Source organism: Falco peregrinus, chromosome 3, assembly GCF_023634155.1.
Source record: "Falco peregrinus isolate bFalPer1 chromosome 3, bFalPer1.pri, whole genome shotgun sequence".
Classification (NCBI taxonomy): domain Eukaryota; kingdom Metazoa; phylum Chordata; class Aves; order Falconiformes; family Falconidae; genus Falco; species Falco peregrinus.
In genome coordinates this window covers 3,152,130-3,224,218 of record NC_073723.1, presented here as the reverse complement: position 1 = coordinate 3,224,218, position 72,089 = coordinate 3,152,130, and positions in this window count along the sequence as shown.

The window sequence follows — 72,089 nt, the reverse complement described above, 5'->3', positions numbered from 1 at the left end:
CACAAATGCCGTTTTCTGAGATCTTACTTTGCAATTTTAAACAAACCTTTGCAAACAAAAGCACAGTTTGCCTTGGATTTGAGCCATGCCTAGTATGGCACCCAGTTTTTGAATATCAACCTGTCTGCATATCAGCTCAGCTTATATGGTCTAAAAGAAGCTCAAGAAAGTATCTGGGGTGAATGAGCGGGTAAGTGAGCTCATATACTAGGAAGCTGGAAGAGGTGGAACAAATAGCTTTTTTTCTTCACTGAAAATCAAGCACATTATTTTCACCGTGTTGAAAAGAGTTGAATAATTGCATTTCACTAGGAACTGCTGCCATCAGTTGATTACCGTACTACACATACCAGGAAACATCTTTTAATGCCTTATGGCTGGGTGCTTCTTAGGAGACCAGCATTGCCACCATGTCACTGCACTGGGATACCCTGCCTGTTTCTCCAGGAGGACACGGGTCTCCTGCAGGTTTTGTACCACATCTGCCAGACCTATGAAGGTGTCATGTATATGTTAGGGTTCCCAAATGGCACTATCACTTCTGTTTGGGCAGCAGAGTTAAACCCTACAAGGCTATTACAGGGTGACCTGAATCATCTTGTGCTGGTGCAGCCCCACCTTGAGTACAGTGTACGGTTTTGGGTACCTCAGTATAAGAAGGACATCAAACTATTAGAGTGTGTCCAAGAGGAGAATGACAAAGATGGCGAAAAGTGAAACAACGAAGTCTGAAGTTTTACTGGCTGAAAACTCCAGCCAATGTCAGAAAGTGCTTCACTGATTCCGAAGTTACAGGTATACATACTTTGTATAGGAACACCACCACCACCACATACTCCTCCCGAACAACATATTCAGTATTCACGAGCTATGAAACAATAGTACGGCACCGAGTCTCCAATTTTTCAAATGAAAAGGATCTGAAATCCTCCTACAGCTTGATAGTTGCAGATCAGGGATAATGATACATAAATAAAATACTTAGCATGTTCATAATAAAAATGTTACTGCTTTACAAAAATGTTAATTTTATTGTTATAATTACAAGCACTCTAATTACACTCTAACAGCCGTCAGGAGTCATCTCCCAGTTTCATCCACTAGCCAGCAGTGACACTTCTGCCAACTGCGGGAATGTCTGTGCATGTGTGCTTTGAAAAATAATGATAGTTTTCACCTACTTTCAAGACTCTTTCTAACTTATTATGGGCCTCCAGGGGTGTGAGGAGCTCCAGTGGAGTGGCACAGATTCAGGAGAATCATAACAGGAACCTGGCTACATTGCAAACAGAGCTTTAGCTCTCGTTTTGGCTCTCTTGTAGTGGTGATAAATGCATATTAAGTAGTATAATCTTGTAATGATAAACTGTTAAGGCCTCAGTAATATTCACCAAAGATTTGTTTACGTGATGACCTTTTTGAAATAATACAGCATCCCTGGCCTTCCCAAGTCATTGGGATTGATGGTCTGTACTAGTGATTCACGTGTTTGGTGAGAGCCAATAGCCATGATGGAATAAAATCCCTACCTGCCTATAGCAGCTCTGGCAGAGTATTATCACAGCCTGATGCCTTGAAATTCTTTAAGCTATACACCACAGTCTATACATGCGTAGTGATACCAAAAAGAAGTATTTCCTATTGGAAGTTTCAGTCTTTATTTAAAAAAAAAATGCTTAAGCAAACAATTAAGGAGCATGTTTTAAGATCTCTGTAATGAGACATATCAAATAGCAATCATTAACCACAGCTCATATTTGCATTTCAGTTCTTTTCAGGACAATGAAACCCACCTTGCACCACAGATTCTCAGTAGTCGATTAAAGATGATGTAAATTGAGTCCAGCGTCAGTATTTTCTGACTTAACTGCCTAACGTCATTCCCAGAGGTGTTCTTTTTCTCCCCCATTTTTCTTATTCTGTATTTCACATTTAAATAAATCCAACACTAACTTTCTTCCTTCTTCCTCTTGAGCCATTCAGTTTTTGAGCCTCATTTTTTTTCCTGTGAGCACCTTCCCACCAATCTTTTTCTAAAATGTCAAGGGCAGAGGAACCGCCATATGTAAAAATCGTCAGTGACTTGAGCTCACTCCTCTTTCACCATATAATGAAGTCTTGCGTTTCCTATGCACTGACAGTCTTCCACAGTTTGAAATAAATAACCAAACAATTGCTCTATTTTAATAAGTGATTTGGTGGAGCTAGACTCATTTTGGCTAATGAACTGGCTGACACTAAAGGCTAAGGTGCCAGTTCATCAGCAGAAGTGGCCAGTCAATATTATGCTCAGCATTTCTGAGAACTCATACATCAATGACCATTGACTGCCAACAGCCAATAACAAGGACCTGCTTGATGGACATGACAAGCCTGGACCTTCACAACCCTGCCTTATGAGCAACAAAAGAACAAACCAGAAATGTCCGTATTATTGGCACTTGTAACTTCCAGCCATCCCAGTTCATTTCTCTTCTTATCCCTGACAGCAAACTCATGCACTGCACCCCCATCCCTGCTAATAGATGACCTTGTGTGAGAGCTAATTGTTTAATGGATGTCCAAGGCAGAGGAGTTTGGCCACTGAACACTGTCATATTTGCCAGGATGTCTCTTTTTCTCCTTTCATGCTCAATTTTGAAAATCTTTTTGAAAGGTTTTCTTAAAAAAGGGGGGTGGAGGTGGGGGAATCTTATGCTTTTGTCCCCTCCCAACTTTGCAAAATTAGATATTTTTGTCTTTCTGTGTCTCAGCTGGGTACACAGCACAGTAGTAAAATAGGCTTGTTTTTCCTCTGGCTGACAGTAGGATTTTTTTTTCCTGTATCCATTAAGCATATACATATTTATATACTTCAAGTATATATCAGAGAAAGGGAGAAAGAGGGAGAAAAAGGAAAGAAAAGCCATAAATAAAACCAGAGAAGACAGAGGTGGGAAAGACACCTTGTTGATCAGCTAGTCTATCTCCCTTTAAAGAAAATATTACTTTCCATAAGAAGTTTTCCTCAAGATCTGTCCGGTCTCATCTCAAAATATTTTAAGCAATAACTTTTCTATCACATCTCTTCTAAGATCAGTCCACAACACCACAATAGTTCTCATGGCTGGAAACTAAGCCATAATAGAGAAACTAAATGTGCTCTGAATGATTTGTAAAAACTTTTCTCGTGAATTCTTCATATGAAGCAACACAATACTTCTAACAGTTGACTTCCTAGTGGGGTGTGGTGACGTTCTCTGTATTACTACTTTGCTTTTTATTTACTATACATTAGTTTACTAGTTAGAGGGGGTTGTTGGTTTTAGTTTTTTTCCTTTTGTTGCCTTTGTTTGCTTTACTTTACCAATGCCATCAACATACTGAATCAAAGCTATACCAAACTCGCTTGGCACATTGCTTTAAGATTTCTACAATTATGACTTATAATTAAGGCATGGATTTAACATTCTTTAAACCTAGTTATGTATTTGTTGCCTCACACTGAGTAAGAAATATGAGATTGAGTTCCTCATCTGTAAAATGGGTGCAGTCTGTAAAATAAGAGAAAGGTATTTCTATTTTGGCCTATTTATGCTGTAAGCTCTCCAGCAAAGAGCTGAGAAATAGTCAAGAAACAATCACATGATGAGAAATAATCAAAAGTTGAAAAATAATCACAATCAGGCTGTGATTAATTCTGATACATTATTTTCTCTGACAAGACATGAACATTATTTCTAGTAGAAGAATTACTAGTTTATTGAATTCAGATTAAAAAAAACCCTGATATTCTGTCTTTACATATCTTGCAGTTGCTTCTGACAGCTAAGTTTTATTGTCTTACAGTACGATAAACACTATCAAAACATATTAAAAAATTGTCAGATAAGTTCTAAGTATACCCTGTTGTACAAGTAATCTTTCTAAACAACTGATTTCTGTCTCTGTATAGTGATGCCCATGCAACATTAGCACCTGCCAGCAGTAGTTTAAGTCTGGGGTTCCAAATCATAATTTTTCACTAAATTTAGGAAAGAAGTAGCTATTTTCTATATAAAAATAAACAACTGTATGCTTGAAAGCACAGAGATCACGACTTAAGACAGAGTATATTCTCTAGCCAGAGAAAGTATTAAGTTGTTTTGCTACATTTGTATATTATCATCTCATGAAAAAACTATACAGTGAAGTCCTGAGGTTAACTAGCTTTGAGAATTTTTTTCATAAAAACAATTTAATTGAGTCAACATAAAGCTGAAAATTTAGTGGTACATTAGCTTAGAAATGATGAAAAATATTCAAAATATTTGACTACAAATAAGTTAAATTTTAATAAAAACAAAGGTTAAACAAAGAAAAAAAATAATTTGTGTTCTGGTATAGGTTTTAATCCAGTGCAAATGAGTTCAGTTTTTCACAAGAATAGTTGAATAACGTAGTTGTAAGTCAAATTATTTTTTTCTTCTTTTGTGTTCCAAATCATTCAATGAACCAAAAATGCAGTTATTTGCACAGCTTTAATGTCAACACCGGAGCTAGTGGCATTCTCCAAAGCCAGGTATCACCAATCTTTCTTTTTCATCCATTCGGGAGGAAAACACATTAATTGGCAGAGTCAATGGCCTCATCCCACCTTAATAGCAAGTGTACAGCGTGAGTTTTTCTTATACAGTCTACATACAACGTGTTTCCCATTCAGTCAGTATCGGGAGCAGTGCTCATCTTGACTAATTCCGCATTCCCACGTTTGAGCTAGGTAGTGGACAGTTAGTTAAAATAGGCAATAAAATCTGAGGAGCACAAACCTCTATTAAGAAAGCTTTCTGAATCCTATTTCTGACTTTAGATCAGGTTCAAAATACAAAATTTCTGTGGGGAAGGAATGGAGCTTACATTATTCCCTTCAAGTACACTGGTTCTCAGATTCACTTCTGGCATTTTCCGTGGACCTTACCCAGCAGAGAAGACTCTTTGCCACAACAGAAAGCTTTAATAAACTGGGACATTTCCCTTTCTGCTTTCCTTTTCCTCAAATAGCAGACTTTTTCATTGGTAAGGAAATTTCCCCATATACAGGGAGAGCTGTAACATCCCCGGGACCAGCTGAGGCTTGGAATTGCTTCGGCAGCTTTCTTATTCAACAGGTGGCTAAGCAGGATAACTTGGCTTAATGGTGCTGTTTCAGCACTAACTTCTTTGGCAGTCATCATAAACATTTTCAAGATAGGAAACAGGTGTTCCAACATGCTTCGCTGGGCAGAATGAAGAACAATTCCCTCCCCGGTGTCATTGTACATGATGTATTCAATGATTGCTACTTTCCGATTAAGAATACGTTCACTCATGTAGTAGAGAGCAATCCATCTGGTTTTGTAGTCAGGAATGAGTTGCTGAAATAGAAAGTCATTACTTGGGTGGGGAGGAGGGGAGCAGTGTCTGGAAATAAGGCTGGCTGAACATGTTTTGCTTAACTTTAAAACCAGCTGAACACTGGAAATGTGGCTAGAATATTTGAGGATTTTTTTTTTTTCCATAAAGGGGAAGCATATATAGGTGGGAAGGAAGAAGAACTTGAAGATGAAAGGAAAAGAAGGTCTAATTGAAGGGGATTAATGTTTGAATCAAATTCTTACCCAGTGTATGTTATTGTTCCAGAGACAGTGAGGTTCTGTAAACTAATGTCAGGTGAGGATTCAGTTGTGCAGATAGAATCATAGAATAATAGAAGAGTTTGGGTTCGAAGGGACCTTTAAAGGTCATCTAGTGCAACCCCTCTCCAATGAGCAGGGACATCTTCAACCAGATCAGGTTGCTCAGAGCCCCGTCCAGCCTGGCCTCGAATGTTTCCAGGGATGGGGCTTTTGCCATGTCCCTGGGCAGACTGTTCCACTGTTTCACCACCCTCATTGTAAAAAATTTCTTATACCTAGTCTAAATCTACCCTCTTTCAATTTAAAACCATTATTCCTTGTGCTGTTGAAACAGACCCTGCTAAGAAGTTTGTCCCCATCTTTCTTATAAACCCCCTTGAAGAACTGAAAGGCTGCAATAAGGTCTCCCTGGAGCTTTCTCTTCTCCAGGCTGAGCAATGCCAACTCTCTCAGCCTTTCCTCATAGGAGAGGTGTTCCATCACTCTGATCATTTTTTTGGCCCTCCTCTGGACGTGCTCCATGTCTTTCCTGTGCTGAGGTCCCCAGAGCTGCATGCAGCCCTCCAGGTGGGGTATCACCAGAGAAGAGAAGAGCAGAGCAGAGAGGAGCATCACCTCTCCTGACCTGCTGGCCACACTGCTTTTTTATGCAGCCCAGGACATGGTTGGCTTTCTGGGCTGTGAATGCTCATTGCCGGCTCATGTCCAGCTATTCATCCACCAGTACCTCCAAGTCCTTCTCTGTAGGGCTGCTCTCAATCCCTTCATCCCTCCGCCTATATTGATACCAGAGGTTGTCCCAACCCAGGTACAGGACCTTGCACTTGGCTTTGTTGAACCTCAAGAGGTTCACATGAGCTGACTTCTTGAACTTGTCCAGGTCCCTCTGGATGCCATCCCATCCCTCAGGCATGTCGACCATACTACTCAGCTTGGTGTCATCTGCAAACTTGCTGCGGGTGCACTCAATCCCACTATGTCATCGATGAAGATATCAAACAGTACTGGATATAAAGCTCATTTTAAGAATCCTGTTGTTATTAATGCAGCAGTCACACTAAAAAGTCTCCATTGCCCTAACTTGACTGAAAATACTCAGTTTCCTCTTCCAAATATAGAAAATTATTTCATCATTTTAGCTAGTGTCTTGCGACAATTGCTGGCAAATGCTGCCTTCCCTTAGGGTGCTCACAGTGTACAATGTAACACCTGTGTTACCTATAAAAGCTCAAAACTGGCTTTTGATGAAGAGGAGGGAGAATGATTTTATGATGAACAGCATTTAGCCCAATGGCACGGAGCTGGTCATGAGAAACAGACTTATAAATCACAACTAATTTTGTACTTAAGAAACAGAAAATAACTTTCCAGGATATTAATTTTTATTTTCTAGGAGCAAGACTAACTTTAATGGTATTCAGTTCTTCTTTCTAATAAATAGATAAAAATGTTCATTTACTTATTTTTGCTAAGAATTATACTAGAAAATCAGTACCCTACCACTGTGAATTCAACCCAGAGGGTAGTGGATCATATGACACTATGAGTCTACTGTGGTCTATAATATATCTTCATGTATCTATGAAATGTACAGCAAATTTTGTATCTCAGACCTAAAAACTCTTTTCACCTTCTGTGTTTCCATTGTTTTCTTTCATGTAGATAGACAAAGAGGCAATCATACAGAAACTGTGGAGTACACCTTACAGGAAAGAAAAAAAAAAAACCAAACAAAAACAAAGCAATGAGTTATAGCAAAATCATTTTAATAGTCATGTATTCACTGCAGAAGATACTGTTAAAGAAATAGAAATATTCTGGAAAAAAAGTGATTTGAAAGGACACAGAGCAGTTTCATGTACTTTCTAGTTCAGAAGACCATAATAAGTACTTGAAGGATATCATCTTAAACTTGCAGCCTGGATCAAAGTTGGAAACTTAACAGAATTCAGTGCATGAATTCAAGAAAGTAAAAGGAAAGACAAAAACGGACAAGGGAGATAACATTCATTTTCTTAGCTTAATAGTCTCTTCACTTATGGGGTGGGGGGGTGGGGGGGAACAACCAGACTATGTTTATTTACTACTGAAACATGAATGCTAGGAATTTGGATGCTTTCATTCACACGTCCTTAATCTGAGTGCATCTGGGAATCATGAGTTCTTACAGATTCAAGGATGACTGGAAAGTTGTCAAACTAGTTTTGTTGACATTTTAGAACTACCCCTCAGAAAGGGAAAACTGAGTGACAGTAAGTAAATTTGCATGAGTAGAAAACTGGATGGGTTAATCCCATGGTAGGGTTATCATTTTGGCATACCCTCAACAACAGCAAAAAACCCCAACAAACTCCTACAAAATACGTTGCATACTCTGGCTACCCTTACACTTGTAATTAAATAGATTATTTAAACAGAAGCAAACCAGCAGCCTACCCTGTGAAATTCCCACCTCAGCCATGAATTGTCTGGGAGAGGAGGACACCCCTTGGCTGGCATAGTCTTGAGCAATTGTTATGGTTTAACCCTGGTAAGTAGCAAAATACCATGCAGCCACTTGCTCACTGCCCTGCAGTGGGATGGGGGAAAGAATCAGAAAAGGTAAAAGTGAGAAAATTTGTGAGTTGAGATAAAGACGCTTTAATAGGTAAAACAAAAGCCATGTGTGCAACCAAAGCAGAGCAAGGAATTCATTCACCGCTTCCCACGGCAGGCAGGTGCTCAGCCATCCCCAGGGCAGCAGGGCTCCATCACGTGTAACGGGAACTCAGACAAACACCATAATGCTGAACATCCCCCCCTTCCTTCTTCTTCCCCCAGTTTATATGCTGAGCATGATGCCATATGGTATGGGATATCCCTGTGGTCAGTTGGGGTCAGCTGTCCCGGCTGTGTCCCCTCCCAGCTTCTTGTGCAGCCCCAGGCAGCTCTGTGGTCGGGTGGGGTGAGGAGCAGAAAAGACCTTGAATGCTCAGCAATAATGAAAATGTTTTTGTATTATTAACACTGTTTCCATCAAAAATCCAAAACGCAGCACTGTCGAAGCTACTATGAAGAAAATTAGGTCTATTCCTGCCAAAACCAGTACAATTTCCACTCTTTATTACACACCATTACATCATGCTCAGGTCTTACACTATCCAACATAACCTCATTAACCGTCACTACCCTTCCCATCCTTTGATACAGATACCATTCTCAAACCAAATAAATTAAAGGCAGCACACAAATAACCCATTCAAGTCAACGGGAAAACTCCCATCACCAAATCAGAACTTCCACACTGAAGAACAGTTTGGAAAGTTGAAGATCTTAATACGGCATTCAACAGGCCTGGTGCTATGAATGAGTCCATGACCGAACTCAAACTGCTCCTTTGATGAATCCATGGTTAATCCACAACTCAAATACAGTGTGCAGATCTTCTTCCCCTTATTCAAAAGCTATATTAGAAGGCGGGGGGCGGAAATCAGGGAAATTAACAAGTATGATCAAAGACATGGAAGAGGTTTCTCATGAGAAATTCTAGCATAACTATTCCTCTATCAGCCTGAAATTCTTCCACTTGGAAAAGAGGACATTTAAACTTGGTATGACAGAGCTCTACAGAGATATGAGTGGCATGAAGCAGTCAGGGAGAAACTTTTGACTTTGTCTTCAGTAGAAGAACTGGAGGCAATCAAATAAGGTAAGAGCCCATTTCTAAAGGCACAAGGGAGGATTTGGTTCTTCACGCAACAGGTTGTAGATCTGTGAAACTCCTTGAGACAGGATCTCAGTGGATGCAAAACAGTTGCATTGGTTTAAGAGGAAGATTGGACAAACAGAAGAAGGATCCATTAAGGATAATGAATAAGCTAAATAGAGTTGTAGGATGGAAGCACCACAATTGTTTGGTCTGCTCATACTTGCTCCTATGCATCCATTTTCAGCTATGACTGAAAAAACGGAGGACTAAATGGGCAGTTTTCTGAATCAGTACAGCCACTTTTTATGTCTTTGGGGATTTTTGCCACTGAGTTTAGAAGGAACAAATCTGGTCTTTTAAACCATAATGGATTAATTATTAATTAATTAATTAATTCCATTCTCATACTGAATAAAATAATTAACTCTTCCTTGGTTTTCAAATGTCTTCCAGAAATATCACAATTCTACTTTTTGCTTCCATTTTTTAGGCAAGTAAACTGTCTTTAGAAGAGAAATATTTGGTTTTATTATTTAGGATTTTATTGAAGAATTAGTTTGGTTAAGCAGAACACATTTTGTTATACAGATAATAGAAAAAGACTGCAGATGAAAAATTTTATCAGAGTTGCAGGGAACAGAGATACTTATGATGTCATTTGCAGCTATAAAATTTCCCATCAGCTTGTCAGCCCATATTAATGCTTGTTTTTGTCAGTATGGAAGTTGTTAAATATGGCAGGAAATTTGGAAGGGTGATATGTGCAGCACTTTATTTTTATCCCATTGCAGTCTGTGGTCAGAGTGACTTTATCCTTACACATCAGATTTTGTTGGGGAAGGAAGATGCTGGGATTTTATTTTTCCCCATTAAGCTAATGCAGAAAAATCTAATAAGGCTTGCATTGTTCCTTGCAAAATCATAAAAGCACAAATAAGATGTATCAGACAGATCCCATTGTATATTCATGCAGACATCTACAGCTCTTCTGGTGCATTGAATAAAAAAAAAAAAAACAACTGCATTGTTTACAATAGTTTTTTATTGATATAAATGAGCAATTGAAACTAAATTACTGAGACATGTGCTTTCTTCCTATTGCAGTTTGACTCACCCATATGTTCCGAAAAGGAAGTCTTTTCTGCTCAGGCCGAAAATCCCACAGAGGAATAACTGATGAGATATGAATCACTTCATTTCTCTGAAAGAAAGGGGATTGTTTTTATACTCTTGTATCTTTTGCTCCTACCTCACCTTTAACGACATTCACATGGTGCAACCTAGGATTAGCATCATGAGATACAGGAACAGTTTGAAACAATCAAAGTTTCTTTTTTAGAAAAATACAGAAACTTAGAAGCAGAAAGCCTATAAACATATGGTGTTTAGACAGTTGCTCTGTGAAATACAGTTTTCCTCAGGTGAAGTTGCTGTCAATGCTTTTAATCAAAACACTACAAAACTAATCTCGTTCGTCCTTTTTCTTTCCCCTCTCCGTTGTGTCTATGAAGTCTAAGAAAATTATGAGGACAATGAAGGTACAACTTCTTACTGACCAAGGAAAGGAACGCAATGGCTTGGTCTGTCACTCACTGACAGTCCCCAGAGCTCTCATCAGCGTCTCTATAATCTTACTTTTGTAATGGCTAAGCAGCAGCATGGACTTGCTGGGAGAATACTGTAAGACCTGTTGAATATAAAAGAAACATAGGTATTGGTTTTGGTTTGCACTCAGAAGAAGGTATATGATATATATATACACACACAGTGATCCATCTCACTACAGAGGTTTCATTATCATTACTAGGACATCAGTATTCTCCCCTTCCTTTACTACTAAATTACTACTGAATTCTACCAAATTTGTGTCCCAGAAATCCTGCAGAATGTCTTCTTACTCTAAGCTGGGCTCTAAGATTTCACGTGTCCATACAACTTCACTGTATAAATGTAATTTACGGAATGCAGTTTCCAAGGAAAAAATCCCTAAGAAATGGATGAAAAGTGAGAATGCAGTTCTTTCCCAGGTTGGTTCAGCTGAACTTAGGCTTCTGCATGTAATGCTTACATTTGTACTAGGTGTCCAAACTCCCGTTAGACATCATGGTAATCTAGGTTCAAACATGCATGTATGGTATTTTCTAGAAAACTGTAGATTATTCAAGGCATCTCTGTGCAGTTGGCAACTGTGACAAATTGTGTGCAAGAGACCCAGACCTTTTTGGAGACACAGCTGAAGGTGAGGGAGGGTAGCTTAAAGCTTGTGAGATGTTCCCGGGCACATACTTGGACTACTGAATCAAGCATTAATTGTAGTATGTATGTAGTTAATACAGCCAATGGATCCCAGACTGCTGTCCAACTTGTCTAAAATAAACGCCTGCTGCCTAGTTAGCTGAAAGATGGGCTCCAATTTCTAAGTTTCTACTGACTGTCATGAGAGCATGCAGTCCTAGATAGGGTATGGACAATTTCATATACCAGTGCCAAAAATATATGAAAATAGATCCAGTTCTAGAGGCGCAATTTAGCTGCTGAGATATAGGTGCTTAATGCAATGTGTAATATTCTTGTCCAGCCTCCTCTGCCTTTAGGTATTGACCCTCCTGTAGGTCAATGTCGAAGGTGTCCGTGCCCAGGTGCTGGCAGGGGTGGTCTGCAGAGGTGGCCCATGTGGGAAGAGGCCGAAGCTGTCCTATGCTGAACACAGCTGGTTCCATCCAGCTCCAGCATCCCCACTGCAGGACACAGCTCAGCCCAAAACTATGCTTTCCCTCCAGCCTGGATCTGACTGATACCTGGAAGGACCCCCTTCTGTTATGACCAATTTCAACACTCAGGTTCCTCAGAGACTTAAAATGCCATTTCCACCTGCCAGTGTCTCAATCCTGCCATTTTCCTTTTAAAGATGGGATTTAAAAGCTATCCTCAAAAGAAATATACTCATCTATAATTTTCTATGATACTGTGAATACTAACAGCAAGTATAAAATGCATCAGACTCTTCCGATTTATTTTGAAAAAAAGAAGGGGAGATATATTGTCCTGTGGCAAGATGACATCCTGATGCTTAAAACATTGAGCCAACCTTTTTAGACTGCTGCCTCTCCAGGATAAGATGTGCTTTATTTTTGATGTGTAATAGCTAACTTACTACAGCTTCATATGTAGCTGGATCTTTAGCCACTGGTGTTATGCAAGTAACAAACAATTTCTTTCCTTCTCTATCCTTCCTTTTCTTTTCTTTTCTTTTCTTTTCTTTTCTTTTCTTTTCTTTTCTTTTCTTTTCTTTTCTTTTCTTTTCTTTTCTTTTCTTTTCTTTTCTTTTCTTTTCTTTTCTTTTCTTTTCTTTTCTGTTCTTTTCTTTTCTTTTCTGTTCTTTTCTTTTCTTTTCTGTTCTTTTCTTTTCTTTTCTTTCTTTTCTTTTCTTTTCTTTTCTTTCTTTTCTTTTCTTTTCTTTTCTTTTCTTTTCTTTTCTTTTCTTTTCTTTTCTTTTCTTTTCTTTTCTTTTCTTTTCTTTTCTTTTCTTTTCTTTTCTTTTCTTTTCTTTTCTTTTCTTTTCTTTTCTTTTCTTTTCTTTTCTTTCCTTTCCTTTTCTTTTCTTTTCTTTCCTTTCCTTTCCTTTTCTTTTCTTTTCTTTCCTTTTCTTTCCTTTTCTTTTCTTCTCCCCCCCTTTTTTTTTTTTTTACAGTAGCTGGGTTTTCATCAACTCTGAATAATTGACATATAGAAGTCCCATGTTGTTGATCAACTCTTTCCAAATGTGTACTTTCTCTGTTGTTTGGGGTTTTTTTCTTAATTGAGAATTTACCCTCTAACAAAGCTTTCAGTATTTACTTTGAATTTGAATTGCCTGTCTGAAGCAAAAAGAAGAAAACTTCATCCAATTTTAGACTGTCTCTCGGTGTTTTGAGCAAGTGGAAGGGGGAGCAGGGAGCAGTTGATGCTGGCATGCACAGCAGTGCTGGGAGGTTACCAAGCAACAAGAGGGAGATGTGTCACAGGGGCAAGGGAGATGGGGAAGATGAACAAAAGTGTGGACAAAGGATTCAAGAAGATGAAGAGAGGTGTCAGAATTGCCCGACCTCTTTCTTATTTCTTGTCTTGAGTTGCAATGGCGTCTATGAATAAAGGATGTGTAAAGTGTCTCTATTTGTTTACATGAGCCCTTGGAGGCAGAAGGGATGGAGAAAGCGTGGTGTGCAACCTAATCGTCAGAGGATTATTCTGTCAGTAGTCCACTGCGTAAGCAATAGGAGACAAAGTCTGCACATGAACATATAAAGTACATATTTTTCACTGGGAGAGAGGATGTCACAGTGTGAACAACTCCTGTTGCAATATTCAAGGAGTAAAAAATTAGTCAGAACCTGATTTGACTTCAAAAAGGTACACAGTCCATAGAATGGCTTAAATTTGGAATTTAGATTTTCTTGGTTTTATGAATTTCTTAAAATATGCTCTTGCACCAATTTCCCACACCTTCACCTGCATCCAAATAATTTAAGTGAAACCAGCCTTCTTCAAAATGAGACAAGGAAAACTTGGGATGTAGAATCCTTATCTGCCTACCACATTTTTTGCGAGAGAATTTATATCTATCAGCCCTTTTAATACATATTCTATTCCTGTTTAGGTTTCCAAGCTTGAACAAACTGGGATACAGTAAAGGCTTAAGGAACCTTACTTACACTTTGCAAGATAAAGCATCAACAGCTGTATTCAGCTCCTCCCATACTCTTTGAGCCAATTTCAACAATCCCTTGATAAATGTAGGAACCTGATATTATGTTTCTCTGAAGGGAAAATTTTCCTTATAGGCATCCGATATATGTAAGAAATAGGGAACAAGTGTATTTCATTATATTATTAAAACAGTTTAAATTCATCTTCTCGTCTTGGGTATAAATTGTCAAAATGTCTAGCATTGTTTCTAAAAATTAACCTAAAAAATCTGCATAAGTATTTTGCATTGCCCAATATTGTCCCAAGATATTTAATTTGAAAATTATAAACATATGTAATGGTAAATGTAAAATATTCTGAAAGACCTTAAAGCTCTTTTTTTTTTTTTCCTATCATGCTTTATTTTTCATCTTTTGTCAATATCTTTTCACAACGCTGTGGGAAACTGAGAACTGATTTTTGAGCCTTTGACAACAATGACCCAAGAATTCATGTGAACAAGTCAATCTTTTTCTAGGTCATTATAACAGAGCGATGTTTTTAGAGCCTGGGGTTCAGAGAAAAACAGCAATTGTGTTCTCCTTGGAAAAATAAAGCTGAAAAAAAGGACAGTGACCATTTGAAGGTGCTGCTTTCCCCACTAGTCCTCTCTTAGTGGAATATAAAAGTTTGAGCAAAGAAACAACCCTAAATGTTGCTGAGTCAGTGTCTGAAACACTGACATACAAAGAATTGGCTTCCTTGTTATTCAGCTGCCATTTCAAAGCATTTCCCCAAGGTTAGCTTGAGGGTGAGCTGCACCAACAGTAGACTCCATCGTGTGGTCTCAGCACTTTTCCACTATATCTCAGTGGCGATTCATGTCACACATTATTCATTACAGAGCATGGGGACTCCCAGACCTGCCAATTGAGAGGTGTGTCACCTGCACTTACAAGCGACTGAAACATGGCCTTATCTCTTAGCCCTTATAAACTCAATTTCCGTGCAGCCTTTTATACCCAACGAGTTGCCACGTGATTATCCTCTGCTAAGCCTTCACAAAATTTCCTACAGGGGAGAGCACAAACCTGTATTATGTTTTTATACATCTCCCTCAGTAGCTGGTAGAAATTTTACTACAGTTAAAAATGTGACAACCAAATAAAATACATTTTTTTTAAATCAGAAATTATCCATTAGCTTCATTTACTTTTGTGCTGTTGGTCATCAGAACGCCCTTCAGATTGTGAGATGCATTCACTTATCAGAATGGACATATATACCCTGCCCACATTGGAGCCATGCACGTGGCCATCAAGATAATCAGTGTACAAAGGAAAGTCACAGATTGCATCTGCCAGTGAAACAACCTCCTACTGCCCTAATTAAAAAAATAAATAAATACATTAAATCCACAAACCTGTCACCTCTGACTAAGTCATAGGCAGATATTTGTTCTCAAACAAGATGATCATTAAGGCAATTTATGTTACTTAAGAAAACATATATTTCTGAGTTGAAATAACAGGAAAACAAACTGATAGAGTAAAACCTGTGGGAGGAAAAGAGAATATTGTAAACTGGGAGACAAGACTGGGCACAGAAAGGCAGCTATCTGGAGAAACTGTGGACCCACCAAGCATTCTCCTTGGAGCTACCTTAGGAAGAGTATTTCTAGGAGAGCAGAGGTCACAAAAGCATTCCTTATGTTTTCTACAATGTGGATGCAAATTCAAATGCTGTAAGCCATCAAATTGAGTAATACCCTGCATGCAGGACTGACAGCAAGGGACTACCGTATTATATCCCAAACTGTAACTTTTTAGAAAGAGGACACAGCAGGGGATGGAGGAAACAGATGATCACACATCTGCCTGTTGTGGAGCTGTTTTTGTAAAGGTTGTAAGATTACTGCTCTGATTACAGTCAGAGATGCAGAGATCTGGCTAAGTCTTTTTAATGAAATTGTTCTCCTTAGAATATGCTAGTCCATCTTAACCAAACCACTTCATGACAAAATGTGTCAAATGAATTTTAATCAGAAAAGACTTTTTTGTGTTCAGGGTAAAATTCCCAGTGAGAGAAAACCTACTTTACTGTATCCAACATGCTGATGATTAGGCCCTCTGTGATCTCTGCAGCTGAAGGAAACCTTGATTCTCTGGTGCAGTCTAACATTTCCCTGTTACCAGTAAATATTTTAACCATGGACTAACCACATCACAGGCTCCCAGTTCCTTCCTCCCCAGAGCTGCTTACGAAGGATTTCTAAAGCTGCTTTTTCCAACCTGAGGCGAAAGAGCAAAAAGCTTCTCCCCAAAACGCTGGACTGTTTCCCGGCAAGCTCTTACAATCTGCAAGTCAGCAGGAGAGACTGGGAATTCGCCATTTGCCAGCTCCTGTGCTCCGAAGTCAGCACCAGCCAGTGCCGTGCTGGACAACGTGTCTTCACTTTGGTTTCACTTGCACAAAATAAGGAGCGTGTCAGGGTAAAACAGCCACGTCTTTGAAAAGTGACATGGGACAGTGCATTATTCTTGTCATCTGGGGTATATACCTCCTTAAATGGAACTGTCCCTGATCTCACAATTAATCTCCGCTGACCTTATTAGGCCGCAATAACTATATAACATCAGAAGTCACGAGTGCTTCCTGCATTTCGTTCCAGTAATTCAATTACGACGCATGTGGAGCAGCCATGTAACACCAGCGTTCTGTATGTAGGCCACTTGAAATATAAATGGACACTATTTAAAGAGTGGAGGCACTTAGATATAAATAACCAAGGAGTGCAATCAGCTTTGGAACATCAGCTTTAAAAAAGCAAGCTTGTCATTTGCTTACAAATGCCTGTTTCCCATTTGCAATCTTTATTTCTGTAAGTTTGTTCTGTTTCAAAAACTGTTTTAAAAACCTGCTTTAACCCCAGTTTGAAGTTAAACTTGCTGTTGTCAGCTGTTGCTGGGGGGGAGGGGAATCTTATTTCAGGTGAACTGGGTCAGTTCGCTTCTTTGTCATTATGAATAATTTCATTCCTGCAGCTTAAAAAAAGTTACGTAAGTTGTCTGGATCATGGAGATACTAAAATCACATAGCAGCAAATGGTTAGACAATGTCTGGGGTTTCACCTAGCTACGCACAATGTGACAAAATAACTTTTTCTTTTTCTGACGATTCAAAGTTGTTTTTTTGCTTTTATACATACTCTTTATAGTAAGTAAAATCTGTTCCACCAACATGGAAGAAGTTCATACCCTTATCTAAAATGAACTATTCCCACATTTATGTAAAAAATGTATAGCCCTTTCATTGATATAACATTTTTTTTTGTTTTATCCACTGAGTTTATTTGAATTATTAAGTGTGACAGCATAATTCCTTAGATAATTCATGTTAAAACTGCATTAAAATATTGTATAATTTAACACAAACATAAAATTCTGTATTACTTTCCCCATAAGCCTGGTGTGAATTTTGTGAGTCAGCATATCACTAGTATTTTTACTTTTACAATCTCTGAGGGCTCATTTATTTCATTCTCAATTTTTTTTTTTTTTTTTGGGGGGGGGGAAATGTTGGTTTCGTTTGGTTCTGTTTTATTTTTCTTTTCCCTTGAAAATATATTATGTATGATCACAAAGATGTGGAAAGAGAAGGAACGGTGAGACTTACAAATAATATGAGTTCAGAACAGTTGTTCCAAAGGGTTTTAAGATACCAAAACATTTATGCATTGTCTTTGAGTTCGTAAGTTATCCTACTGAAATCTATTTTCTATTATGTGGATGCAAACAAAAGCTCTCCCAGAAAACCTAAAAAATGTTATTTTGAAATACAGTCAATCACCAGAGATTTTAGTCTTATAAAAAACATTTCTATTCATCAGATACAGAAAACAGAGGTGAGATTTTCTACCATTTGTTAGTATTTTCTTCTTTCTTACTTGGAAAAAAAAAATCATTACCTTGGACCTTTGCAACGTAACAGAGGGATCAGCTTCAAACAAAGAGGAGATAAATTTCCTGAATTTAAGGAACTACATCAGGATTCCAGTGATTCAGATTTATTCTTTGGCACTGATATGGACTTCCACAGCACCCTTAGCTAATTACTTCTGGCTAAACTGTCTCCGTTACTTATATGAATAGGACTGCACAATATGAATCCTCTCACTTATGTGAATAAGGTTGTTTGTGAATTATTCATATTGAGTGTACTGAAACAATTTGTCATTTTCCTGGAAGGAAATTAATTGTCTATTTTTCTTATTTCTTTTTTTTCCTTTTTTTTTTTTTTTTTTTAAGGAGGGAACATGGCCTTACAGTCTGATCCAGTTCCTGTTCGTTTAGCTCTTACATTAGAACAAGGTTCTCCTTTTTACTGCTTAGAAATTAAGCTAAAGACCTCACTGAACCATATTTTCTTCTCCCTCATCTACATCTGTCTTGTTAATATATTATGGATGGTTATGTCTAGTGTGATTTGCAAGTTGTGGACTCAAGATGCAATGTTTTCAGTAATTCCTCCAGGAGACCCTGCCACAGTCTAATGCACTGCATTTATTTATAGCATCATTTCCTAGATATTGACATACTGCCATCATGCATATAACATTATATTAAGTTTAAAATAAGACATGGTGGAGCAACCACCTTACTTCTTCCTGGTAGCACATATGTATGTGTCAATTCATTATCCTCTTGGTCACATATAAGTTGAAAGGATGACTGCCAAATTTTTTTCTCCTTCAGCTTAAAGAGCTTTGATGCCTTCACTCAGAGCAGAAACAATTTAATCTCAATCAACAGTCTTATTAAGTTTCTAGCTTGGCCTACCTGTATAACAGAATCTTCCAGACAAGCTTTTTAGTCCAAAACAGACATCAGTTCTTTGGCTATTCCCCTAGATGTCCTCACAAGCTATCCAAAGTCACTCACAGACCTGGGGATGCCCAATAAGCCGAAATTTGTCACAACACTGTCATTTCGCTAGTCACTCCCTGCCCCACCAGGCGTTGCTGCTAAGGCTAACTTTTCACCAAGCCTTACAGACTCCAGCCTTGCTATGTAAAATGGAAACGGTGTCAAAGACAGGATTTGTCCCACTGTACATGGCCAGGCGACATGAAAAAGCTGTCTTACACACACAAAGAAAGACACAGGAAGATGGTCCAAACCTAAGTAAATTAACTGGAGATTTAGCTGAGAAAAAAAATATATAGCAAGTAGGATTTGTGAAAGAGGGATGGGGATTCATGTGCTTTGTGCAGTGCATTATACTATGCTGTCCCAAACATGCAAATGAGCTCATGTAAAGGCAACTCAGCTGTCTTTCCTGTGCAGAGTAGGTATACCTGGAATATCAAAAGTTAAAATGGACACCTGGCTCTGTGTCAAGAGGAGTTAGCACCTTGAATGAGATGGTCCAGGTGAAAGATGGGTAAGAAAAAACAGGATGGGTTGTAGACTAAAAGCAAGTGTTGATAAAGACATTAGGATCTTTTATTTGCAATTAGCTTGAATGAAATCTGCATAATTACAAGTCTTTGAATAGGAATGCTCAAGGGGAAAAAGTGGAGGCTGCTCTGCCCCTTCAATGGATACTCTTCAACAAAAGAAGAAAAATGAGTCCTTGACTGCTCCTGGCAATAGCAGCCTCTCATGGTATTTCTTAAGTAATAATTTGCCCTTCTGACTTCATGGTCTCTTTCCACCACAGTGAAGTCCTGTTCATTTTCAAGCTATAAACTGACTACTTTCTTGAAGAGAAACATTGCCCACATCTTGGGATAATGACTGCGGCTGAAAATATTTTATTTATCCCAGTAAGTGTCTCATAAGAAATTGAACCCAGTCCTTTTTATGACCAAATGGCACTAAGTTATACACTAACATTAAAGTGCACTAAGAAACTTTCAGAGAAGGTGTCAAGGACTTGTATGCCACGCTATGCTTTGCTACATTTGCATCAATGAAGCAATATGAAATAATAAATGTATTAAATTTATAGATTATATAATGTAATCCTTGTGTCACCAGGATTGACATGCCCCACCCAAATCCTCTAATACTGTAATATCCTACTTGTATCTTGTTATTCATTATCTTTGGTTTCATTAGCATACTTGCTGTCCATGGAAACCACTACATCAGACTGTATGTGAGATACTGGATGCATCAAAAGCTGCTTCTGAAACACTACAGCACTTAACAGTTTTCTCAAAGTTAGTACAGCGGATGATTCATATTCCATCCCTTGCCTTTAAGGATGATGGACCTAGTCCAATCTGGGAGAGGGAAGGAGTGAAGCAGACAGCCTAATGATGCGCAGACACCCAGGGTTCCTAGGCATGTCTAGGGAGGTAACTGTCTGAGTTCGGGAAACGGAACAACAGGAGCACTGAAGTGTTATCTCATGGGTAATGCTGGGAGGCTGCAACCACACTAAACCCAGGCTAAGGAATGCATTTTCCATTTTCTAAATTGTCATATTCCCAAACAAGCTCTTAGAGATGCTTTGCAACCTTAAAAAAAAAGTAAAAGAAATTCATAGGCCTTTAAAGGTCAATTACACAAAAAAATGCTGAATCCTTTTACATTAATGCCCTAATTGTTTTTATTCCAAGGGTTTTTACTTAGATGTCAAATTCAATCTCTCTTTCTCTTCTTCTGGGTCGCAGAAGCTTAATATTTTTACTGACACCTAATGAACCCTTTTATTTCTCTTTAATATGTGGCTTCTTTAAAATTAGTCTCTTTAAATTATTAGCTCAATCTATTGTTCAGCAGTTGGATGTCAAGGGTTTTTTTTTTGGTTTTGGGTTTGGGGCTTTTTGATGTTTCCTATTAGCTCTCTGCTATTACCAGTTATTCTTAGGAAGAAATTAGATCGGGCAGTAGCACTCAGAGGTCAGCAAGCACCTCAATAACACAAAAGTGTTGAGAAAATGAAATGTCAAAATCACTGATGTGTAGAATTTTGCCCATCTCTTCTTTTGAGGATCTCTTTTCCTTTAATACAAAATAGGAATCGCCAATATCTGGTGAGTATTTATCTGGAAAAAACAGGTTCTTAGAGTTTTGAGCTGCGGACTACCACGTGTGTTAAACTATCAGACTGAATACTGAAGCATCTAGAGACAAAAGAGTTATTCCCAAGTGTTTTGAAGGACTGCAACTCCTGCACTGGTAGTTTTCTAGCATTCTCAAGGGAAAAGGCAGCTGTAGTAAGTACTGCACTGAAAGCATCTGAACAGCTTCAGATCTGGAAAGTCTTTTTCCATCCTGTATATTTTCTAGTGCTCAGCATTAGCTATTCTCAACCCTTCTCCTTTTTTTGCCAATCATACACACATCAAAAAGATGAAAGCAGCAGGAAGAGAGGACAAAGCAGAGAACTGCAGAGAGAAATGCAGTGCTCTGAAAATAATTCAGAAGTCAATGAAATTAGGATAACTGTATTCACCAGTAATGATCACCATGGGCACTTATCCTCTTAGCACCTTTTAATGTCAGTTTTCTCTTTATGTTGCTTCAGTCAGGACATCCTCCAGACTCATTTTCGATTAAGCTTTCTCTGCTTTGTACTGGATCCTTAGATCTATCTCATTGCGTTCTTCTCAGCATTCACCTGGGAGGTAAGCAGCTCACCATGTTATTGTACATTTGTTTTTACTGTGAAAACAGAACAGGCTCCTATTCCAAAACCCCCAGCTGTTGGAACAGGCAGGTACTATTGATTAAGAGAAAACATCTTGAAAAGCATCAGGCTAGAGTGTCTTAAAATGCCACCTCAGGAGACTCAAAGAGCATCTGTTACCAGCTGAGGGTTGTTTACTGAGCTGTGTGGAATGAGCTGCTGGATGTGGTCCATGTGGGCTCTCTCTGGCTACTCCCAACAGAGTCTTTCATGTCAGATTCAGTAACAGCTTGATTGCCCTGCGAGTGGGAGTTACCGCAGTGCTTTGCCTTTACTTAACCCAGCTTCTACTGAAGTCAGGAGCAAACCTGCTCAACTGACTGCAGAAATTCGGTCACCATTGATGTGGGTTGCAAAATTCTTACCCAAGTTAGAGAAGTCCCATTGCTGGTTTCTCTAGTTCTTATCTTTGTGAGCAGTCTCGGCACTGAAGCTAAAAAAGATGCAAGGTACCCAAAAAGCCACTAAATCTTGCTCACGTCTTAAACATGATTTCACTGTTCAAGAAAGCTTGTCAGTGGGGTAAATAATGAGGATATCTCTGGTAAATAAAGAAGGAATCAATCAGTTTTCAGAGACAGCATTTTCTGTGAACAGTGAAGGGATTTAAACAGGGTGGAGGAGAAAAAGAAAAAAAAAATCCCACAAAACAAAACAGAAAATGCTTCCAAGTCAGTAAGTTAATAACTTTAGAAAAGGTGGTGCATTGTATTGAGGGTTTGTGAGTTTATGCAAGTATGTAGGTTGCTGTGATTGAGCGAGAACTTACTATCCTGATGACTGGTAACAATCAATTGTGGAACAATTAGTCTAAGAGAAATACCAGCCGCTCACAACCCTCTTCTCTACTGCTGCCTCTTGGACTGGGCAACACAACCATGGCACACTGAAAGAGGAAGAGGGACCTTCCCTGTGCTGCCCAGATGTTCTTTCTGATAGAAATGAACAAAGTTGCCCTCCAGCACAGATTCTTGCTGCATATTCAACATGCCACATTTTTAAAGAAAATGTCAAGATGGGTGACCGCTTGTAGTTAATTCCCATAAAATTTAAGAAAATATTTACCTGCTCCCTTGGAAAGAAAACATACTTGCTGCAGTGATTTCTAGCAATTCTCTGCTTTTCTTTCCTGCATTTACAGCATGCTTAAGAAGTTTATGTATAAAATATTGGAGGGCAAGAAAGCTGGGTGTCTTGATATTGGCTCTTTGTAAGATTAACAGAAACACGACACATGATTGAAGAGTGGCAGCATTATCTGGAGCCAAGTCTTGTGTGTGCAAGCAGATCCTGCCCAGGATTGAATGTGCACAGCAGTTAATACACTTGACTGGCTCTGCTCCTTCTTGCTCTCTCACAGCTGTCAGTGCAGTAAGCTGAGAAAACTGGAGACACTCTACATACAATGCAATCTCCCACTTTGCATATAATGTGAATTTTTGTTGTCTTATTTACATAAATACCCTGCCACCAAATCCTTCATTTCCTCACTCTTCCACCTACCAAATCTGTAACACTTCTTCTTCTTCTGTAAGTTTCTGCTCCTCTGCAAGTTTCTCTCATCATTAGGAAACATCAGTAGTCAGTTGGGGCTGCCATCAGGTCAGAAACCTCTACCTGGCCCGGGCTGGGCTTGAAACACAGGCACAAGCAGAGCTAGCAGGGCTGCCCCTCCTCCCCACTCAGTGACAGAGGTCTTACTGAGCGTAAAGAGAGAGAACAAGATCTTGCAAAAGCATCAGTATGCTGAGCTAGCTGTTTTGCTATCCTGTTTTGAGCAGTAAGATATGAAGGCAATACGGTTTTTATGACACTTTTCAAAATATTTCAGTATTAAATATTAAACTCTACAGAACAGATCCAAAGCCACGAAAATAGCACACAGAGAACAAAAAGGCCTTTAAATGTCCTAGTCCATCACTTTTTTGATATAGAATTTTTTCCTTGGATTTTGTCCAGTCTAGTTTTAATTGTCCCAGCACTTTCCTTCAGAGGCTGTTCTCCTGCCAAAGACATTCAGGCAGATGGTATTCCAAGTCAGGGAAAAGAGACATTTCCTGTTTTGTGTTCCTCCAAAGATACATCGGGGCGCTTTCTTCATATTTGGCCATGATATCTGATATTTCTGTTGCTAAAATTTGATGCATTTTAGTAAAAACATCCTCATCTCTTAGCTCAACCTACACTCCCATCAACTCCTGATCATACATTCACTTTATGGCAATCAGAAAAAAGGTATTTTGAAATTATGAATTCTGCCATGTGATTGTGTTACATGTATTCCAATATATATTGTGATATATTATAATAATTTATATGTATTTTATTTTTTACTCTATTACATCACATGTATTATATTCTAATGTATTTATGTAATTGTAATGTAGACTATGTATTATAATGTATTACATTTATTACAGTGTGCATTATATTTTGTATTATGTCACAGCATTGTACCTGGATTTGCATATTATTTGAAATATAAACACAGGCAAAAACCTACAAAGAGCAGGATTATTTTTTTTTCCTCAATTGGAAGAATTGATTTAAATGAGTCACACCTTAATTTTGACTCATTTAAATCAATGGAAGTTTTCCCGTATCCTTCAGCAAGACCAGATTAGTCCCAGAGCAGGGGAAACACTATTTGTTGTAGGAAAGCCCACAGCTTCCCCAAGTAGTGCTGCTCCACCTTAACCTTAACAAAGGTCTTCTTCAAGGTGTTTGCAGCCTCTGAACACATTCATAACAAACTGGTTTAAAGAGGTATGTTAACATCTACAGTAAGAGAAGCAACTAGTTGAGTGAAGACTGGGGTTCTTGAGCTGTAACATCTATAGGAAAGCACCTAATGGCATTTGTGCCCTGAGCAAAAATATTAGTATGGATGTCTATACTTCATGATGGTCAGACACAAGTCATCCATATGTGACTCAAAAGCCCCATATCCAAGTTCTTATAATATTGTCCTTTGAGGTGTTGAGGGAAAAAAAAAAAAAAAAAAAAAAAAAAAAAGATAAAAGATTAGCTGGACGCAGCACTGGACTACTAGTTTTTCACACAGGATTTTCCTGTTGAGACCTTGGGCAGGGTCTGCATGACCTGACCGTATGTGTAGCATGCTCTTCATCTGTATTGAGGCAGTTACATTACTGTTGTGATGATCAATATTGCTCACTGAGATAGCTGGAACTGTAGGTGTTGGAAAAGTATATGTGAATCAGGCCATGCTCACCTATGGCTTTAGATTTTGCTTGATACAAGAAGATCAAACCTGGCTGTCCATGGTCAGCCATCTCAAATGACAATGTCACTTCTTAGTATTATTCGTTACAGTCCTTCATATTTTCATATGTCACTTCTTCAAGATGAGAATTGTAGTATTTTTACCAGCACATTTCCACAATGCCCACACATTTAGTTTTGCAATTATCTACTCTGACATTTTTGGCTACTTACAATAGCAAATCAGACCAAATCAAATCAAACTGAGCTGCAGAACTTTCCATTTCTTTTTTGCATCATATTTTTTCACTGTATGCAACAAAAATGGAACACTCTAAATATAATAAAACATGGAAACTATGCTAAAGCATATGGAAGATAAGAAGGTTATTGGTGACAGCCAACATGGCTTCACTAAGGGCAAATCGTGCGTGACAAATCTGGTGGCCTTCTGTGATGGGGTTACCCATTGAGCGCTGGTGGATAAGGGAAGAGCAACTGATGTCATCTAACAGGAATTGTGCAAAGCATTTGACACACTCCTGCCCAATAGCCTTGTTTCTATGTTGGAGAGGCATGGATTTGATGGATGGACCACTCAGTGGGTAAGGAACTGGCTGGGTGGTCACACTCAAAGAATTGCAGTCCATGGCTCAATGTCCAAACAGAGACCAGTTTAACATCTTTGTGAGTGACACAGACAGGGATCGAGTGCACCCTCAGCAGGTTTAACACCAAGCCGTGTGGTGTGGTTGACACCCTGGAGGGAAGGGATGCCACCAGAGGGACCTTGACAGGTGGGCCCATACAAACTTCATGAAGTTCAACAAGGTCAAATGCAAGGTCTGCACGTGGGTTAGGGCAATCCCAAGCACAAACATAGGCTGGGCAGAGAAGGGATTGAGCACAGCCCTAACAAGAAGCACTTGAGGTTGCTGGTTGACGAGAAGCTCAGCATGACCTGGCAATGTCCACTCGCAGCCTAGAAAGCCAACTTTATCCTGGGCTGCATCAAAAGCAGCCTGGCCAGCAGGGTGAGGGAGGTGATTCTCCCCCTCTACTCCTCTCTCATGAGACTCCATCTGGAGCGCTGCCTTCAGCTCCAGGACACCCAACATAAGAAGGACATGGACCTATTGGACTGAGTCCAGAGGATGCCACAAAGATGACCACAGGGCTGGAGCACCTCTCCTAGGAAGACAGGCTGAGAGAGTTGGGGTTGTTCAGCCTGGAGAAGAGAAGGCTCCAGGGAGACCTTAGAGCACTTGGGGACCTACAAGAAAGCTGGAGAGGGACTTTTTGCAGGGACATGAAGTGATAGGACAAGGAGGAATGGTTTTAAACTGAAAGAGGGTAGATGTGAATTGGACATAAGGAAGAAATTGTTTGCTATGAGGGTGCTGAGGCACTGCACCAGGCTGCCCAGAGAAACTGGATGCCCCATTCCTAGAAGTGTTCAAGGCCAGGCTGAATGGGGCTTGGAGCAACCTGGTCTGGTGGCAAGTGTCCCTGCCCATGGCAGGGGGGTGGAATTAGGTGATCTTTAAGGTCCCTTCCAACCCAAACCATTCGATGAATCTGTGTGGCTTTTTACATGTGTTGTGAAATCCATAAAATCCTATATTCTGAATAGTGAAATATTATTATAATTGCTTATATTTTCCCCTGAGTGCACTGTGTAGGTATTAGCCCACACAATATTCTATGTTTTAAAAGACTTCTTTCCTTTCCTTTCTAATATTAGCTATACTTTTGTTTTGACTCTGTCTTTTGTTAGAGGATAAACTAATTTACAAAAAACAAACTGAAGCATTTGTTCTCAAATTCATTGTATCTGATATATTAAGCATTTCTAATGTAATGACATGTTTCCATGCCCAGTTCTGAAATCTAAGCTACCAGACCTAAGGTTTCTTTAGAAAAAACAAGAAGCCAAAACAGAGAAAGCCTTTTGAACGAACAACAAGCTGAAATCTCAATTACCTGTAGACATCCAGAGATAGTTTCAGACATTCATGCAGGTGAAGAAGGGTTGTTCATGTCACCTTCCTGTAATTATATGAAGACAAGAGTGGAAACCATCGACACATGGCAAATGAAACCGATCTTGAAGAGGGCACTGTTATAAGAATCAGTGAAGTATGCACCACTAGGCTTTGACCTTCATGCAGCAGGAGGCAATGAAACAAAATTCGTTGATTTAAGAGAGAGTTTTAAAAAGAGAATTAGATAGTTTATGAATCACAGAGGGCCAGGATTGCAGCTAGCACTGCATGGGTGCGCAAGAAAATGAAAGAGGGTTGTAAGGAGCCTTCCCTCTCCTTGCCTCACTCTTGGTCCTTGGACTTTGTGGATGTGAAGGCTCAAGTACAGAAAAAGGACTGGAAACCCCAAGGAGTGTAGGAAGGGGTAATAATCCTTTCATTTTCTGGCCTAGATGACAAAGAAAGGTCAATGGGGAGATAGCACAGTGGATGGGAAAGAGGACCATATCACCTTTACTTCAAATGCTCTAACAGTATTTTCAGTCCCCACGGACTCCCTGAATCCCTACCCTCCATTAACCCAAACCTAGAATGTCCCCAGTATCATATGTTCGATACTACATTTCAAACTGGACTGCAGCCTTCTGAGGGTCTGTGAACTTCAAAAGATAGCAGAGAAAAACAAACCTGCTTTCAGTAGGCTTACATTTTCAGGGTAGAGTTTAGATAGTAGTTTGAAGACTGAGGAACGAGGAAAGAATGACAACTAAAATCCTACCCTGATATTTACCTTTCAAAAATCTGTAAGCTGTGTTTTTTTCTTTTATTCCCCAGCACCTATTCAGTTCTGTCTCTGTGTCCCAAGCACAACGTTAAGGTGTGTTTCAGATTCTCTTGCAGATCTCTGCTGGCAGTCATCCTACAGGCTACCAGTCATTCCTTCCAAGGTTATCCCACTGCTCGTGAGCAACAGCAACAAAAGGGTGGACTGGAAGTTTCTGGTTATGCCAAGAACGGTTTTCAAGGTTGTTGCTGAAGAGCTCTCCATGGGTTGAATGTATATTTTTGGAGGGTTGCAGACATACAGCAGGGTGGCAGGGATCTGAGCAGAGAGTGAGGGTTGAGATGGGAAGACAACAGCCAAGCAAGTGAATTACAGCAAAAAACATCAGCAGAAATGGTCTTCAGTCTTCTTCTGATTATCAGTCTGGTCTTTAAGCTAAAATACACACTTGTTTACATGCCATGACACTCTTCTTAAAATCTTTACTAAACTTATGCTTCACACAGGGAGAAAGAAGTCTTTGCTAGTCCTGGGGAAAAAAAAAATAAAAAGAAAAAAAAAAAAAGAGTGAATAGCAATCAATGTTTATTAAAACACCCTTAGGGGAATGAGTTAACCACCAAAATGTCATCACAACAGTGGAAGTGCCATACCAAGCCTCACTGTGTTTATCATCAGTTACTGATTTTTGTACATTGTAAATTTACAGCTAGAAAGGAACATGCCAAGGTGGCCAGGGTGAAACCTTAAGAGGATAACATGTCACCAGGTCATATTTAAATTAACCAAGGATGGGCATCTCCTCAGCAGTGTCACTCTTTCAGATGGAACCTTTCTTTCCAAAAGCTCTGTGCCAATCTATGGCTTTGCTTCCTCTCTTGGCCATTCTAGATAGTTCGTATTACACCACCATAAGATGACAAACCTTACCATTTTAGTTGGCATTACATGCCATTTTAATGACCTTATGTTTGCCTTGCCTTTCAGACATTAGGAACAGTGTTTGACTCTGCGGTTTCCGCTACAAACATTCCACCAATTGACAAGTTATTAAATTTTCTACCTATACAGTATAGGTCAGGCACTTAGCACCTTGTAGTTATGTTTGCTTTGGTTATACCCATTTTACTTTCACACTCGACATGGATATCCTGCTACTGAATGTTCCAGCACTTCTTTCCCCATCAGTTCTTAACTACAACAATAAACAACACAGCACATTCAAAATGCTGCAGTCAGAGAGGAACATATAAATATTTCATCATGCACTGGCTCTTAGAAAAATGTGAACAAATTAGGGCTCTCATGTCTCACTTGTGAGATCAGTATTTTATCTTCTCTCTATTAAAAAAGTAATAATCGGAGAAATGCTGTAAACTAACATGAGGTCTCCTGAGCAACATGCAGTATGTCATTAGTCTGCTATTTATATCACACACACAGCCCCAGAAGTCATGATATAAGGAATGGGTATGCGATAATTAGTGCCGGAAGAGTACTGAGTTCAACGTGCAAATGAAACAAGTACTAATCATCCAGATGGTGTCATCTCTCCAGAATTTCACTCTGACTGAGGATTATTAATCTTTCTTTTTTTTAAAAAAAAAAAATTGTTCTTTTTAATGCAACCCACAGAAAAATAAATACAGAGGGTTAAGAGCCAATACGGTATCATTTATTACTGCTGTTAATTAGTTGTCTGATGAAGATGCCTGGAGATATAAGAGAACAGAGAGCATGCCCCTATTGTGCTGAAGTCTGTACAAATACAGAGAGATGGTCCCAGCTAAGCATCGTGAAAGTGATCACAGGCAAAGTGGCTTAGACATATAGCAAGGGATATCTGAAGTCCCTGCCACATGATTAATGTTTTGTGACATCCTTTTCATTTCCACCATCATTTGAACACCTCCTCTGTCTGTCACTACTTCTCCCCCTTCTAACTTTTCTTTCTCTTCTGATTTCCTTCTCCAAAGTTCTGCTCCCAGCCTGTGACCTTGGATTTCTGCAAGAATCCTGATTGTGTTCCCTTCTTCCCTCTTTCAAAAGCTCCTTTGAAAACAGCACTTTTCCAACCAATTTCTTCCTGCTTCACAGAATCCAGAAGCCTATTAGCAATTTATAGCACTGTATAAGTATATGATCAGAGTCATCTGTAAGGGTAAAATCTGCTTTTAGAAACCAATATTCTGCTTTTGCTGAAGTCAGAGAAGTAGCATGGTTTTTAATGAGGGCAGATTCTGATGCATGTTCTTTTCTGTATTTTCAGACACTTTAAAGCCAGACTTAGCACCTCCTACAGTGATATACCACCACCAACAAAATGTAGGGTAGAATTTCCCTTGTCCTAAATTCTGTGTCAACTTGAGGTTTATTTGGCCCCTGCTAAAACTGAAGATACTATTAATATTGTTGTTGCTGTTACTATTATTGCTTGTATTGCCATTAACCATATTCTCCCTTTATTCTATATTTTGTTAGCAATAGTACTGATTTCTTCAGTAGGGGTTACTTGATGCATGCAAGACCCAAAACTGAATTCCTCCATCAGAACTGACACTTCTAATGGGTGTTACTTTTACTATGGGATGACATTAAAATAATAATTTAAAAAGTGTGGTTCTTTTTGTTGTTTCTGTTCTTGTTCAATGATTTAGAAGGTTTAAAAATCTGTGGGCCTGACTTCAGTCACTTGTGACCACATTACCCACATACAGCTACACCACCATTAAGATAGACACTTATACTGATGCAAACAAGTGGATAATCAGCTGCATAAGAGTCATATGTTGATTGAGGAGACTGGGATTTAACTTTCTGCCATTCAAAAGATTTCCTCATGTTTAACAGAAGGTGCCAATGCCCTGGGATGCCACAGGGAGCAGTGAAAAGAGGGGAACTGTTGGCTGGGTATTTCCTTTCACCAGATACTTCTGCCAGACCACTAAGCTCCTCAGTCTTTAGAGGCTCTGGTTGGCAATTCTTTATCTGTAAAAGGAGAATACTTTATTTCAGGAGGTGTTGCAGACATAAATAATTAAATCTCATCAGTTGCCATGACCCTAAAACAGGGAGAGGCTGTAAAAGACTTTCACAGTAAGACACGAAGGGCAACTTTTCAACTAAGTCTGAGTAGGCTTTCAGCCAAATCACCACCCTGAATTAAGCACCTGAGTTTCCAGTACAATGGCTGAGAAGAGATTAAAAACTTCTTCCACAAAGCTACCTTCCCAGCTGAGGAAGGAGTTTCTGAGATGAGGTCTGTTAAATCTCCCTCTTCCCTGGACCTTAAGTGATTTTAGGCTTGAATCATCCTTAGGCTTCATCAGGCAATTACGTTCTACTGGGGACACAACTGGAGGTGGGCTAGCTGTGGAGCCACACTTGAGGCTACAGCCGGTTACCTGCATACACCAGAAGTTTCTCAGGAAAGAAGAAGAGGTGCTATTTTTAAAACTCAAAGCCTCCAGAAGAGTATCAGTTTGAATACCCCTCTTAGTCTGCATGCTTTTCTAATGTGGGGAGGAATTATTACAAAAGGACTTTGGGATATGTCTCTTGCCATTAGCTAGGCACTAAGCAGGCACCTTACATGACTCTAAAAGTTTTCTTCTGCCTGTGATGTACGTCATTAGTTATGGGTCTGGGGAATGAAGAACTGGCCAAAACAGTTCACTGTTGCTGATGTTTCTGATTAGCAGCGCAATGAGCTGTTCATCTTGTCCGCAAGCACAGGAGTACAAAAGGCTGTGGAGATTACTGCCATTCGGTCAGAGACATCGGTCTTGTGTGCCAAGCCTCACTGCATGCCTTAGGTAAAGTGCCTTTGGTCATGTGAGGGGCTGAACAACCTCTGCTGATCCGTGAGGCTGAGGGAGTTGAAGGTTATTTGGAGGTGGGAACTGGAAAGGCTGACTTTTCGTGGGAATGTGCTGCTTGTAACCACCACTTGCATGAAGAAAAGCCTTTCCTCGATCTCCAGAAATTGATTTGGTTTTTGTTTTTCCTTTTTCTGAAAAAAACAAAACCAAAAACAACAACACAAAAAAGAAAAAAACAAACCAAACATGGAATAAGGAATTCAGTGAGTGATAGCCTGCAATGTGTGGCTCTGAGATGCCTGTCTCTGCTCCAGAAAGTGTAGCAGAGGCCCTATCTACATGGGTATGGATCCAAATATGCTGTGCCACAGAGCAGCTGGGTATTTTTTCTTTGGTGAAAAATATACCAGTGTTTCATCACAATGTGTAATGGTGCCAATACAACAGGTTGGGGAAATCAGACTTTACCTCAATCTTGCCAGAACCTCAAAAAACAAGTGTTTTAGACTGCAAGGGGAAAAGCAGTAATTACATCTTTATAATAGCTTATCTTCAGCAAGAGCAGGGATCAAAGGAGTTGATGAGATGACTGTCAGTAGTGGCAGCAGGAATAAGAGAGCTGCTCCTCACACTTCATATAATGCAGTTTTCTTACATTGCAGTTCTTGTTACTAATTTATGACTAGCTCATTTGAGTCCACAAATATCAGTCGTCTGTCTTTCCCTTTCTTACTCCAAGCTGGAATGCTCAGCTTGCATGTTCACAAGAAGCACAGGGCTGGCTTCCCTCAGCTTGGCATCTCGGATCCACTCCATGTAAAATGGACATGTTGGTTTTGCTCATCCATGTGAGGTTCTAGAACTGGGGGGAAAAAAAATAAAAGACCCCCGCCTGAAAAGATTCACACACACACACCCCCCGAACAGCAAAACATAATACCTAAAATTCACAGCTTGTCTTTCAGGAGAGTCACCCTCATCTCTAGAGGAGTCAGCAAGATGGGAGAGTTGTGCTGTGCTTGGCCATTACCTCATTTCTTTTCTTTCCTTCCAACCATGTGCCGCCTTCGATCTCTTGCAGCTTCATATGTCAAGAGCAGGAAGTAAGTGGGGCGTGGGATTTTCCTTTCAGCATTGTTTAGGCGATGACAGGATGCAGCACAGGTGGTATCGATAAAGGACAGCTTCATCCCTTTCTGAACAACACCCCCTGGCCTGGCATCCTCAACAGGTGCCATGAGCTCCATTCAAAAACTAGCCTTAACCTGCAGGCAAACAACTTTCTGCAACACAACCACTTTAAAGGAAACATCCTGGGTTTTCTTCCTGCCATAACCTCCCCCTCCCCCACTTTTTATTTTATTTTATTTTATTTTATTTTATTTTATTAATTTTTTTTTAATTTTTTTTATTTTATTTTATTTTATTTTATTTTATTTATTCTTTAAAATAATTTTTGTTTCCCGTGTACAATTGAGCTAACAGTGCTGTATCTTGTATATGCAGCCATATATAGAAGAGCTTAGTAGGAGGTTCTGTCTCAGCAATACTACATCTCTCAAAATTGGGGGTTTCTTACAGACATCCGAGGAATGTAAGATTCACTGTGGAACACCATTCTATGAGGACCCCAAACCCTCTCAACCAGAAACCTCTTCTCAAGTCCAGGATGGAGTCTGTCTAGTAAGACCTCATAACACCATTCAATTAGTATCCTATTACCACTGTCAACACCTACTTAGGCCTTTATACAAAAAACATATGAAAGACCCCCTTCTATTTCTGCACGTAAATTACAAAAAATACTGTGTTTTGATAGAATCAGGCTGAACACAGCTTCCTCATAACACAGACTCACTTGTTAAAAATACTTTCTCAGCTCTCAAGAGCAGACAGAAAGGCAAGGGAAACAGAATCATAGAATCATTTAAGTTGAAAAAGACCTTTAAGATCATCAAGTCCAACCATTAACCTGACACTGCCAAGTCCACCACTAAACCAGTCCCTAAGCATCACATCTACACCGGGGATGGTGACTAAACCACTTCCCTGGGCAGCCTGTTCCAATGTTTAACAACTCTCAGTGAAGAAATTTTTCCTAATATCCAGCCTAAACCTCTCCTGGGCCACTTGAGGCCATTTCACCTCATCCTATCACTTGTTACTTTGAATAAAAGACTGATACCCACAAGGAGAAGTTATAGGAAAAGGCACAGAGAACAAAACAGACCACAAAATGCAGACAAAACATCATCATGCTAGCCTATAAAATCTTAATAGTCCTTTATCTTATATATTGCAAGTAATTCTCATCCCTACATCCCAGAAAGGATTTACTAGAACTAGAAGAAATATAAAAAAGGGAAAAAAAGAATAAAGAGATGGACCATCTTCTATATGGACAGGTACTAAACAGAAAATGTCTTTGGCTGAACAAGAGAAGATGAGGGGAAATATGACAGCAGAATATATGTTTTGAAAATCCTAGAGAAAGGAAATAGGCAATGATCATGCATTATTTCTCCCAACCTAGGAATAAGGGGGAGTAGGGACACAACTGAAATTATGAAGCAGGTATTTGGCAAACATCAAAAGAATTTATATTTTCATACAGTGCCCAAGAACATAGTGGAACTCATTGAAGCACAATTTCAGAAATGTCAAAATGTGATTTGACAGGTTCATGGAAACAAGTCCATCAACAGCTGTTAAACGTAAATATACAGATCCAGTGCTCAGATAAAAAAGTACCCAAAATGCTGGTTCCTGGGATTTAGGAAGGTGTATCGGGAGAAGTGTCATCCTTGACTCTTCTTGTCTCTTTTCCTTCACCAGCTGTCAGGAGCAGGTTATTGTTCTAACGGGCTGTAGTCTTACTAAGAAGAGTCTTTCTTGGTGCACAGGGCACTGTAATCACATCAGTGATTAAACAGGTATCACTACATTAATAATGACATTGAAATATGATACTTGGTGTTACATGCTTTCACAGGAGAAACGTTGAAGAAGCAGAAATTCAAGAGAAAATCTTTTACACCCACATCTTTCCATGATAGGTACTTAAGTTATGGCATCTTGATTAGGAAATAACTGCACAGCCTGAAGTTGAGGAGACATTGAGAGACATTTATGAGATAAAGCTTTATTTTCTAGAAATCCAAGTCCAAATGCTCTCAGTCTTTGCAGGACTTCTGCTGTGCAGGTATCTGTACTCCTGCCGACTTGTGTCAGGATTTTGCATTATGCAGCAGTCTTCCCTTTGCTCTCTGCTCCATCTATTACTGCATTCAGTTTGTTAACTAAGGAAAGGCATGGATGGGGGGGGGGGGGGGGTAAGCTTGCTGCAATCCACCCTCAGCACCCTTAGCACATGCGTAATGCATAACAACAGGAAAGGCTATGGTTTCACCCAGTCCTTACCCTGAGAGCAATGCATAGGTTTATAGGCCTAGGAGCAGACTTGGGTGTGGGTTTCCCACGATATCTGCAAAACAAGACAGGCAAATGTGCTTGCTCAGAGTGGCCGAGTCTGAGCTAATAAGCCCTTCTGAGGAGCCCCATAACAGTTATTCTGTATCTCCCTCTAGCACAAACAGAGATGGCTGTCTCCATAACAGAACTGATGTTCTCATCATCAAATGGGCCCTTTGCTCTCTTTTCTGCTGCCAACGTATAAAAAGGTTCAAAAATAAGATTTGGTTCATGACAGTAAGATCAATCTGCATTCCTCATTGGGAGGCAGGTGAAGAAGAGGCATAGGAAAAGGAAGAGAAGCTTAGAGGCCCAGTCAGACATGCTGCTAATACTGAAGACATGATCTAATAAGCAGATTATTCTTCAGTACACTCTACCCTGTGGCCATGGGGCCCCTCAGAGCCTACACCCTACAGGCAAGTATTTAACATTCTTTGCCGTTGTTATGCCTTGCTTGGCATGGCTTCTGCCTCAGCAGGGGGGACAAGGAGGCATGGAGGTCAGCTGGCCTGCACAGTGTTGCACTAAGCAAACCATTAGCAGACTTGGTGAAAGGGTGCATTCCTGCCAGCGTACATGTTTCCTTCCTCCTGTGCAGGTCCAGAATGTGCTAAAGTCAAGAATATACTGAAGTCAGTCTTTCCACTAATTCCCTGCACTCTGCAGATTTCAGTTTCAGTAATTATCATAAGACAAAGAAACAATTGTAGTGGTAATAAAGGAAATAAAAAGTCATTTTTGCTTCCCCATCCTCTTCTATTGCTGAACAGATTTTTACTACTCCTTGCTTCCTTCTGTTCCAACTGCTGCCATCTCTATAGAACTTCTGCTTTGAATCATTTTGGGGCATAAACATAATAAGCTGAAACACCTCAGTGAAATAAACATGGTATAACAAAATAACAGCAATTAGGGGGGTTAGCAAAAGCAATGGTCTTATCAAATTTTCATTTCTCTCCAGAAGGATCATGGTAAGTGAAAACTCAATGGAATCCCTTACTGGTGTCACTTGTGGATCTCATGGGTAGTCTGCAGGCCTCAGTGAGTGCCCATTTATGCTGGCATGGTAGGAACATATGATAATTCAGAAAAGGGCATCTCTGGTGGTCATCTAATCCAGCTCAAACCAAGGTCAACTATGTGGTCAGAACCCAGATTCTTTAGATATTATTTTTTTCAAAATATTTGGGTCTTGAAAGGAAAATAAAAAATTTACAAGGTGCCTACATATCTTTGAGTTCTTTGTGAATTTATTAAGTTAGAGGTTATATGGTGAGGTTTTCTGCGACAGCAGACTTGAGCGAATGACTCAGTACTCTTCTAGGTCTACTCCCTGCAACTCACAAGAAGGAAATAAGTGACAGCTAGTCTTGAAATCCTGTATCTTGAAAAAAGCCAAAAAAAACCAGGGAAGAAATCCACTGTGCCTAAATGATTATTGTCACTCAGGTCACTTCTGTTATCTTTATTTCCTTTACTCTCCCATGACAGAGTGATAAAATAGACACCTTAATTACATGGTGTGAATTCCACCCTGGGAAAGACCTGGACCTGACAGGTTTGGTTCATAATTTAAGACTCTTCTCATGCAAACGTGGGAACTAGCATCTACTGTTTTTCTGAAGACTATAGTGTGGAAGTGATGGATGCCTTAAACTGGGAAGGCTGAGAAAAATCCCAAGCCTATTGCTTTAAATATACCAAACAAATTAAATATGTTTGCACATTACACAGTCTTAATTGTTTGAAAGAATCCCAAGGGTACAAAAGCTAAAACCTTTCTTTAAAGAGGGGGAGCAGAATTACTTTTTCTACTTTCAACCGTTTCTCTAAGTTGAGGTACCAGAGCTCAGGTACTTGGCTAGGCATGGCATCTTACAGTAATGGGATAGGTACACTTCTCTCATACTTTCATATAATTCTATATAAAGTGGCTGAAAACAGATAATAAATTAACTGCTTCTTACTGGAAAAAAGTATCTTCCTCCCCAAGAAAAGACTGTATATGCTTTATGATTTTCTAAGGCCAACAGAATCCTCTTGGCTTTTGTGAGATGTGTGGGGCCCTGGAGCCCAGTTCAGTGGGAGAGTGTTGAATTTTGTTTAAAAGGCTGGTGCTCCAAATGGAAAAGAGATCAATGGCAGCAAGCTGAATGTTTTCTGAACAGCTGCTCCAAATCACTCAATGCATGTTGAATTTGTAGGTGTTGAATTCCCTTTTGGATGCAAGTTTAGCCTCTGTTGTGGAGACAGCTAAGCAACATATTTAATTCAACAAATGGAAGACAAGGAATGGTCCTGCAGGAGAAGCAAGGACAAATCTCAATCACTAATACAGGAAATAAAGGCAGTCCTATAACATAAGGTCATTAAGGGATAGAAATCATATTTATACATTATTATTTTAAATATGTTCCTAAAGCAATGTACTTCTTTCATCTGTATTTGGAGGCACTTAAACTTCACAAATAGGATTATTTTCAGTCCCAAATATCTCACGAGCCTGCAAGTTCTAGCTCGGAGCAAACAGAGAATCACTTCCTTTTTTGCTGTATATTTTGATGAGCAATTCAACATCTCATTAACAAAAAGCTTCAGTGGGATTTGGAAATTAGTAATTTTCCCCCTCATTTTTAACCTCTGGGAGCTTCTTGTGAAAAATGTTCTCAGAGCATAACCAACATATCAGATAAGAGTGAAACTTTGACAAAAAAATTACAGCTTGAGGAAATTCCACATTCTTGTAAAATCTCCTAATGGTCGTATAGATGCCTGACCCTTGGGAAATTTGGTTTCAATTCCTTGATCAGGAGAAGGGACCTGAAAACCATAGCCTCCTGGTAAGTGCCCTGTCTCCCAGGAGCAAGGTATGCTGAGTGGAAAGGTGATGAAATTCTGCCATTGTACAGCAAAAACTAAAATAAAATTTTAAAGGTTTTCTAGGTAAGAAAAGAGCATGAATGGGAATAGGATTGTGCAGTCCAATAGTTAGGTAAGGGAGATAAGTGATATTGCCTCCTCTGCCTTTCTTCTGAAATGGGAAGAAAGTTGGAATATTTAATCTTTTCTAAAGTAATAAAGAAAATTGACCAAGACCTGTTGTCTGGCTACAAAACCATGGTATAAATTTATGGAGCAAGACCTCTGACTCAAGAACAGGACGGTCTCATCTGTGTTGTCGACTGAAAGCCAGTCACTGGCTTAATGCTATTCCCCTGCCATGTCTAGGCATCACCAAAAGATCCATCAAATCTATTCTAGAGAAAGTAATAACAGTTGAATGTTATGGATAAATGCATGTTTTTGCTTAAAAGCATTCCTTGGCCCACTATAGTTTATCTTTCGTTGCCAAAAGAGGGTGACATTCAGAGCATCTCGTTTCCCAAGCAACAGAATCCAAAATTCATAGAGCCCAAGAAAGTCCATCACCATTTTTAGGTCATAACAAGGAGAAACTAAGCTTTCTGGAACATATGTGTGGTAGGACTTCTTTTATTGGAGGGAGGGTATGGAGGCACCACATTAATCCCTACTCACAGCTCTAGCGGTGGCTGGGAAAGGGAACTGTGAGTCAAAAAGAAGGCTCCTCTTTAAAGCTTACTGGCGAATTTAGGTCTGTAGCTTTTTCAGCAGTAAATTTCATTTGGTGAGAACTGCCTTCTCACAGATGTACTTTTTATAATAGGCATTTCAAAGATGCAAGGACTAAAGGAAAGCATTTCTGTCTTAAGTACACTCATCTCTCAAATGACCAGTCAGCATATGTAGACAGAATATTCAGTTACCGTAATTTAGTACACTACAGAACATAGAGTACTGAGAAGCAGAAGTCAATAAGAATATTTAATAAACAGGAGCAGAACAGGAAGACTGCACTGAATTATCGCCAGCTTGTTATCCTTACGGGTCCTATTCTATCCAATTTACTCTCCTTAAAAACTAATTTTCCTTTATTTCAGTAAGGCACTCAACCTTCTCCACCATTCACAACAATTGCCTCTTCAGAAAATAGACAGGGAAAAAAGAGAAAAACATAGTCAGGCTGAGGAGGAATAATGTAACCGAAGCAAAGACTGCAATTGCAGAAGTAGGGATAGAGCCACTCAACTTTAGATCAGGGGCTGCTGCTGGAATCATTCTGGAGCTTGAAGCATTCTGCATTTTGCACAATTTACTGATGGGTTAATAGTAAAGCAGACCTATATCTTCCCTTTACTTTCCCTCCTTTCTTGTTTTTTTTTTTTTTTTTTTTTTTTTTGGTGTGCGTTAGAATTGGTCTTTCTTTAAGCATATTGTTATTGTGCTAGTTGCTTAAGCTGGGAAGGACTAAGAATGACAGTTAAAAAAAAAAAAAAATTATCCACCCCAACATAAAGGATAAGATTTTTGGGTCCATCCTGTTAGCTCAGTGCCACAGTGTCAACCTTACTCAGTTTCTTGGATACCATGTTCTCCCCAGGGAGTCAACATTTGTAACAGATGAGGACAAAGGAACTTCCTAGTAATTGCAGTGGGGATTTCCGTTCACAGTGACAGCATGAAAGGTCATGAAACAGAGCTCAGGACCCATCTGTTAAGTCTGGGTTTGGGTTAGAAAAGCAGACGGAACTATTGTGAATTCACCAACTCTTCATCTCTTGAATGCCTGAGTTGCTGCCCCTGTGGAATTGCTCGCCTCGGCCTTTGGAAGGCTGGTCAGACATCTGTGCTGCAAAAAATGGACCTGAAAGGTTGAAACACCAGACAGGAACATCAGAGCAACATTCCTTTGCTCACCTAAAGACCCAGACAGTAAGGTCATTTCTTCTATTGCTCTGGAGTGTTCAGTAGATTTAACCACAGATATGTGCTTACACTCTACAGCACATTAGATATATATTCAGGAAAAAAGTGTTTTATGAAAAAAATAAGTCAGCCAAATGATTAAAGCTGGCTGCTTGTAAATGTATAGATCTGACTTAACCACACATTTGCACCTACATTAAAGGAACTGCATGGATAAACATGAATTTTTACTGAAAACTGCCACTGAATTAACTTGAATTGCTATGAGAGCTGGGCCTGTTTAGCCTGGAGGAGACTGAGGCGGGATCTTATCGATGCCTACAAATATCTTAAGGGCGAGTGTGAAGAGGATGGGGCCAGGATCCTTCCAGTGGTGCCCAGTGACAGGACAAGGGGCAATGGGCAAAAACTGCAACACAAGAAGTTCCATCTGAATGTGAGGAAGAACTTCTTTTCCTTGAGGGTGGCAGAGCCCTGGCACAGGCTGCCCAGAGAGGCTGTGGGGTCTCCTGCTCTGGAGACATTCAAACCCACCTGGATGTGGCTCTGTGCAGCCTGCTCTGGGAGAGCCTGCTCGAGCAGGGGTTGGGCTAGGTGATCTCCAGAGATCCCTTCCAACCCTGACCATTCTGTGATTCTGTGATGAAGTGAGAGGTTAGACACATGTGTTAAGGTACTTGCTTATAGATTCATATAGACTCGGGTCCCTCTCAAAGCTGACACCTGGTCATCTTATTGAAAAAAAAAAAAAAAAAGAATCTGGCTATGAAACAGAAGGATCATATTCAATCCCTGTGCACTGGGTAGACACTAGTAAATCCTAATCATGCTGTCACAGGGAGTCCTCTAAGGACTGCCACCCCACTCACACAGCACAGGGGTGCTCCCAAGCAGTATGTTAATGTATCCATACAACTGTGCTGTTACTTTCGTAGAAACATTTCTGAGCACCTTCTAATTAGAAAATGTGGCCATTATTGTTCAGCGTCTAGGTTTTGTACCTGGTGAACAAGTTTTGTATATTCAGGTAAACACAAGAAATGGGCATTTTGGAGGTTGTGGTCTTTTCCTCTTGCTATCCATTTGCTCCCTGGAGTAGGGAGAAATCCCAGGACCCCATGGTGAAGAAAGCAAAACCAGCTTTCCATTCTGTATTAGCTAACACTACCCGAAACCTCCTGACCAGAGAGTGGAGAACCAGCAACGAGAGTATTTTGCAAAGTGAGTTTGAGGAAATTATATACCCTGGGTTAAATGTGACCAAAGACTGTTTGGCATCATGAAACTTCCTGTTGCATAGGAGGAGAGGATTTAATTATTCAGAAGTAGATTTTTAAAAGATCTAGCTCCTTCTGCCTGCATCAGATCAAGAAGTAGGTCCACAGGCTGAAGAGGAGAAGGCATGAACCTCCAAAACAGACAGATGCTAGGGCAGTCCTGAGTTTCCGGATGCACAGCCACTACTCAAGGAGAAATGTGAAATCCTGTGCTATGTAGGCAGAGCTTATCCGTTTGTCATTGTGTGTAGGGAGGCATGCGGACTGAGGTGAAAAATGTGTGTGATAAGAAAACCCCTACCTTTGCCTGATTCACTTCAGCTCCCTTTGCTGAGCTACTCCTGTACAGTAAATGTGTTTTCTTATTGGTTTTCTTCTCCCACACTCTCCCTTCTCTGTCTCTTTCTTTCTTTTTTTGCCTTTTTTATGAAACTAGCAGCATTGCCTATTACTTTTCCCTGAGTTTTCACAGAGGTTTTTCTAACCTGTTGCCCTGACTGACCTGAGCTGGAAAGTGAGCTTTCTTATACATCAGGACACTGACCATTAATGGAGAAGTGAGAGAACCCAGCTCACACTAAATTGCACCTTCACTCCAAGAGTAAACTTGTCACAGATTATTTTTTTTCTTTCTCCAACCTCTGCCTTTTTATTAAGTCAGGTCAAAAACCCACCCATGCATAAGGCAAAGCGCATGTTTAACACTGAGATGCACCTTCTCATAGCCAAAATTATTTTGAACTGCAGTTTTGTTGTAAGTGGAACACACATCTTTTGCAGTTCAAGGCTTTGTTTGAGAGCAGTGAAGTCAGCTTCAGAAAAAAAAGTTAGCCTTATGGGTCTGAAATGCACTGTGATGATCAGCAGCACTGAGAATTTTCTCAATAGTTTGTTGTGGAAATCTGCACTCTAATGCTCACATGGTATGGGGAGACAACAGCTTTTAAATAAATCCAGACATAATAGTATGAGACAGTTATTGGTTAAATAGCATCTGCTCTCAATACATAACCCTTATTATAGCTAATAGGATATACACATGCACACATGATTATGGGGAAGATACATCATACCAGGACCAACACATTTTATCTGCTGTTGTCAGGGCTGAAGCTTTTCAAATTTAGCTGTAATAAGAGAGAGCCCTCCATGGAGGAAAAGCAGCCCAACTCTCTGTGTCTCAGCATTTTCTTGTTAGATAATAAGCACAGGGATGCTTGGGTCATGCCCTGTGGGCTTAGGGACATTTATGGGGCCAAACAGATCAATAAATGATATTTTATCACCCATTCTATCAGTGGAACAAATGGCAGCTATGCTTATCTTTAAAATTAGGAAGGGTCTGTACCTTACAGAGACCTATTCTCCGGTCATCACCACTACTGTCTTAGTAAGGGCAAATCTGAGCCACTGAATACAAAAAAGAAGGAAACACTACTCACAAGATACTCTTTAAGCAACACCAGGGCTTCATTCACTGCCAGTAGGATTAATGGAAAAAATTCCATTGTCTTCAGCAGGATTAGAATTTGGTGTGTATTAAAATAATTTAATAAGCAAAAGAGAGATTGTTTTACAGGTGGGACAAATCCACTTTTAAAGGTCTGCCATGTTTCTACTTGCTGGATGAAATTGGCTGCACCTCCAGTTTGGCATGTCTGCTGCTACCTCACCTCTGCAGAAGAATCACTGAGTCTACACTTGATAGGCACACTAATATGTATGGCGAAGTTTCTTTTTACATAAATATTACATTGAGGAGGAGGAAAATCTTGCACAGGTTTGAAATCCCCTTCACTGGCATATACTTTATATGCAGCAAAGTTGCATGTCTCTGCTAGTTGAGGTTTTAATGCTTCCATTTTAAAATTAATTATTTATTTTTTCCTTTCTGATTCTATCTTTAGAATCTGGGGTTTGTTCTAGAAGAAAATTTAATCTTTGCTAGAGGAGGATCATACTGTCACATTCCAGACGACGATGAAACACCTTGAGGTGCTTCTGAAAAGGCATGTTAAATAGTGCTCTGCCTCTGAGAAGAATGACTAACTTTGCTTTGAAAGGCTGACCTAAATTGAAGAATGCAAAAAAGGGAGAGAAATATAGATCAGTGAATATTCAGAAACCTGAGCAGTTGTTTATATAGTGATAAAAATGTCAAGATAATGACTTAAATAATACGTAATTTTTTCCTCGTATACTTTTTCATGTTGTTTAGGAGTCAGAGAAAAGCTGTAATCCTGTGGCCTGACTTACTAAAAGCCCTCAAACATTGTTTTAAACTGCACTTCAGGGAAACTCATTTCTGTTAAAAGTTTATCATCAGAGAATGAGGATCACAGCACATTTAATCAATTTTGATATAATCAGACTATTTTGTAGCCCCCTTTCCTAATCCCACAAGGCTCTATTAAAAACTTTTTTCCAGAATCAGCAATAAGGTATACTGCACTGGGGCTGTACCAAACAAGAAACTTTCTCTCTTAAGCTCTTAATGTCTGCGTATGTCTGAAAGGAAACAGTTTAGTGATCGAAGAGCTCCAATACTGAGTGCCCAAATTTTGTTGGGCAGTTCCGAACACAGCATTGGTTAAGCCAAAGAACTAAAGAAAGACAGACAGACATATGCACACACATGAATGAGTCAGACTTAAAGAGCTGCTTGCAAACCTTGATTTAACTGTGCACAAACAGAAATATAAATGGTCTTCTACAACAGACTACCTGACAGTTTTACATTGCATAGGAGATGAGATTGGCTCTGCAAAAATACATCTAGATGCAAACAAATGCTAGCCAACCGTGTATTGCTATATATTGATACAGACATAGTTGCAAATTCATACACTTTATGAAGCCAGACACAGGATTATTATTATTATTTGCTTGCAACAGACAATAATAAATGTCGATATGTGTGGTATATAAAGCATAAATAAATATGCTCCTTTGGAGGGTTATATTCTGACTTCCTTTTTACAATCCTCCATGTTAACAATAATTAACTGAGAAAACAGCTTTATGTTGCACCCAGTCTCTGACTGTCTCCAGTTCTTATCCAGGTAAAGCTGTCTTGCGAAATTAAAAGCACCATTTGCAAAAGCATTAAAAGAATTACCGACTTCAATGCCGCTCTCAGGAGTGGTTTGGCCTAACAGCCTTACTAGGTAGAGCTAACACCTAACCTCCAAGCTGCCAGGCACTGCGAGCTATGTGGGCCTCAGGCTCCCTCTCCCATACTCCATTCCATCAGTCCAAATTTTTCCTGCCTTCCTCACATGCCGCATTTCGACACCTAGGTAATATTTGCAAGGTCCTTTGAGGACTGACCATGAATGATCTTACAAGATCTAGTAAAACAATGTGGCAAGCCTTTTTCATTGTTCCAAAAAGAAAGCAGTTTCATAAAAACTCCACGATTTGCACACAAAAGTACTGTTTCTCATTTTATTCTTTCTCACTGAGAAACTTTTTATTAATCCAAATGAGAACATTTTAATATGTAAGGGAGCTCCTTCCCACCCTTAGGACAAAGACTTTCACTTTTAAGCATTTAGCAGATCAAAAGTATTTCACTTGCATATGTGACGTGCTGTCCCATAAGGAAAACAGCAGTTTTTAAAATGTGAGATTGCCCTGTCCCCTCACTGTTACACATTTTCCTCTACTTTGATAATTGTGGGGTTTTACTCCTGCTGGGAAAAGGTTTTTCTCAGAACTGGACAAATGGCAATTCCAGACATCAAAATAACCCTTTCAGATTCAAACAAGCCACAGAGGTAAGGTGTTTCCTACGGTACAGTCCATGGTATAGGAATTGGATTCAAACATCATTTTAAACTCATCTGTTCCTTCCAGGGAAGGAGTGAACCTTGGTTTTCTCAGATACACCCAAAATCACTCAACAGCAGGTAAGTGTTGAGGTGAAAATAAGTTTAGCGTTTCGTTTGGATTTGGGTGTTTTGGTTATGCTTTATTTGTACTCCTGGAAAAGGAAAGGATTATGCATTGATAAACAACCACCTTGAACACCTCTCAGGTGTTATTATTCATATTTACTCTTGACTGACCCATCACAATAATGCAGAGAGCAGAGCTGGCATCTACAGAGGCATCTGCCTTCTCAGACCCTCACATACCTACTGTTTTGTCTGTTATCAGAGACACAGTTCTACCAAGAAGGAAAAGCCATCATGCAAGAATGTGCTGGAAAAATACATCAAGAATTTTGCAGCTCTGGCAACTTAAGCTCACTTAATTACACCTAAATGGCACCAGCACTCCAACAGCTCTCTCTGCATCATGCCATACAGACTGCCATTATCCTCCATGCCACGTTACAGTGATAAATGGATCTGATGTGACACTTGTTTTTATTGCCACATGTATCAAAAAAACTCCATGTTCTCCCATGTTTTCATTTGGAATTAAGTGTCCTGCTGCACCAGATAGGCTGAAAGTTGGAACAGATGTCCCTCCCTGGGCAGGGTGGACTAGGTGACCTTTACAGGTACCTTCCAACCCAAACTACTCTATGATAGTTAAAAAATTAAATAAATTCTTAGGAAGTCTTTACGTTTTTATGATGCTGTCAGAGGGTGTATGTGACAGTAGCATGACATCTCCTCTGGGGTACCAAACAGGATGAGGAAAAGTCCATGCAGAGGACTGTACTTTCAATCCCATGAATCTTGATTCAAGCTTTTTGGAAACTCCAGTGAGAACCTGGTTCCAGAAAAGTCAGTTGGAGCTTTGCAATTGAATACCATAGGGACCGCTGCCTTCTCTGTCAATGCCACAAAATATATTTTGTTCTAGAGAACAGGAATTAATTTTGGTTTGTTTTGTCAAAGAGAACAAAATACTGAAAAGGCCCAAACGGGGCACAAAATTTACTTGTGGGAAGCACACCGTGGTGTCTGTGCCTCGTGCAGCCTTTCATCTCATCTAAGGCAAGAGACAATGAAGAAGAAAAGGTTAGGATGGTTCAGTGGTCCTTTTCAGAGCCTTTCTCATAGTGAGGATGAGGGTTTCACCACTCCAACCGATTGCTCCAGTTCTTTGTGCTTATTCCATGTTGCTTATGAAAAGCGCCTCTGAGCAACAACTACAATTTGAGCTTTGACAGTGGAGAGTCCCCAGTCTGCACCATGCCATGTCACCACACTTGTCTCCCGAGGGTGAGAATGAGCTCGTTGCGGACAAGAAGTCCTTAAGGAATCACATTTCCCCAGCCCCCAGTACAGGCCACACAATGGTATAGGGCAGTGGTAAGAAAGTATGTAATGAGGACCCTGGTGCTGCCGCAAAGAATGGGTGGTCACCACGGCCAAGGCACCAGAACCCACGACTTTTAGTCAGCTGAGCTGGGGTATTGCAACTGTGGCAAACATTTTTCTGGTCTCTGCTTATCTGTGCACTAGAGACACTCTTTAATTGCTAACCTGCTATTGCTACTAGCTCACCATTTTGTAAATGGTTATTCCAAGCTCTTCTTTTCCCCCTTACATAGGTTTTAAATTAGAGTAAATCCAGTGAATCCAATCAGGTTAGTGCATGCAATTGAGAGAAAAATTTGGCCTATTTTTATTGCTCTTCCTTTATTTTTTTCCTCTTAATTTTTAATTAGAGTGTAAAAAATGAAACCTGTTTTTTATTAAATCCTTATTTATGAAAATTGCTTCAAACCATACACAGAAAAGCACTGGGTGGGTGATTGCTCATTTTACCATGGTTATAAAAATTGGGTTAAATTAAATATTACACAGAGAATAGTCAAAAAATTTAAAAAAGTTATTTACAAAAAAGGCAGGATAGGCAATCAAGGTGACAGAGGAAGCATGTGTTTGGATATGTGTGTGTGCATATATAAACAAAAAAACCTCCAAGAAGTAGCACAGAAAATAAAAAATTGAACACTTGAAGAACAAAGCCAAAAACTAATATAATGCTCAGAATTTATTTTCCTATACTCTTAGGAGTATAAAACCTGCAAGCACAACAGAGCTAAAGAATCAATAGATACAACACATTGCACATATTCCAAAACAGAAATTTATGACACAAAATTTTTGTGCAGCTTATCTTTAGGTTTGGAGGGACCGTCCCCTATGTGGAAATGCGAAAATCCTTCCTAAGAGCAATAAAGCAGGTGGAAGTACAGGAGCCAATGCACTGGCTGTTCCATGCACATTGCTGGCAGACATTTAAAAATGAGCTGTCTTCCAAAGCTGTCAAAATCTTCGAGGATTTTTGCAGTCAGCTTTTCATTTATGATTCTGCTAATGCATATTTCTCCTTGCATAAAAAATTAAATAACAGCTGGGGGGGGCGGAGGGGAAGGGGGCCCCAACCCCAAGATGTATGTATTAAAAAGGAACCATACTCATAATGCCTCTGTTGGTACTCATTTTGATTTTCCATAATGAATGCATATGTAAGAGGCCTCTCTTTCCACTGAACACTGCTGACCAAAGCTGAAAGCGAGTGATTCAAGTGATTTGCAACAATAAATGCTTAATGGGTTGGTTTCTTCTTGACCCAGGTATTAATTTATAATTTTGCTCTCCCACCTGTCAGAAAAAAACCCAAACCTCTCTCTTGTCAGTAATTAGATGTTAACTATATGCTGTGATGACAAAAGGTACTCATTACAACAGAACAAAGGCTTGAGAAATAACCTGAGAAAAGACATATGCAACCTCTCAGAGAGTTAAATTGAATCCCTCTCTGGAAGAAAATAGGGGATGACTTCTTTTCTGGATGATGCTTAGAAAAACAGGGACTGAGTTTGATCTGGTGTTAACCAACACAGCTAAAAAGACAGAAAGATAGAAAACTACATACAAAACAGGCATTCAGGCAGCTCGATTTTTTTACCCAGGTTAGTGACAGACTTTATGCATGACCTTAGTTACTCACAAAAAAACATCACAAGTAACACATCACTGTTGAGCAGTGTCCTACAGAAACATTATCCACCAATTTTGGTGTGTAAGAGGAGCTGATTCCCCAGACTAGAGTCCTTCTGCCTTAAAATTTAAATACATAAGGAAGGTCAAAATATCTCAGGGTTTTAGCTGATCACCTGGACCCCTGGATATTAATGTCAATTAAGAATTTTCCTGTTCGTCTTCCCTATATTTCAGTTCCCTCCTCTGTAAAAGAATGAGAGCTGGCTATTTCACTGAGAGCTGGCAATGCCTGTGAGGTGCTTAGGTATTACAGAGTGGAGATCATACAATAAAACATCTAGATTAGCTCACTTGCACCCTGAGGGTGGTCTTCAAAAGATCAGCACTTGCCATTGACTGTCACTCCAAGAGACCTCGCAGTACTTCACAGGTCCCTCATTACCTCTTGGTAATGCTGGAAAAGGAATATATTTTTTTTCCTAGGCATAACGAGATATATGAATATATATAGGCTGTCTTTGCTACATAATCCCTATATCCATGCATGTCTCAGCACAGAATATACCTTTACTTGAATGCCTGTAAATCCTTAAATCCCAGTATATTCCTCAACTGCAAATTCACAGTAGAGCTACTTGCAAATCTTGGGCTTGATTCTCGTCTCACTTGCAGTGGTTTCTCCACCTTCTCCACTTAGATTTACTCCTCCTTAACTACTGTGGGATAAAATGAGATGTTCTTTTTCAGATCAGATCCTCTAGGTAGGATGTCTACACAGAAATGTTTTTTTCCCCTGAAGATTCATATTGCCTGGAGTCATATCAAGCATCAGGGCGAGACACCAGTTCAACACGAGAGGGGCAGGTATAGCTGTTGGTGACCAAAGCAACTGGTATGGTTTTACCTACCACAAGGTAACCAAGAAAAGAAAATTTCTGTGACTTGTTTACTAGTGATGTCATGTTTATGTCACTGCTGCACAAACCACTCCTTATGCCTGGGGTGGTTGTCAGACAAATAATGGAGGAGGAAGGTGAAAAAATAATGGAGGAGGAAAGGTCTTTGGTCCCCGTGGCTGCACTGGCTGCTCCATGAGGGCAGCCTGAGTAAGCTGCCTCCTGCTCTCCTCAATGTCCTTTCTTCAGAAGGAGCACTCAGGAAAATCGACCTTTTTAGAATCCCGCCCAGGGGATTGCTTTGCTCTGGTCAAAGGACAAACAAAGCAGAACCTCCTTGGGCAGTTTGCATCTCTTGTCATGGAGAGGGCTGTTATCTCATTGATCTATTGAGAACCAGGTGGGATGAATTCAGCTACAGTGTGGTGAGCATTAGGTAGGAGGACATGTGACAGTTTTATCCCTGTATGTCAATTGCTGAAGTGTAAGTTGCATAACAAGAATGTTTCAATAAACTCGGGGTGGGGTGGGTGGGGGGGGGGGGGTGGGAACCCCCACACTTTCAATTCTTTCTGGATTAAATATATGTAACTCCAGATATTTCTCAACTGTGTGAAGGTGTACTGAAAATAAGCAGTGTATATGCCATGAAAAACATGAAGCAAGTTGGCTAACTTTGAAACCCCAAGATTTCTTTATGACAAGTGAAGCATGAAGGTGTCGTTCACCTAGATATATAGATAGATAGATATGCATGCATAGATGTATATATATATGAAACCTGAACAAAATCTTCTCAATTTTTTTCTTTACTGCTTCTGCAAAACATCAGCTATTGCAGAATGTCACTGGTGAAAATACGAGCATATGTATGAAATTGATTTAATGCCAGCTAAAGGAACATTAATCTAGCTGCAAATTTTCACTGCGGGGACATGGTGCAGTAAATTTCTGCTAGTCTAACACTGGAGTTGATATTGCATGATGTATGACAATTTCGTTTGGAAAAGAAAAGAAAACTTTTCTTCAAAACCTTAATTGACTCTCGTATATTTCTGGTTACAAATTGTACTGGATAATAAAGGCAATAAGTATAGCAAGTAAGCCCATATTTTTCAAACACTCTGAAAGATATACAATTAAGCTACCCGACTCAGTGTATTCTCTTCATTCCCTTTATAATAACTGGGAGTTAAGAATCTTAATTCACATTGATTTCCTACATGGATTTTTTGGTTACTAATATACAAGCAGGACAAAAAGAAAATGCTTGTGCTTCCAAGAATTCCTTAAAAGTGAAGTCAAGAATCAGACTGCCTCATAGGATGTTCTGTAGTGATTCCAGGTAAGGAAAGGTCCTGGGAATGCACTATCACTCCAATTCAGAGTAATTCTCTTTTACTATGCTTAACTGAAATTATATAGTCAAGACAGTCGCCACACTGACTTCATATGCTCCATATATATATAGGATTACAGTTCACCAAAAAGAAGGTGTCGGTGTCATTCCCATTGCACTACATAGAGATCAGAGCTCTGGATCACTGGATGGAGAGACAGTGCTGCTTTTTCAGAGCCAGCAAGCCTCACTGCTCAAAGGTGGTAGCTCACAGTAGAGACAGTTAAAAACAGCTCAGAGACCCTCTGTTTAATCTGCTCCACTGGCTAGTACATAAATTATTTGGCTGCTCACTTATCTAGGGTGAGACATCAAGGGTAAATGCCTTTTTCTGCCTGATTCAGACCAAGGATCATTGATCTGAATTTGAACATTATCTTATGTCATTAGGCAATCTGAATGGAAGCAGGACCCTATTTTCTTCAGCAGAGTTATATTTCTTACTGCAGGAAAGAATCATTCTTTACTGCATCATTTTCTTTTTCAGCAAAGATGGGACACAAGAAGCATCTGCAGGAGCAGTCACTAATGCTAGGAAGGCACTTAACATCTTTAGAAACAGTACTGACCTTTTGGTCTGAGATTGCTTTAGATCCCAGTGACACTGTAGCTAATACCCCTTACACACTCTACCTTTCTGATTTCTACCAGCATTTCAGCTATTCCAACATGAAACCTCCTTCTGCCTTTCTTTATGTATGTGTATGCATGCACAGACACACTACCAGATGCCCAAACATACTATGCTTACAGACAGGGGCCTTGCAACTAGACATGCTTTGTTCATCCAAACAAGTAACACAAAACAATAAGACAGCTCCTGCAGCCAGAGTCTGTTCTTCATGCAGCATTTTGTCAGATCTTCAGCTGCTGCAGCCTAAGGAAGGCAGGTCCTTCTTCCTTTCAATAAGATGCCGGGTCCCATGTGGGAAGGCTTTTTCCCCTTTGCTTTTTTTATGAAGTTCTTGTAGCAAGTTACTGTTGGAACTTGACTGGCTCTTAGGGTGAGCATTTGGGTTGACTCCAAAGAGACAGAATCACAGAATCACAGAATGGTCAGGGTTGGAAGGGACCTCTAGACCTTGTTAAAGGTCCTCCTAAACCTGCTAAAGTAGGTTCTCATAGAGCAGGTTGCAGAGAGAATGTCTCCAGAGAAGGAGACCCCACAGACTCTGGGCAGCCTGTGCCAGGGCTCTGCCACTCAAGGCAAAGAAGTTCTTCCTCATATTCAGAAGGAACTTCCCATGTTGCAGTTTGTGCCCGTTGCCCCTTGTCCTGCTACTGGGCACCACTGGAAAGAGCCTGGCCCCGTCCTCTTCACACTCACCCTTAAGATACTGTATGCATTGGTAAGATCCCCCCTCCGTCTTCTTTCCTCCAGGATAAACAGCTCTCTCAGCCTTTCCTCAGAAGGGAGATGCTCCAGCCCCCTCACCATCTTTGCAGCCTACTGCTGGACCCTCTCCAGTAGCTCCCTGTCTCTCTGGAACTGGGGAGCCCAGCACTGGGCACAGCACTCCAGGCGCGGCCTCACCAGGGCAGAGCAGAGGGGCAGGATCACCTCCCTCCACCTGCTGGCCACGCTTCTCCTGATGCACCCCAGGGTCCCATTGGCCTTCTTGGCCCCACGGGCACACTCCTGGCCCATGGGCAACCTGCTGCCTACCAGAACTCCCATGTCCTTCTCCGCAGAGGTGCCTTACAACAGCTCATCTAACCTGTACTGGTGATGCATGGGGTTGTTCCTCCCCAGGTGAAAACCTTACATTTGCGTTTATTGAATTCCATCAGGTTCCACTCTGCCCAACTGTCCAGCCTGTCCAGGTCTCACTAAATGACAGTGCAGCCTCCTGGGGTATCAGCTGCTTCTTCCAGTTTTGTATCATCAGCACGTCCTGAAGACTACAAAGGTAGGAAGTTTTTGTGAAACATTCCCTGTTCAGTGACTGTCTCAAATCTGTCATGACCTCTACAGTTCTGACAGGCTACTTAACTGGACTTTTTGCCCTGTCCCTCCAGATGGAACAGCTGGTATGGAGTTTTATGGTACTTCCAGGGGCAGCCGTAAAGAGACCCTGATGTCCCTGCACAGGAAGAGGACACAGTCACGCTAACCATACCAAAAAAAGTAGGTTCTGAGGTGTTCTGTGACAGACATTTTATGTTAACTGCAAAAGGGATCCCATTTGCATCTGTTAATAAAGGCAGACCCATCTGCAGTCTTTGTTCAGTCATTCCAAAGTAGTCTGTCCCTTGGATTAGCTAAGGTCCTGCATATGCCACCTCACGAACAAGTGATAGATGTTACAAATAGTTGGGCCCTGAGGTTTTTTTTAGGACTCTGCTGGGAGCTGTCCATTTTGAAATCTAAACTACCCCAATCACCATGCAAGCATCAGAAATATATTTCAGCTAAAACTTAAAAGGAAAAGCTCAGAGGCAGCATAAATAGAATCAGATTGTCCTTAGCTTAATAGAGGAAGGACAATAAGCTGTAAACAAAAAATATCCAGCTTTAATCTAAGAGTTATTCAATTAAACACACATGCAGATTAAATCAAAAAGTTTGCATAAGAATAAATGATGGTAGAAGGAAGAGAGGATGGCTAAAAGGGGTGCAGTGTTTTTACCTGATATGCATGTTGTAGACAAAAATAGCTGAACTTGCTTTGAATGTGACCTTCTGGCAGAGGATAAACCTGAAAAATTTCACTCTAAGGCTGGAAATTCAGAACATAACAAATGACTGCAATCAACAGTGAAACAAAGAGACAACTTTACTTTTTCCAGTAGGGAAGGGGATGACTCTACCAGGTAAGCGTACGCTTCTCTTGCTCTACTGGTTCACACAGTACAACCCTAAAAGTTTTTGGTGCTGCCTGCTTCAGAGATTCCTGCAAACACTCTTTAGCCAACTGAAGTGTGATAAAGAAAATTTTCTTCTAACTCATAGTACTTACAGATTATTTCTGCTGTTATTCATTAGAACCAGATGGAAAAATGGAACTGAAATAGGTTCTGCCTGAAGACTGAAAAACTGAATTCTAAGTTATAGTTCACATTTTAAAATGTAAATGATGATTCTTGGCAAGAAAAATTTTCAATGAACTTATTCCTTCATCAACATTAGCTATTTTGAGTCCCCAGGAAGTCTTTTATTCTTTCAAAAGAATTAAAAACTGTATTTTTGCTTAAGCTTGGTAAATTTTTGTTTCCTTTTATTGTCCATAGAACATTTCCACATTAATGGCTTCCACTAACTCATCAGTAGTTTTAACCATTAACTCTTTCCAATCCATTTTTCTTTTTAATTTTGTACAAAAGCATAAAATATGTCAGTGGCCAAAGTTTTTATTAGAACTTTGGAATAACAATTCCACCTGGTGAACAGTCACAGGACAATCAAGTTTGGAAATGACCTCTGGAGGCCACCTGGTCCAGTGCCTTGCTTGAAGGGAGGCCAGCTACATTCAGGTTGCTCAAAACCTCATCCATCTGTTTTTTTAATTTACCAGAGTGAGATTTCACACACTTTCTGGGCCTCTGTACCAATATTTGAACATCTTACTGGTGAAAAAGTTTTTCGTAATAACCAATCATAACATGTGTCATCTGCAGGCTTTTCACTATACAACCCCAAGAATAATCTGGCTCCACTGACTCTATATTCAGTAATTTAAGAAGACAAAAAGATGTCATCTCAGCCTTCTTTTCGTAGGCTGAACAGTGCAGCTCCCTCAGACTCTGCTCACTGGGCAAGTGTTTCATCCCCCGTAACCTCAGTAGCCTGCTGCTGAGCTTGATGCCGCTTGTCATGTCTTGCAGTGGGAAGTCTGGCACTGGACACAGCACTGCTGCCGCAGTCTCATCAGAAAAATCCAGACCCAGCCCATCTGCAGTCTGACCACTTTCAACTGGTGTTTCACACAGCAGCAGGCAAAGTATTCCTTCCAGGCTCAGCCTGTTACCCCGACTGATCAGAAGTTGTGCGTGTATTTGCTATGACAAGTGACCCTCAGATTTCTGGCGGCAGGTTTTCAGCTTTCCAGTATGGTAGTTTTCTAAGTTTTAGGACTAGCAAGCTGTCAACACCTTGGGCTGTTGACCCAACAGGATTGTCAGCAGATGTCCCCACTGAATGCCTCCCAATTGTTGTGACTTTCTAACACATTTTTCTTTGGCTTCAGGATGCTTAACTGAGCTGCAGAACACTTCCCCAAACAACAAGGGTAACAACAACATAGAACAAAAAAGGACTCATGCAGTCAGTCAGGGAGGAAATTAGGACACTGAGGTTGGGAATAGGGGGTAGGGGAGGTTGCTGCAACTGACAGGAAAGTAGATTGAGTTTGAAAAGGTTTTTTTTAGGTATGTATACAAGAGGACTCGAGAATATCCCACCTGAGACTATCTGTGTGCTCACCTTCCAAGGTGGCTTCACCATCAGTGCAAAAGAGACAATGCTTTTTGAAAACTAAGACAGCATATACACAAGAAATCTGTAGTTATACAGTCAGGAGAGATCAGGCTAAAAGAAAAAGACACGTATTTCTTAGACTATCCAACAGAGTTAAGAAGAGTTAAGTGAAGTTCCTTCAATTTAGATGTAAGCCAAGATAATATAGGTACTAAAAGTGAGTAAAACTGACCTAGAACTGCACAATCCAGACACAAATACACTGACTGGGTAACCATAAGCCAAATTTCAGTTTCTTCAGAAGACACACCTGTAACCTTCAGGTGGCACAGGTAGAAGTATGGGAATTTCTGAAAATGTCATTTGGGGATTTTTTTTAAAGCTTTTTCTTTCCTAGTTTAGCAGTTTGGCCCCTGCCTGAACAAGGCAAGAAAAATGGTGCTTTCAAAAAAAAGCTTTTGTTTCACAGGGAGATTTGATCTCCCTCTAACAGCATGCTATTGCTATGCACAAAGCCAGCAAGCAACACGGTCATCTGGAAGCAGATCAGAATTATTTTTCTTTCTCTGCTAGTAACTTGGGTATAGACTTTGAATAAGTTATTTTACCCCTCTGAGCATGTTGTCTAGTTTTCTGTTTCACTGTGTGAGCAACGGACATGCTAGCTCCAAGAATTTACAGCAGGTCTGACTTTGATCTGAGATGTCTAGATTACTACAACATAGATGAACCAGAGGACCTACAGTTGTTCTAAGCCTGGCACTGCCCTGTTTTCCTTACACACTGCAGTGTTTCTTATGATGGAGAGGTTTCAGTTACATACAAGCGCTGAACTTTACTTCTTCACCCAATACATCTTCATCTTCCAGCAGGGTCTTTCCCTGGCACTTAAAGTAAAAATTCTCCACTGGCTAAAAACAGTTCCTAGTTTTTCACTGTCTATTTGTACAAGAGGTGCCTGGTCAGTGCTCAGTAGGTTTCTTGACATTTTAGCAGGGCAAATGAAATTTGAACCATCTGACCCCATTTGTGCTCCTAATTCTCAGTCTGTGTCTTTGGCTACATCGTGATTGATTAAATAAACAGGACTAGAATAGCACAGGACTGGGGCCACAGAATTGTCTGTAATGTACTTTTGTCTATCTGCATGCTGCATACTGTCCTGCACTGTCACAGACAATGGTCAGGCTGGTCCAGGGAACAATGCAGACCAAGAACCGTTCTCTGGATGCAGTTTGGATGCAGAAACATGTTTTGAAGAAGGGGATTTAGCCACATAAACATAATCTGCAGCATGCAACCTCTTCCCAAGGCCAGTTTGCTAGTAGAGATGTAGCCTTCCATATTTACCTGGCTTGAATTTTGAAATGTATCCTTAAAGCAGTTATAATATACTCTGTTCTGGGAATGCTGCTGCCTAATTTGTACAGCCATAAAAGATTTCTCCATCAAGGAAAAGAAGGTTTTCTCAGCACTCCAATCTGGGAACAAAACCCTCTTCAAAAATTACTTGTAATTCTTAATAGCACAAAACACAAATGACCAATGCACTTTCCACAGAAATTTTGCTCTCAGATGCTCTAGACATGTCTGAAAAAACCCTTGATCTCCCTATGAGATCTGTCCTGTCATAAAATGGAGAAACTGTCACAGAAAACACTCTCAGATCTTGAAAGTGGTACGCAAAAGGAAAATATAATTATTGCTGTACAGCATTCAGATTTGCCTTTCAATTCTTTGGGGTTTTATAAGAAAAAAGTGGTGGGAGGGAGTATCAGCACATACCACAGTACAGAGATTTGCACTGACCTTACATTCATGCTTTTCCGTTGAGTTTCACTGATCTGCTTACAGAACCAGGAGGAGAGAAGATGCTGGCCTAGAGGATCAAATGTCACCAACAGTACCCATTTGCTAGGGGGAAATTTGCATTATGTTTTTCACTCTCTCTCCCAACTTTTTTCTTAATAAAACTTCAGACAATAAAAGTACAATAAATACAGATACCACAGTAAAAATACTACTTTATCTCAGAAAATTATGTTCTTAAAGCAATTTTGGATTCCCACCTGTCTTTACAATGATATGCTGAATGGCTGGTTTGTGCCAAAACTATCATACAAACTATTAAAAAGCCCATAAATCCAAATTACATATTAAAATATGCATTTAGCCCAGGAACTTAAACAAGACAAAGGAAAAAAATATATTTTTCTTTCTCTTCAAGTATCTTAAAGTCTCTACTGACATGCATTTTCTTTTCTCCACTGATTTTACTGACAGACAATTTTGATAGGTTGTCCTTTTTACCACCTTCCAACATTTCATGACAGTTGGCAAGCCAGTGTTGACATAGTCATAGGATATGATACAATCACCAATACTTAAAAGTCAACTTTATTTTGGAAGTAATACTTGTTATCATTTTAAACAGATATGCAGTCCTGATAGAGTATACCTACCTTGTATAGGAGCAGAATATGATATCAGGTGAGCCACTACAATCTTTGTCTTGTTTTCCCTTGGGTATAAGTCCCCAAGGGAGAGACTATTCTTTTCTCTCTTTCCTATATATTTATTTATGCATTCTCCCAGTGCTACCATAGGAATATAGGCATCAGGTATCCCAGCATGGCTGAAAAGGATATCACCGAAGTCACAGAGGAAGATTCGGGTTGTTGCAGAGTAGCAGGGGCTCAGGGAAGACAAGGTAGGAGCCATCTGTGAAGTGCAGTGTATTCCAGCTCCTGGTCTTCATGGCCTGGTGTCTTCACGGGATACAAGATCTGGGAACTCCTAACGGCAAGAAACTGCAGATCCTGTCTGTGAGACAGCATCACCCCATGACAGACAAGCTTCCGTTGCCTTATTCAAAGTTCATTTGCAGAAAGAAAAACATAGTCCAGCACTCACACGTAGAAAATTTGCTTACTTTCCACATAACCTTATTTTATAAATGAAAGACTGTAATTTAAAAGACATGATGCCATCTGCCCAAAGTCAAAAGGAAGGTCTGTGACTGAACAGAGAGCCAAAACAAAGACCTTCAAGACATCTCTCAGGGACCAAAAGATGGGATCTCCAAGTACAGACTGAACGCTAAGCCTTCCCCTTTACAGCTGCTGTAGCAGAGAAGAATCCTATGAGGCAGTGAGACTTCTGGGGAAGAAACAAAAAGCTATCTTTGAATATCCCTGGACTATGCTATGTCACAGGGACAGTTCCCAAGTACTGGACAAAATTTTGAACAATGATCCAGTTACAAAACTCTGCTTCATTAGCTTCCAGACTAGCTTCAGCTTTAGAAGGACACAAAGACGGCCTTTGATGGGATTTCGACAACACGAAACTTCATTCCAAAAAGTCAGAGGCTCAGCAGAAGGAGATGAAAGAAGGGAGAAATTTTTCAGAAATATGCAGTATAATACAACTATGGACCATATTTTCTGTCTAATCAAACACTGAAGATTTCTTAGAATCATAAAATCCTAGAATATCTCAAGTTGGAAGGAACCCACAAGGATTAGAGTCCAACTCCCTGCTCCTTCTATCTAAATCTAAACCATATGACTACAAGCGTCATCCAGACACTCCCTGAACTCTGACAGGCTTGGTGCTGTGACCGCTTCCCTGGGGAGCCTGTTCCAGTGATGGACCACTCTCTCAGTGAAGAACCTTTTCCTGATGTCCCATCTGAACTTCCCCTGAAGCAGCTTCATTCCATTCCCTCATGCCCTGTCTCTGGTCACCAGAGAGAGGAGTCAGCACCTGCCCTTCGACTGCCCCCCTTGAGGAAGCTGTGGACTGCGATGAGGTCACCCCTCTACCCTTCTCTTCACCAAACTGAACAAACCAAGTGACCTCAGCAGCTCCTCATAAGTCTTGGCCTCGAGGCCTTTCAACATCTTGGTTGCCCTCCTCTAAAAGTATGATGTCCTTCTATCGAGTTACCCAAAATTGCACACTGTACTTTAGGTGAGGTATATATCTTATACAACAGATTTTCTAGTCAGACCATGGGCTGATGTGTACTTCTAGGGGTAGTAAATGGTAGGACAACTTTATAAGGTCTGTCTTACACTCTGACATACACAGTTCTCTACTGTCCATGGCAATGATGTCAACAGAAAAAACAACTTCTGTAAATTTGATTTAAATATATATGCATAAAAATTAAACCCACCATCCTGATATCTAATTCTCCTCATGCTCTCTCTTAGTAATATAAAGTCCAAATTCTTCCACTTTTTTCCACCAGACCAAGCTACATGAGGGTGTCTCTCTAAAGACCTGCTAACAAACAGCTCCTACCACCTTTGCAGAGGTCTTAATGTAGTCTGTTCCTATTACTTGAGATTCTCTAGCACATCAGCTCCAGCAAAACAAGATTTGCAACTTGGAAAACAGGGATCTCTGGAGAAAACATTTAGGCCCATTGTCTTTTAAGAAAGTAAAAAGCTGTTTCCAGCAAGCCATTATTTCCTTGTTCCTACTGAATGGAACATTAGGGAGCTGTCTGAATATTAGCTATACACTTATTTTCGTAATAACTGGATTCCATTTAAGACTCTTACACAGCAGACCTGACAATAACTGTGCTATTACTGCACATCAGCCCCATCTCTATGGCAATACTTTCTATTTGGGTAACAGAGCTCCTCCTCTTGTTTAATGCATCCTACCTCGGGCTGCTTTCATAAAGTAGGGGAAATGCAATTAAGTGCATTTTGTACACAGGAGGTGAACACAGAAACACTTCAATGACTCTACATGCAAAGCCTGTGCCACAGACATGAATTACACTCCAGAGTCCAAATTACAGTACTGCTGTAATTTCCTTCCCTCTTCCATTAAACTAAATCTGTCTAAACCAATGTAGCAGCAGATTCTCTATGCACAAGGGTTGTGTTGCATTAAAGACTTTGCCTCTTTGCTAGTCACAGTCTGCTAGAGAAAGGGGAATGGCAGGCAGCTTAACCATGGTGTTGCAAGGTGCAAGGTGGTGCAAGGTGGTGCAAGGACTCAAACAGGTAGGAATCACCTGAGCAAACTTTTTTACAGCAATTTTTACTGTAGATGTCTATTACATCTGACCATGACAGTGCCATTTGAGATATCTTAGAGTCTCCTGTGTTTGGCTTCTAGTGTCTGGTCTCGAAGACTCCCATCTGTGAAAGTACTGTTTCATTTTGGACTTCCTTGAGCAGTTCAGACACCTCAAGCCATCTCAGGTGGCACTAGAAATCTGTTTATAGGCTAGTGAATCAAGCTCCAACTTGAATCCAGCTAGTGCCACGGAATTTAGTTGGTGTAGAGTCACACAAGGAAACAATGCATGTCTTTCACACTTGGTTAGTGCTATCTCTTTTACAGCCATGTTCACTGCACACTCTTTGCATGGTCAGCAATTTCCTAGTCCAGCAATCTTTTAATATTCCTCCTTGCATTGCTATAAAAGTGTAATCCCCAGCAAGCTAAAAAAGCCTCATTTCTACTATTTTATGAGATGCTGATTTGGAAAAGGTCAGGAGAAGGGGTTCTTATGTTTATTATGAGTAACTGAAGATGTTATTTTTCAGCTTCTTTCCCTCCTTTTGCAGTTTTTGCCTTCAGGTTAAGGCACCTACTTTGGGAGGTCATCAGCTGTATGAATTATAACCCAGCTTTGAGAAGGAGGTTTAAGTACACAATGTGAATCACTTGATTGATGGCCCATTTGATCAATTGTGCAGTTAGGGTCCTTGCTCTGCTGAAAACCTGACTGCGCAGCCAATACTACAGCATCCCTGGCTGGCAGAAGGATTCAGGGTCAGTAGCTGTACTACAATAAAATCTGCATCACTGTATAGCTGGCATCTTGCCTAGCCTTCCCCCCCAGCTGCCTTTCCTTGCTCACGTAAAAGATTTAGGTCTGGGGTCTTTCTTTTGTCCTCCATCCTTTTGCTGAGGCCAGCCTGTCACTCTGTCAGTTGCAATAATTCCCGTTAACTTTTATATCCAGTTAGTTAACCAATAATAAGGTCCCTGTTGCAATGCTCCACTTTCACAGGAGTGGATCTAACCCTGAGCCTGAACATAAGGGACATTAGAAATACCACCAGCAAGATTTGGTCTACTTTTATTTATTTGTTTGAGTTTTGAATGAAGTAAATTATTTGGAAAATGTGTGTCCTTTCTGCAAAAGTTTTTATTTTTTTAAACGACTAAATAAAGGCATTTTCATTTTTCAAACAGCAAAATTTCCCTTTGAAAAAAGTAACACATGACTTATTGGGAAAATTCAACAATTAAGGAAACCGCAGTGCCTTGTAGGGAAGGAAACACAAATGAGGGCACCAGCCTGAGGAAGAGAGGAAAGTTCCAGACTACTCCTGTGAGCCACCACATCAACTTAGATAGACATCAACCAATGCCAAATATCTCTGAGCAGTAATAATTTGGATCGGCTTAATAAAATGAAATATTTGGATGTGACGTGGCTGGACTTGAAAGGCAATATTGCATTTCTGCTCTGCAACATTCACTCCAAAGGCCTGTTCTCTGGCCTCCCAGCTCTCTGACCCTGCTAGTGAGTGGACTTTGTGGAAAAGCAGCATCGACCTCCCCAGAGGAAGATGTGGTTAGGGAGAACTTAAGCTAGCTGAAAATGTTCAAGTCCATGGACTAGGGTGCTGAGAGCTGGCTGATGTCATTGCCAAGCCACTCCTCAACCTCTTTGAAAGGCCATGTAGGCTCAGGGTGGTTCCTGATGCCTAGAAGAATTCAGGAATCGCTCCATCTTCAAGGAAAAGAAAGAAAAAGGATTCAGTGGAACTAAAGGCTGGTCATCCTAACCACAGTCTCTGGAAGGTCATGAAATAAATCCTTCTGGAAGTTTCTAGCCACATGAAGGACAAGAAAGTAATTGGAAATGGCCACCATGGATTTAACAAAGGCAAATTCACCCGATGAAGCAGGTTGCCTTGTATGATGGCACTGGCCGTGTGGACAAGTGGAGGAAAAGCGGGTGTTGATTCTGTGTGTCCGCAGCGGGGCTGGGGGCCTCTGTGAGGCGAGGCCGGGGCTGCCCCGGTCCGGCCCCAGCCGGTCCCAGCCGGCCCCAGCGCCCCCCCGCAGGGCACAGCTGAGCCCCTCAGCCAAGCCGGGGGCGCCGGGGAGGGGGGCAACAGGTTTCCGCAAGGGCCACAGGCGGCCCAGGCAGAGGAGGAGGCAGCCGAGGGGGGAGCAGCAGCAGAGGCAGCCCCAGGCCGCAGCAGGAGGAGGGCAGGAGGTGCCGCAGGCCCGGAGCAGGGCTCCCCTGCAGCCCTGGCGAGCCCCCGCCGGGGCAGAGCCCCAGCCTGCAGCCCGGGGAGGGCCCCAGGCCGCAGCTGGGGGCTCTTTCCTGCAGGAGCTGCGGCCCTGGAGAGCCCCGGCGGGAGCAGGGGGTCCCTGAAGGGCTGCAGCCCGGGGCAGGGCCCGCGCTGGAGCAGGGAGACGGGGCAGGAGGCAGGAGCGGGGCTGAGGGGCTCACACGGGCCGGCACACGGCCCAGACCCGCCCCAGCCCCGGCCCGGGGGACAGGGGCCGGGAGCCCGGGGGGCAGCTGGGAGTGGGGAGAGTGGGTGGAAGGAACATGTTGATTTCATTCGCCTTTTTTCTCACTTTTTTATTTGGCTATAAATTAATTTCAGTTTCCCCAAGTCAAGTCTGTTTTGCCCATGATGATAACTGGCAAGTGACTGCCCTGTCTGTATCTCGCCCCATGAGCCATCCTGTTTTCTCTCCCTGCCCTGTTGAGGAGGGGTGTGAGTGATACCCAGCTGGGTGGGCATCAGACTGCAGTCCGAGTTCAAGCCACAGCAATGTTGTATATCTTGGATTTAGTAAAGCCTTTAATATGGTCTCCCCACAGTGTTCTTATAGCCAAATGGATAAGCTATGAGCTAGGTAAATGGATGGTAAGGTGGGCAGAAAATTGGCAGGACATTCAGCCTAAATCAACAATGATCACTGGTACAAAGTCCAACTGGCAGCCAGTTACTCCTGACTTTCCTCAGGGATCAATATGGTTAGATTATGTATTCAAAATCTAATCACTATATTCTATGCTATTTCAATCACCATATAAATAATTATCCTTAAAGGAATGGAATTTCTGTTTAGCAGCAATCTCAAAGTAGAACTCAGACTAGACATCACAGCACTGTAAAAAAAAGCAACTCTAGGATGCATGTCTTAAGCGCCAAGAGCTCAAAATTTTATGTCCTTCCATTGCTTTCAGTTTTATATCAGCTTGAGAGCTTCTTTAGACCTCTTTTGATCTATTTAGTTGAGCTATCCACTACCTTTCTGGACTGTCTCTGCTTTTGTAGTTTTTTTTTACTTTTTGCTCTTATCTTTATAGCATCAAGGATATTATTTCTAAGTTTATTCTTCATATATACCCAAACTGTTAGAGCCATCACTCTATAATACCATTATGTCTTATCCTAGTGTTTTCCTTATTCTTTTTTCTCTGCATTCTTGAATTTCTCTACATACCTTCAGCCAACTAATTTTTAAGTCAATGTGTTTTATCAAGTTTTTCTGTTCCCCAGCATTGCTATCCATATACCAATGTAACATGCTAGTTAGCCCATATATGCTGATTTTATGGTTATTCTTGCAGATACAATGGAGCAGTATTCAGAAAAGGGGAAAAGGAATCCCTTGATGCAGTAGATTAGGGGTGGAGGAGGTTCACAGAACCGTGGGGGCTTAGTTCCCAAGAACAACCTGGGAGCAGGGACCTACAGCAGAGGATGCTTTCATATTTTACGTAGCAAAAATTTACCATAAAAGAAAAATTGCAAACTAAACTACATCCCTCCCGCTCTGCACTTCACACCAGTGATTCCTCCATCCCTTTGAGGGCAAAGGTGTTCTCTACTTATGCGGTCCCTGTCTGGTAAAATTACTTTTGAACTCTGTATAGTTGCTCAGCTTCAACAGAAGACTGGATGGAGTTGATCACTGCCACGTTCCCTTCTCTGGCCTTTCGACACTGAGAGGGCAGATCACACCTGGAAACAGAGACTAGAGACTGGAACACCAGGCGAGGATCTGTTTCGCTGATGGATCTTCCAATCACCTGGGGGTAGAGGGTGGTGTGTAGGTTTTATAGTATATTAAAATATATTATATTATATAAATATTGTTCTTTTTATACAGTTACAGAGGAATTTGATATATACTCTTTGTTATGAATGCCTATGTATTGTGTTCTCTCTATATAATGTATGTTACATGAAATTCATAGCAATTTATATGCAGACACTACAGAAAATCCTTTTTATAGACATCTAAAAATGTGTTTATGAAGTTGGCTATTACATAAAACCACCAGCAACAGCTTCTTGAGAAACCCAGTTCTGTCACTGTATGTTAGGTAAGATCTGATACACTGCACCGAGCTCCTCAGGAGACGTTGGCCTTGCACTGCCTCGTTCCTGCTTCCTGACTACATTTAGACAAGAGGCAGGGGCTCAAAGCAGGCTGTTTTGAGCCCGAGGAAATTTGAAGAGGCAGGAGAGTTCAAATGTCCGCAGCTTTGAACAGTGCCTGAAAAAGAGATGGGGGAATGCAATTTTGGATCTAGACACATCAGTCTCAGTTAGACCTTGCACAACTTGTCGCATCCATGCCCAGATCAAGCCCCTAGGGTATTCCTAGATCTCTATTCCTAAATCCAGAGATCTGTCCTATGATTTCTTTCAGGGCTGCACACCTCCAGCCACTCAAATATTACTTAACAGGCATGTTTTGAGTCATATCTCAGTTAGCAGCTGCTTGTGTAGCTTGGTGACATCATTGGATGAAGTATCTATCTCTAGAAATAAAGTACTGTTGGTTTGTACCAAACCTCTTTGCAATCACTGGAATCTATCCCACTTGTTAATGCAGAAGAGGGAGGGCTGAGCAACAGGAAAATACTCTTAATATAAAAGATTATTGCTCCATGGGGCAATTTGTCAGAAACAGTTGGGAAGGTTGTGATCCACATTCACTCCTGCAAGATCACAGCAAGGGAGAGGACAAGAGACAGCAATTTCTGGAATGAGGAGCAGGGAAAGGTTGCAAAGATCAGGATAAGCAATTCTCAGAAGCTCTTTGGAAAAATATAAACAATCTGGTAAGGGGGAGGAGGTGTGGGAGCTGAGCAGAAGCAAATTAAAAGGATAATTAGAAGAGAAAAAAATGACTTGCTGAGTTCATTTTAGCTGGTGAAGCCACGGATTTCAGATGTATTCACAGCAGACAGATGGTAAAAAAAGGAGAAAAAAACCGACAACCATCAGCACACCCTATAATCAATTCCTTAGCATGAATATTAGGAGGATTTAGTTAGGGATAGGGAATAAGGAGTTAGCAGCCTTAATACACAATTACTTTGTTTTGTATCATTGCAACAGTGGAAGAGGGATCAGAGCACCCAGAGACAAAAGCCACAGCTCTGGTTTGTTGTGGGGCGTCAGCTGGAACAGTCACATAATCTTCACCATCCACCTAGACCGAAATTTTAACTGTAGTTTTCATATTTCCCTATGCAAGTGGTTGGGACTCCCCTTTTCCTTGGACACAAATGTCTTGGGCACCTGGAGGTGTCATTAATAGTGTTTATATATATATATATGTATGTATATATATATATATAAAAACATATGGTTTAAATAGATAATTCATTTTGCCATATCAATAATCAATGCATCCTAAAGAAAAAAAGAGTAAAAAAAGAGTGGAGATAAAAAAAACAAATAAAAAAGAATCCAAACACTTTATTCCCCCCTCTCTGATAACATCAAATAACAGAAGCTCCAATAAGCAAAACAGGAAAGAAGGAAAACCATCTCCTCAACATGATGAGGAAAGCACATGTCTTCCCAATGCAACAGGTGAAGGACAGAGATTTGCGAACAGCCCTGACTGCAGTGTACCTTCATGGCATGGGGAAAAGACCAATGAGGTGAATTGCTTTGGCTCAGCACCACAAATAGCGTTGTCTTGCCCTGGATGCAGAAATGGTCCATACAAACCAGCTTGGACATCTCTACGCAGTATGCTCCACAGCCTTGGGTATGTCTTAACGCTTTGGGGCCAGGTAAGGTGTCCCTGTAACACACTCTTTGGCAGAGATGCTTCTCTTTCTGAGTTGCTTCTTGGTTTTTAGTGGCTAAACAGAGATACTTCATACAGTATCAGCTTTCTTGAGTGATGTACTTCAAGAGATGACATTTCACCTGTCTAGTCTAAAGCTGAGCTCAACGTATAGTCAAGATGAAATGTGTCCTCCTGCAGACTTGGAGATATCCTAAAAATATAAACATTTCACTAAAAAATCCAATTCCCACTGAAATTACTAGCAGAACTCCCATTGATTCAATTAAGAGAAGAACCACAGGGTCTATAGTCCCCAAACCTGCTGATACATACGGAAATCTGACTCATGAGGACAGCAACCAGAGGCAAGCTATTCACACACTTTATTATTGATGGAATCATGACTCTGGACAGCATAGATGAGACCAAACTGATTTTAAATAGAGAAGCATTTTTACAGAAGGCCAAAATTTTCAAATAATTTTGCTGATTTCAACAATACTTGAAATTTTCACTGCCTTGCTAATTGAGGAGATTTACAACAGAAGAATTATTTAATTAAAAAAAAAAAAAAAGAGTAAGGGTTTGGGCTTTTTGATGCTTGCTTTAAATGGAGATGAAAGACAAAAAAAACCCACACAACGTTTATGATTCCTCTAGTGTAGTCCCTCCTATGAAGATGATTAGATTCTGAAGTGTTGCAGCATGCACGTTATTGACTCATGTCTGGAAACACATTGTGGTTTGGTTTGGTTTCTTTTGTTTCTACTGAGGTACTGCAATCTGTACAAAAAAAGAAAAAAGATTTTCCTAAGTGTGTATCTCCCAGACATGTGAGATCAGGAGGGAGGGTTACCCACCCCAACTATGGATCTCCCATATTTCCCCTCACTTCATGCTGTGCTGCTCATGAGCTGTGAGTCTCTGGACACAATCATGGCTACAAAGACCACCAACTCTAGGAGAGAGCTGCAGCCTTCCTGGCCCTGGCCAGGGGGGAGGTAGAGACTGGTCAGACTCTCCCTCCACGGTCTTTGCAAAGTCCATGCTGGGCCATAGCTTTCCCAGGAACCCTCTGGCAGCTCCCCAGTCTCCGCGCTCCCTCCAGGCTAGCTGGAGGAATAACCATAAAACCGGTATGAGTGGTAAAATGAGCTGCATTAAACATCAGCAGCTGTGGAAAGTTTCCTGCAACAGCTCTGATGCAGGTCACGTTTCCTTCAAGCCTCTTACCCTCTTGGCTGATGGACGCCCCAAGCTCCTTTTTTGCGTTGCCTGAAGTACAGAATAAAATGGCCTGGAGGACCTCCCACAGAAAGAAATGTCAGAATATGGTGAATAAGACTGGATACACTGGAGGTACAACCTTCCTTTCAGACAACTTCTGAAATATAAAAGCCTCCATTTCTTCCTGACACCAGGCCTGGCTTTGCAACAGCTATTTCTATACTTCACATGTTTCATCTTGGAGGCTGTGATTCCTTCGTAGACCAGAACTTGCATCACTTCTTCTCCCACTTAACTAATTCGATGAGGAAAATGGAACTGCTGTGGTGGCAATTCAAGTGTACTAAAGAAAAAAAGTTAATGTAAAATTTTGATTCACCAAATTTAAAGTCCATTTCCATTACATTTAATAAGTTCAGCCTCTCTTAGTTCATCTGTACTTATCTTTAAGTCTGCATGGCTGGGTGGCATTAGAAATAAGAAGATTATTCATAGTAGGGTGCTCTGCCTATGAACTTTTTCTTAGCTCTCAGTAGAGATAAAAAATCTTTGCTCAACTGCATATCATTTCATAATCACGAGTGGTCGGCTTTTCTGTTCTTATAAAATCAAATCTCACACCATCAGCCACAGACCTTTCAAAACATACCAAAAGAGGTATAATTAATTCAAACAGAGTAATCATTAAAGTATGAGGACTGTCTGACACATGCTTTTTTATTTCCCTCCAAGCATACATGAATTATGAGATCCAAATCACAGTTCCTGTAAAGGACTAGTTCATGCATTTGGGGGGTGGGGGGGTGGGGGGGGGTGGAACTTGCTACATGAATTCTCACCCTTTCGCTGTAAATCCATGCACAAACCCTTTGGGTCTGCAGGCCTGAATCGTGATGTAGTACACCACATCAAAGAGAAGTAGGTGAGGAAGTGAGGCCAAGGAAAAGGCTCTGCAATGACTGATGTTAACATGCTGGGGAGGGACCATGCCAGAAGAGTGCCTCTGGGGTGGCAGCAGGTGCTTAAATTCTGAAAGACTGAAGGAGTGACTGGCGGGGGGGGGCGGGGGGAAGGCAAGAGAAAAACTTCTACACAGTCTTGCAGCAGCAGCAGCAGCTGGTGCTTCCCTGTCTGTGGAGTCAAGGAGAGAGAGAGAAGCCCTTGGAGCAGGGAAGGGAGCAGGTGGGAACTGTTATTTGCAGCAGACGTTCCTTAGCAACAACCTTCAGCAGATGGAAGCCCAGGTACCACTGCACAGAGGCTTTCCATCAGCAGCCCCTCGTTCTGCTCAGCCTCTGCCCTGGGCAGGGGGAGGCAAGACAAGACAGCAAAGTCTACCAGAGAGCTTTTCTCTAGATAAAAAGAAAGAGATAAGGAGGTCACCTTTGCTTGTGCTAAGTTGGAGCCCAAAGAGACACAAGGAAATTTCATTAAACAAGTTTCATAAGTACCAACAACATCGTTGTAATTAGATATATAGTAGTGAAAAGTAATTATGGAAGTGTCATACATACACATAAGTACATACATATAAACATATTTTTTTACTGTGCCTAACTTGGATTTCTGAGTATGCTAAGAAATCTTGAAAGCTTAAAGAACATGTATGTGACCAAGAGTATCTTAATGCTATCCTGGACTACACTTTGGGGAAAAAAAAACAAAAGAAAAGAAAAAGGGAAGATACCAGTTTTAATCTGCATCTGAAGTAAAATATGTAGTGATAAAATATAAGTATATATATAAAAATATAATATGATGGGTATATATATATATATAAATCATAAAATATAATATGATGGGTATATATATATATAAAAATATAAAATGATGGGTAATCCACAGTTAAAAAGTTATTTGAAAATGGACAATTCACAGATGAAGAGTTCAGAGAAACTCTGCATTGACAGATGGACATATTACCAAATTAAACAAAACAGGAACCTTCTGTGGGATAACTAATTAATCTTGTACATGGAGAATGTGGAGGATCATTAAAGTTGAACACAACTAACAGCAGAGGTGGAGCTGCCTGTGGATAGTGTCCATAAAATTGTAACAAATGCCACCAAGTTGAGCAGGCATCCCTTCTTTCTTCAAAATCAGGTATGCAGCATCTAGTATCCTCTCTTATGCTATTGTATATGTAAACACTGTCTTATTATCATTAAAGGAAAAAAAAAATCTACTGCCTGCATCTGATCTGGCAACATGCCCTTGAGACTTGGTTGTAATCTGCATGTAAAAGCCAGGGGGAATAAAAGCACAAAGGCCATAAAACTTCACAGTCTATAAAGAGCCATAATTGTCTCTAGGGGGAAGGACAAAAGCCCTCTTTTGAGAGTTTCCACATAACAAGGAGTGGTGGGATTTCTTGCACCTTCTCAGGGGCAGGATGTTGTTTGGAACACATCTATGGCCAAATTAGGACTGTATCAACCGTACTTGTGACCTCAATGTCTCTTTTCTATTAATATTACCAGTGACAAAAACCTGATAGATTAATTGATTTATCTTTGCTGATTACATTGATTAATCACAACCTAGGCAAACATCTTAAAGACCAAGGAATAGCTCTGTAGCCAGCAAAAGCAGATAAGCAGTTGATTATGTATTCTGGTGAGTCAAGCTCACCCATATGGGATCTCATCTCCTGTGTCTCCATTTCCCTTCTGCTAATCTAACCTCTTAGCAGCATTTTAGCAATTCCTGTGGGTGATACAAGCAGTGAATAGAAATTGGAAAACTACAGATGCGTCTGAACTTACTTCCATTAAAGCCAATGGAGGCTTTATTCCATTAAGTCAGGGACACCAGTCTGAGCGATAATGGTATTTAATATTATTTCTTTGGCAATGTCTGGACAAAAGGAGAACTCCTTTTTCTTGCTTCTGTAGAGGTATAGACCAAAAACTGTGTAACCAGAGTAAGACTGAAGTTTTCTTTCTTGTCAGAGTTCACTGATTAACCAAAACTGGGCAATTTTGAGGAGATGGTTAGTTTTAGAAGCCTCTTGTGTACCTTACTGGTTTGCCTACTTCAAACCTTTCGGTCCACTTGCTCGTTCACCAGGTTACCAAAGTTTCTGACCATTCCATTTCTTGAAAGCTCACCTTTCAGATAGGACAAGATCAGAGCATAGAGCTGCTTCGTGGATCCTCAAGAGCCAAAACTCCCTGTCTGTCAGCTAGCAGACCACTATGCTCAGGGTCTCCAGGGGTTCCACAGCACCTGTTCATCAGCTCCAGAGCCGGGGCTCAACACCCCTTCACATATAATTTTCAATTGCTATTTTTCCTTGGAGGACCAGTTAAATAAAATTTCAAAATATCAGATTTTATGGGAAAGACTTCCCTACCCAGACTCCTTAATCCAAAACCTGGGAGCAGCCTGAACCAGCTTTGGTACACAGGCAAGGTGATATCATTTTGTTAAGGATGTGGCCAGACAAGTGTGATCACGTGGTCTCAGATGTGGCCATTTTTAAATTTCCCAATTACTGTCCTAATCAGGTTCATTTCAATGCCATATGAAGCGAACTGGACTAAACAATGGGGGGTATGCAGTGGGGTGTGTGTGATTATTTATTTGTTTATTTATTTATTCTGCACTGTAACAACCAAGGAGGTTTCACAGAATGAATTGCACATCTCAGCTAAAATGGCAGCAAACTTTAATCAAGAGGCACTACCGTCTTACACTGCTCGGATGTGAGCCCTTGTACAGATCTGGCAACACCTACAAACTGTGCAGAATCTATGTATATCTGCATCGACTTCTCTACTGTACTGCAAAACAGCAGTGTTAGCATTTCACCAGGTACTATTCCTAGCTGCCTTAATGTGAAATAAGTTTGATTCAAGCTGATGTAGGAGTGTCCATGTATGAATTTGCAGTACTTTTGCTGTGTTGCTGGCTATCACTTCTTTACTTAATAGCTACAAGTAGTCCAAGTGGGCAGGTGAAGAAAAGATACAGCAAAAAAGCAGTATTATTATTGTTGTTGTTATTTTAGCACAAAAAAATTTGTGGCTGTTATCTTTCCCGTATCAGTAGCAGCAATTACAACCTACCATCTTCTTAGCCATTATCGGGCAACAGTTCTCAAAATGTAGTAGAGGCAGGGACTAAAGTTAGTGGGCAGTGCCTGTATACAACATCCTTGCCTCACAGCTGCTGCCAGCATGTCCATTTTCCTTTATTTAATTAGGTAATTTAAAATAGTGTCTCCCACCCTTCTTCACACACACAAAGCAAAAGCCACTACTGACATTTCCAGGACAAGAATATGTAGTTTTGTATTCTTTACCATTTTATCCTCGATCAGGGCTGATTCTTTTAAGTGGTAGGAGAGCCATCTTCACGTTTCAAAGAGTATGCCCTTTTTTATGCAAAGCATTAGCTAGAATGACATTTCAGCACTGATCCTGAGAAAAGGACATTGCAAAGTGTCTTTATGGTGAGATAAATCCAATGTAGCATGAATAAAAAAATTTCTAGTGCATTTCCATTCTGATTACATATCTACTTGGAAATCTAGATAGCTTGTTTAAATCATCAATCTACTGGGTTCAATGCCATGGAAATTGCACAGAAGCTCTGCTTTGCAGGACCTCCTGTACTATATCTTGTTGAACAAATTCGAATGTGCCTATGTACAGAGCAGAAGAATTTGATTGTGACATTTCTTTGTATGGATTGTGTCAGTTCTCATACTAAACTGACTTTTTCAGGCTTTAGTTCAGCAGGTTATGTCACTTGACTCCAGAAAAATTATTTTGAAAAGGATTTGTTTTTTCTTTACTTCCATAGTGAATATGTTCTGTTTGGTTTTGGTTTTTTTTAAAGGGTTCATAGGATCCCTTTTGTAAAGGATCCACATATTGTATAACTTACCATAGTCTTATTGTGCAAATATTATTACTTCTATTTTCCACTCATAAAAGTAATAACATGGGAAACAATGCCTTACTTCATTTTGTGAAGGTTCATCCTTTTCTAGAAATTCTGGCTAATCCCTAAAGATAAAAAGGAAATTTTCCTGCCAATGGTATAGGCACCAAATAGCAAGTGAAGTATTTCT